The sequence below is a fragment of the Pseudophryne corroboree genome, chromosome 4 (assembly GCF_028390025.1).
Source record: "Pseudophryne corroboree isolate aPseCor3 chromosome 4, aPseCor3.hap2, whole genome shotgun sequence".
Classification (NCBI taxonomy): domain Eukaryota; kingdom Metazoa; phylum Chordata; class Amphibia; order Anura; family Myobatrachidae; genus Pseudophryne; species Pseudophryne corroboree.
In genome coordinates this window covers 484,802,473-484,874,561 of record NC_086447.1, presented here as the reverse complement: position 1 = coordinate 484,874,561, position 72,089 = coordinate 484,802,473, and positions in this window count along the sequence as shown.

Genomic DNA, 72,089 nt, shown 5'->3' with positions numbered 1-72,089 from the left:
AAAACTGGACAGGTATTGCGCCAGGTCAAGAGACCCTCAGGCAATAGCTGTGGACGCTCTGGTAACACCGTGGGTGTTCCAGTCAGTGTATGTGTTTCCTCCTCTGCCTCTCATACCAAAAGTACTGAGAATTATACGGCAAAGGGGAGTAAGAACGATACTCGTGGCTCCGGATTGGCCAAGAAGAACTTGGTACCCGAAACTTCAGGAGATGCTCACGGAAGATCCGTGGCCTCTAACTCTAAGACGGGACCTGCTTCAGCAGGGACCGTGTCTATTCCAAGACTTACCGCGGCTGCGTTTGACGGCATGGCGGTTGAACGCCGAATTCTAAGGGAAAAAGGCATTCCGGAAGAGGTCATCCCTACCCTGGTAAAAGCCAGGAAGGAGGTGACTGCACAACATTATCACCGCATTTGGAGAAAATATGTTGCGTGGTGTGAGGCCAGGAAGGCCCCGACGGAGGAATTTCAACTGGGTCGATTCCTACATTTCCTGCAAACAGGATTGTCTATGGGCCTCAAATTAGGGTCCATTAAGGTTCAAATTTCGGCCCTGTCGATTTTCTTCCAGAAAGAATTGGCTTCAGTTCCTGAAGTCCAGACTTTTGTAAAAGGAGTACTACATATACAGCCCCCGGTTGTGCCCCCAGTGGCTCCGTGGGATCTTAATGTAGTTTTGGATTTTCTCAAATCCCATTTGGTTTGAGCCACTCAAATCGGTGGATTTGAAATATCTTACATGGAAAGTAACCATGCTACTGGCCCTGGCTTCAGCCAGGAGAGTGTCAGAATTGGCGGCTTTATCGTATAAAAGCCCATATCTGATTTTCCATTCGGACAGGGCAGAACTGCGGACGCGTCCTCAGTTTCTGCCTAAGGTGGTTTCAGCGTTTCACCTGAACCAGCCTATTGTGGTGCCTGCGGCTACTAGCGATTTGGAGGATTCCAAGTTGCTGGACGTTGTCAGGGCATTGAAAATATATATTTCAAGGACGGCTGGAGTCAGAAAAACTGACTCGCTGTTTATACTGTATGCACCCAACAAGCTGGGTGCTCCTGCTTCTAAGCAGACGATTGCTCGTTGGATTTGTAGCACAATTCAACTTGCACATTCTGTGGCAGGCCTGCCACAGCCTAAATCTATCAAGGCCCATTCCACAAGGAAGGTGGGCTCATCTTGGGCGGCTGCCCGAGGGGTCTCGGCATTACAACTCTGCCGAGCAGCTACGTGGTCGGGGGAGAACACGTTTGTAAAATTCTACAAATTTGATACCCTGGCTAAAGAGGACCTGGAGTTCTCTCATTCGGTGCTGCAGAGTCATCCGCACTCTCCCGCCCGTTTGGGAGCTTTGGTATAATCCCCATGGTCCTGACGGAGTCCCAGCATCCACTAGGACGTCAGAGAAAATAAGATTTTACTTACCGATAAATCTATTTCTCGTAGTCCGTAGTGGATGCTGGGCGCCCATCCCAAGTGCGGATTGTCTGCAATACTTGTACATAGTTATTGTTACAAAAAAATCGGGTTGTATTTGTTGTGAGCCGTCTGTTCAGAGGCTCCTACGTTTGTCATACTGTTAACTGGGTTCAGATCACAAGTTGTACGGTGCGATTGGTGTGGCTGGTATGAGTCTTACCCGGGATTCAAAATCCTTCCTTATTGTGTACGCTCGTCCGGGCACAGTATCCTAACTGAGGCTTGGAGGAGGGTCATAGGGGGAGGAGCCAGTGCACACCACCTAGTCCTAAAGCTTTTATTTTTGTGCCCTGTCTCCTGCGGAGCTGCTAATCCCCATCGTCCTGACGGAGTCCCAGCATCCACTACGGACTACGAGAAATAGATTTATCGGTAAGTAAAATCTTATTTTCTTTTGATTTTTTTCAAGGTTCCACATCCCTTCCCCCCTTCCAGAAAGGCGAGGGTCCAGGATAGTGGAAGCTGCTGAAAGCAGCTGTGGGTGTCGGGCTTCTCGGAAAGAGCTCCCTCACCACCACGTGCAGGACGCCTGCAGAAAAGGCTGATGGAGCTTACAGAAGAAGCCCCGTCATAGCCCTCACCACAAGGTCCAGGTATGTTGGGACGGGGCGTTCAGCTCACGCTGCCGCCCCGCTGTGTGGGGATACTGTGTGTGTGTGTGGCCGCCCGCCGCTGTTTTCAGCCGCCTGCCACCGCTGATTACGCTGCCTCCCTGCCGCTCTGAGCCGCGCCGGCCACGTTGATTTATGCATAGGCCGCTCCACGGCTCTATGCAGCGCGCTCCCCTGTATAGTGAGACGGTACACGGAGCACGGGGGGGAGGGGGTGTCTAGGCACACAAGTAAAAATCTCATGTTCAGGCAGCGCTGCATATGTATTACAATAGGCTATTAAGCCTTTGTTAAACAGGATATAAGATGTTTATTATTTATTTCCAGAATTTCCTGTATTACATCTCTCCTCCATTGAAGGCGCAGGGGTGTTAGAGGGAATTTGGGATCAGGCATATTGCTGGCGTGCACTGCACTTGGCCAGATATATATTTATAGAGACACCTTAGTGCTATTTACTGAGTCGCGCAAGTTGTCTGTCTTTGTTTTTTTGTATTGTCTGTCTGCATAATGAGTAAGACACCAGCAAAGTCCAAAAAGCAGTTTCACTGCAATGTCTGTAAGGGTGTATTACCGGATGGATCTGCCACATGTAAAGTATGTTTTGTAAATTCAGAAACAATTACAATTTCTGCTCCGGTTTCAAATCCAATTTCAACCCCGGACCCGCCATGGGCTATGTTAGCAGATGTCTGTTGAATTCTTCTAGGTTAACTAAATTAACCATCTTGTTGCTGTTTGGGTTGTTAGGTAAAAGAATGAATTGAAAATGGATTTATAAAAATCAATTATTATTTATTAAAAAGGCCACGCCCGTATACAGGGGAGAGGTAACATCCTCCCCTCCTGGGTCAAATCCTTTTAACAACAGATACACGTATCAACAATGAGTTTTATATAATACACAGTTACGCCCCTTTCTTATATCCCTCCCATATGATTTCATACCTCTGGAATACAGTGTTATGCAATATTGGGACAATTGTCAAGAATACTAAAAAGATACTCGTGATCTTCAGCTCTGTGTCCATATTAGGAATTAAGCTGGACACTGTGAGCTTTTCGGATGTGCGTATGTGGAATTAATACTGCCAAGAAGATTGTTATTGTACTTTCTTAGGCTGTACAAAGTTCAAGATGAAATACAAATGAATCTGCTAGAAACATCTAGCTAGAATCAAAATGGATTCTCTTATGTTTTCATACTATACTAGTGAATGCATTGTGATTTTGATATTGTGATTATTAGGTGTATACATAATATACGTACTATCCCATAGTACATATATATAACTGTTAGGCCTTCAGCAGGTTGCCTCTGTCACAGTATTCGACAGCTCCACCCTTTGATCAGGGACATTATCCATGTGCCCTGTCATCTCAGGAGAATTTCTGGGAGCGTTTCGTTCGCTAATAATCATTTCATGTAGTATTGCTATTCTGCGTTTGACAGTAGCCTTCTAAATACAACATAGGCCGCACCTGTAGGCGGTGAACATCAGATGAATGGCTATAATCACATCGGGGTCGCCAAAGAATAAACCTCATCACAGAATACATAATCACATACAATCACATACAATATACTTAAAAAACATTTTCCTAATCCTGAAAATTGAATACTAGGATTTAAACATTTATCTTTTCCAGTCCATATCATAATGCCTTGGTTAAAGTTCTTTTTTTATATCATGGGCCTCCTTTATATACTTGGCAATACACGTATCAGGATCCGTAATGTCTTTGGTCAAATAAGCACAGCAGTGAGCTCAAAGTGCTGTTTCCGGAAATCAACAATATCCTCCAATTTGTGGTATTAAAGAATGTAGAACAATATGGTATCGTAATAGTTCATGTCCAATGTCCTGGAATCATCACAAATGTCCACAGTTCTGGAATATCCTATCATAAAGTTCAATCATGTTATCAATAATTTAAATGAAATAAAACGTCAACTTCCAGTTGATTAATCACACGACTTCATTAGCCATAGGAGAATTTATTAGCCACCTTTACCACTTCGAGGTTTTATTGATACTCTGGTGGCAGGAACACGTTTCCTGATTACTGAGTCAATTACTCTTTTTAGGAATAGTTCATCCTGCAAGAAAACTTTTCTCAAGTTAATATATGTTTTTGTATAAAATTGCTAAATCAATCTTCTTAAATAACAAACATTTTTAGAATTAATAGGTAACCAATTATATATCATATCCTAAGGACATGGTTACAACTACCATTCCCGTTATGTATGATATCTTCTTTTAACCTTTGAATCTACTCCTGGTAAAATACATTTATTAAATCATAAACTTTAATGAACATCCTATGTAACCATTACTATTTATATACCTAACTCATTATATCTAGCACATCTAGAAACCTTAGGTTAGTACATTGTAACAATCCTTTCACATTCCCTTAACTCAACCTTTTCTATCTACATAAGTTCATTTTTTTTTTGTATTATTGACCTATTTTATTTCCACTAACTGAAATACACCCGATATGTGTATCTGATATTATCACCAGTGGTTCTTTCTTGAGATACTGTTGTATCTATACACATGTACCGTGTTTCACTATTATCACGACTCTATAAAGTTTTGGTAATCACATTAAATGTAACTTGCATAGAGAACTTTGGCCTGCTATTATACAATGCTAGTGTCTATGTATACATATCTAACAATTATAATAATCTTAAATAATGATTAGCAATACAATTTATATAGCTGCAGTACTTAAAATCTTTCCAACAATTAATGGTATTGCTGGACTGGATACTCCTCAGAATAATATCCTAAATAATTTAAATTATCCATGCATTAATCTATACATCTGTCTTCAAGTGGAGTATAATACTTACAACCATGTTTTTCAAAGTGTGTGTTCGTTACACCGGTCATAAATCTCTCTGGATTTCCTGCTTAGAAAAGAAAAGAGGAAGGAAGGGTCTTATTGAAATAATTCCCGTCCACAATAATGGATGAGTACTCATACCTACACCACACGTTTGCTCGCTCTCTCTTCAAAGAAAAATAAATAAATTAAGTCCTAATGCTGTTATAAATAACGTCGCTCCCGTATACTTTCAGAAATGTTAAAAGTTCTGTAGGATATTAGCTTATAAGCACATAGTCTATTATCAATGATCATAATCATCTCTATCTTGATTGAAGGGTTCATTCAAATACAACTCTGTGGTAGTAACAGTCTCTGTATTGTATCTCCATACAATTGTTTTTAGTGTTAGGTTCCTTTAAGCTCTGGTCTCTGACCTTTTCATTTCATTGCAAGCTCATGGATCTAGGTGTCCTTCTTCTGCAGCCTTTGCAACGGCTGTATCAGTAGTCAGCGGTACTTGCCAAGGACCATCCTATGCGATCTGTAATGGAACCGAAACATAAACAACTTCTCACCATAACACCGTCTTCACTCTCTTTAGTGATTGTCCTGTGCCGGACTGTGTGTTTTCGTGTTAGTTAAATATCTTTCCAAGGTTCTTGCAGCTTTTGATATTCTTGTAACTGTTTAAATAATTTGTGTGACACCTTTGAATCGTCAAATCATTTTGTAGTTTTGAATCAGTCTCTGGATAATATATCTTTGCTGTAGATAATATATCTTTGCTGGATTCCAAAAAGAATAACAAAAAAATGATATAGAAGAGAGACTAAGCAGAGGCTTAGGTGTAATTCTACCACTATTGAACCAACGATTGGACCATGCCATGATTCAAATTCTGCCTTTCCTGTCTCTTTTGTAGATTAATAATGCTTAATTCTTTAAACCTTCCTTGTCACATTATGACTTTTTTTTTTATTCTCAACATTACACATATTAAACACAAAATATTTTTCAAACTCCTATAAACTCTTTCTCTCAGTAAAGAAACTTTACTGTCTTTGAAACAATAGCTCACACCTCTGGCCTTATTATTCATTTCTCAAATAACCCCTTAACACCTGTTACACATACTATAGTTCCTTTTTAGCATTAAACTATGTTGTATTAAAACAATGTTGTTTTTAATCAACCCAACCATCTGCAGTAAACATGCTATAGCTTTCTTTATCACCATCACGATCCCTCTTATTATCACATAATTTGTTATTTTGGTCCCATGCCAAAACACAATGTACACTTCTCCATTAAACTTCATCCCACTATAGAAAGCTTGTGAATCTATTTCATGTTAGTTACCCTTAGATTTGCATAACTCATGACATTTCCCCTTAATGAAATTTGGCAGCAACACTTTATTATTAATACTACTAATTCACTAATTCACTATCCCATTATCCCCTATGGATGCTCGAGAAAGTATTCTCCTGTTACTCAGTTTGTTTGTTTTTTTCTTTTTTCTTTAAATGCAATGTAAAATGCGATGTAATCATGATGTGTGAAATCATTATAATTGTCTTACTCATCCACATTATATTCCTTATACTCCCCACTTTTGGGGGTGAGGAAGACAAGTATGCAGCTGTATCGAAGTTGTGGTGGATCCTGTGAATCAGACATCAGCAGGAAACACTCTGAGCTGGGCATCACTGTGCCACCAGAGGAAACCCTACCAGGATAGGTTCTTGGACAGGGGAATCGGGTGACGAGGATCAGTGAAGCAAGTAAAAGGACTGATACGCTGAATAAACCATCTGCGGTGGTGCCTAGGCTATTTTCAGCCTCGGACCCATGTTGCTTCTTTAAGCTAGCCCACCGCAATCCCATTATATGGTGAGAGATTTACATCTATTGCACGGTCACTTTAACTGGTCCAGATTCACCCATGCACTTTATGTATGTAGTATGTCAGTGAGTTTATGTGTCCTAATAAACACATTTTTCATGGAACAAATCATTTGTTACAATTTCCCTGTTGGTTCATATATCCCCTATTGAATGAAGGGATACATCTTTAAACCTGAACGCCAGTGCAAGCTACAATATTGCTATTTTATATCTAAGTTGTATCCCGGACGAGCCCCCATCTGTTGAATTCTTTTAGGTTAACTAAATTAACCATCTTGTTGCTGTTTGGGTTGTTAGGTAAAAGAATGAATTGAAAATGGATTTATAAAAATCAATTATTATTTATTAAAAAGGCCACGCCCGTATACAGGGGAGAGGTAACATCCTCCCCTCCTGGGTCAAATCCTTTTAACAACAGATACACGTATCAACAGTGAGTTTTATATAATGCACAGTTACGCCCCTTTCTTATATCCCTCCCATATGATTTCATACCTCTGGAATACAGTGTTATGCAATATTGGGACAATTGTCAAGAATACTAAAAAGATACTCGTGATCTTCAGCTCTGTGTCCATATTAGGAATTAAGCTGGACACTGTGAGCTTTTCGGATGTGCGTATGTGGAATTAATACTGCCAAGAAGATTGTTATTGTACTTTCTTAGGCTGTACAAAGTTCAAGATGAAATACAAATGAATCTGCTAGAAACATCTAGCTAGAATCAAAATGGATTCTCTTATGTTTTCATACTATACTAGTGAATGCATTGTGATTTTGATATTGTGATTATTAGGTGTATACATAATATACGTACTATCCCATAGTACATATATATAACTGTTAGGCCTTCAGCAGGTTGCCTCTGTCACAGTATTCGACATGTCCTAGCTGGATTGCAATCAGAATTGGCCGCCTCTCGGCAAGAGCGAGAGGCGGCAAGATCTGAGTCTAGGGTGAGACCGCTAGAACTACCGGAGGGGTCTCAGCCTTACCAAAAGTCCAAATCCTCTTTGGGTAAGAGGGATAATTTTCATTTGTCTTATAATTTACCGGTTTCTGCTATGTTACTTTCTGACGATTCTAGGCCAGACCTCACTGTGCAAGATGAGGTTGAGGAGGGCGAACTAGACCAGCAGTCAGAGTGACGATTTTGACAGCCCGGGCATTGATAATCTCATCAGAGCGGTGCGTCATTCTCTGAAGTTTACAGAAACTGAGGAGCCTCTGACAAATGATGAGGTCGTCTTTTCTAAACGACAGAGAACTCCAATGTGTTTTCCTGTTTCGGAATCTCTTAATAAAATGTTACTAGAAACAAGAAAGAATCCGGATAAACTGTTTTCTATACCTCACAGATTTAGGTCTAGTTATCCGTTTCCAGACTCAGTAACAGCTACATGGGAGAATCCGCCATTGGTGGATTCGTCTGTGTCTAAACTTGCAAAGAAATTAACCATACCAGTACCAACTGCTACTACACTTAAGGACCCTTCGGACCGTAAAATAGAAGCTATGCTAAAGTCCATGTATACAGCAGCAGGAGTGCTGCTTAGACCTGGGTTGGGTGGCATTTGGGTAACTAAGGCGCTAATGGTATGGATAACAGAACTCAAGTCTGCCTTAACTGATGATCACCTTATACTTCTCGCTGATCAAATCTGGGAAGCTGCTGACTATCTATGTACAGCTTCTACTGACGTCTGTCAGCTCACTTCTCGCCTTTCATCATCGCTAGTTACAGCACGATGAGCGCTCTGGCTACGTTCTTGGCAAGCGGAGGCAGAGGTCAAAAAAGGTATAGAAGCGTTACCTTACGGGGGCGAGAAGTTATTTGGTCCTGAATTGGACAAATGGATTTCTGAGGCCACGGGAGGAAAGTCGGTTTTCTTACCATTACCTCCGACAGTACCTAGAAGGAGATATTCTGGACCGGCGTTCAAATCCTTTTAGACCTCAGTCCTTTCGCGGGCGTGGCAGGGGAACGGCCACACCTGGTAGACGAGGTCGGGGACGTGGTTTCCAACAAACCAATAACACTCGTCAGGATACTAAAGTCACCGGCAAGCCAGTGGCATGACGGGCTCCCAGCCCATCTCGGATCTCCTATTGTGGGAGCACGCCTTCAGTCATTCCAGTTGGCGTGGCTTCAGACGTCCACAGATGGGTAGATCCGCAATTTAGTTTTAAAAGGTTACAAAATAGAGTTCGACTGTCTCCCGCCAATGCGGTTTTTCAGGACAGGACTGCCTGTGTCGGACGACAAGAAGGCGGTTCTGCAGATTGTCATTCAGTCTCTGCTGGATGCAGCAGTGTTGATTCCGGTACCTGTACACCAGGGGCGGGGAACCTCCGGCCCGCGGGCCGTATACGGCCCGCGAAGCCATTTGGTCCGGCCCACCAGGTTGTGTCAGTGAGACACGCTGCCGCTCAGTCGGGCGGCAGCGTGTCTCAGCTGTCAGAGCTGGGAGACGGAGGAGAGCGCGGCTGTAGAATGGGACCAGCGGCGTGTAGTACTTCAAACCAGCCGCCGGTCCGTGAGCCAATCAGAGCTCGCGGACCGGCAGCCAATCAGGAGCCGCGGCTGCCGGTCCGCGAGCTCTGATTGGCTCTCGAACCGGCGGCTGATTTGAAGTACTACACGCCGCCGCTTTCACCCGACAGCCTCGCTCTCCTCCGTCGCGTCCACGGTAAGCAGCACGGAGGGGAGAGGGGAGGGGGGAGGGCATTTGTATACCTGGCACTGTGGGGGAATCTGTATACCTGGCACTGTGGGGGCTGTATACCTGGCACTGTGGGGGGTATTTGTATACCTGGCACTGTGGGGGCTGTATACCTGGCACTGTGGGGGGTATTTGTATACCTGGCACTGTGGGGGGTATTTGTATACCTGGCACTGTGGGGGGTATTTGTATACCTGGCACTGTGGGGGGTATTTGTATACCTGGCACTGTGGGGGGCATTTGTATACCTGGCACTGTGGGGGAATCTGTATACCTGGCACTGTGGGGGCTGTATACCTGGCACTGTGGGGGGCATTTGTATACCTGGCACTGTGGGGGAATCTGTATACCTGGCACTGTGGGGGCTGTATACCTGGCACTGTGGGGGGTATTTGTATACCTGGCACTGTAGGGGAATCTGTATACCTGGCACTGTGGGGGCTGTATACCTGGCACTGTGGGGGGCATTTGTATACCTGGCACTGTGGGGGAATCTGTATACCTGGCACTGTGGGGGAATCTGTATACCTGGCACTGTGGGGGGTATTTGTATACCTGGCACTGTGGGGGGTATTTGTATACCTGGCACTGTGGGGGGTATTTGTATACCTGGCACTGTGGGGGGCATTTGTATACCTGGCACTGTGGGGGGCATTTGTATACCTGGCACTGTGGGGGAATCTGTATACCTGGCACTGTGGGGGCTGTATACCTGGCACTGTGGGGGGCATTTGTATACCTGGCACTGTGAGGGGCATTTGTATACCTGGCACTGTGAGGGGCATTTGTATACCTGGCACTGTGGGGGGCATTTGTATACCTGGCACTGTGAGGGGCATTTGTATACCTGGCACTGTGAGGGGCATCTGTATACCTGGCACTGTGGGGGCATCTGTATACCTGGCACTGTGAGGGGCATCTGTATACCTGGCACTGTGAGGGGCATTTGTATACCTGGCACTGTGGGTGCAATTGTGGATCTGGCACCGCACCCATTTTAACTGGCCGCACCCATTTTTTTTGGCGCGTGCGCGCCTCCGGCGCGCACACACAGTAACTCTAAGGGGCAGACCTACTGGGGGGCAGGGTCATTTTTTAAGTTGAAAATTTTTGTATGGCCCCCGAAGGATTTTATAAATATCCAAATGGCCCTCGGTAGAAAAAAGGTTCCCCACCCCTGCTGTACACCAACAGGGTCAGGGTTATTATTCCAGTCTGTTTGTGGTACCAAAGCCGGATGGCTCGGTCAGGCCAATATTGAATTTAAAGGGTCTCAATCAGTACGTCACTGTCTACAGATTCAAGATGGAATCTCTGCGGTCAGCAATTGCAGGCCTAGAGCCACAGGAATTCATGATTGCGCTGGATCTCAAGGATGCGTACTTACACATTCCGATTTGGCCACCTCATCAAAGGTTCTTGCGGTTTGCAATACGGCAGAACCATTACCAGTTTCAGGCTCTACCGTTTGGCCTCTCGTCAGCGCCTCGGGTATTCACCAAAGTGATGTCTGTGATGATAGCTCATCTCAGATCCCTGGGAGTGATAATAGTTCCGTACTTGGACGATTTACTCATCAAAGCTCCGTCTCAACAAATCCTCCTTCAACAGGCGTTGCTGACATACAATGTACTTGTTCACCACGGTTGGATTGTCAACTTCAAGAAATCGCATCTAATTCCGTCTCAACTACTTCAATTCCTAGGTATGATTCTCGATACGGTAAATCAAAGAATTTACCTACCCGAACAAAGTACAGGTCATTCGTCATCTGGTACAATTAGTGCTCCAGCCACGCACAGTCTCGGGTTAATTTGTGCATTCGCTTCTTTGGCACTATGGTGGCGGCTTTCGAAGCGCTTCAGTTCGGAAGACTTCACTCACGTCCTTTTCAACTGGATGTGCTCACACAGTGGTCGGGCTCGCATCTGCAGATTCACCGCAGGGTGAGGTTGTCTCCAAGGGCCAGAGTGTCTCTACTCTGGTGGCTCAAAGTACAGAATCTAATCGCAGGGAAACGGTTCGACGCCTGGAATTGGATAATTCTCACGGCGGACGCGAGTCTCAGAGGTTGGGGAGCTGTAGTTCAAAATTATCAGCTCCAGGGTCTCTGGGCGGATCACGAAAGATTGCTGTCTATAAATGTCCTGGAACTCCGGGCAATTTACGATGCGCTTCGACAAGCAGTGCACATGCTGCAGGCTCAGGCTGTTCAGGTGCAGTCAGACAATGCGACGGCGGTCGCATACATCAACAAACAAGGAGGAACGAAAAGCCGCATGGCAATGCGGGAAGTAGCTTGAATGCTCAATTGGGCCGAGTATCACCAAGTGATATTGTCGGCAGTATTCATTCCGGGAGTGGACAACTGGGAGGCGGATTATCTCAGCCGTCGGGATTTTCATCCAGGAGAATGGGCATTAAATCCAGAAGTGTTTCACATGCTGGTTCAGAAGTGGGGTTACCCGCAAGTGGACCTGATGGCATCTTGCCACAATCATCAAACGCCCCAGTACGTGTCCAGAATGAGAGATCCAAAGGCAGTGGCGGTGGATGCTCTCACAATCCCGTGGCCATACAGTCTCGTGTATCTGTTTCCACCGTTTCCGCTGCTCCCTCTATTGCTAAAACGTATCAAAAGAGAGTCCGTCACAGTGATACTAGTGGCGCCTCACTGGCCTCGGAGAGCTTGGTTTTCAGATCTCCGCGGTCTACTCGCAGACGACCCTTGGCCGCTCCCACTACATCCGGACCTGTTACAACAGGGTCCGTTCCTTTACCCCTATTTAGCGCGGCTGCGTTTGACGGGGTGGCTGTTGAGACAGCCCTCTTAAGAAGAGAGGGCATTCCAGAATCGGTTATACCAACCATGTTACGAGCTAGGAAGCCGGTTACGGCAGCTCATTATTACAGAATTTGGCGTGCCTATATAGGTTGGTGTGAAGCTCGGAAGTTTCCGACATCATCTTTCAAGTTATCCCGTCTTTTGTTATTTCTACAGATGGGGTTAGATGGAGGACTGCGTTTATCCACACTAAAGGTGCAGATATCTGCGTTGTCAATTTATTTTCAAAGAAGATTGGCTCTATTGCCGTCGGTACACACCTTTATGCAGGGTGTCCTCAGAGTACAGCCTCCATTCACTCCACCTACTGCGCCATGGGTCTTGAATCTGGTTTTAGATTTCTTACAGTCTTTTTATTTTGAACCTTTACAACAAGTGGATATTAAGTTTCTCAGTTGGAAAACAATTTTTCTCCTAGCCTTGGCTTCGGCAAGGCGTGTTTCAGATTTGGGTGCCTTGTCATGCAAGCCACCTTATTTAGTGTTTCATGACGATAGAGCGGAACTTCGGACGAATCCCGCTTTCCTACCAAACGTAGTGTCCTCTTTTCACATCAATCAACCAATAGTAGTTCCTGTGTTAACAGGAGATTCTGGAACCTTGGATGTGGTACGCGCACTACGCGTTTATGTATCCCGAACGTCTACAGTTCGTAAGACGGATACGTTGTTTATCCTCTATGATGCGGCCAAGTTGGGTTGGCCAGCTTCTAAGCAGATCTTATCCAGATGGGTAAAACTGACCATACGTCAGGCTTACCTTCATGCTAGGTTACAGCCGCCTACATCAGTAACAGCTCATTCCACACGTTCTGTAGGAACGTCATGGGCAGCTGGTCGTGGAGCTTCTACGACACAGCTTTGCCATGCGGCTACATGGTCTTCAGTGCACACGTTTGTGCGCTTTTACAAGTTTGATACTTTTGCGGCATCAGCATCTAGCTTTGGCCATCTAGTGTTACAGGTGCCAAACAGCTCTCCCGCCCACGGGGGAAACTTTGGTACGTCCCAAGAGTACTCCAGTGACCCCTAGTGGATGAAAAAGAAAATAGGATTTTGGTACTTACCAGGTAAATCCTTTTCTTTGAATCCATAGGGTGCACTGGACGCCCACCCAGAGCAGTTTTACCTGGTTGTGGTAGGTTCAGAAATTCTTATGGTAACACACTCTCACCGACTGTTTCAAATTAGCAAGTTCTATCGGGTTGGTGTCAACTGTTAGTTGTCAGTAACGTTATGTTTCAACTTTATTGTTGTCCGTTTTTGTTATATGTAATTCTCCATTGTCAACCTCTATAGCTCCTGTTCGCCTCAGTAAAAAACACTGAGGTACTCTGGGATATGGAGGGGAGGAGTAGTCTCAAATTTTAATTTATTTAGTGCCTAGTTCCTGTGGAACCGTCCATATCCCAAGAGTACTCCAGTGCCCCCTATGGATTCAAAGAAAAGGATTTACCTGGTAAGTACCAAAATCCTATTTTTTTTCTCCATCGCTATCCTATTGTTATGTAATACGTCTCTTTTTGTGCGAAAATACATAGGACCTTTGTATTTTTGTGATTGCTGAATAAATACCCGCTTATTGCGGATTTGGTTTGGCTTGCCAAACATCCGATAAGCACTGGCATCAGGGCTAATAGGATAGCCCGCTGTGATACAATTATCTGTGGTACCACGAATAATTGGATACCCCCCCCCCCCCCATTGATTATGTTGCACAGATGTGTTTATACCTTAATCTTTATTGATCTGGAAAACTGATCTAAATCTGCATTCAACATCATTAACTAATATGTTTATACAACCTGAATCATAGTCCAAACCTGAAAATATAATGCTGCATACACACGGTGCAACGGACGATATTGGCTATATTGTGTCTGGAGGCATGAACCTCCGATATAGTCAATATCGACCCGCCTGCACATACAATTTTACCTTCCAATGCCGATCCCACAGGACCGCGCATTGGCATCGCAAAGTGATTACAGACGGTGCTATATGCACTGTGTTTTCTACCGATATGGACTATATAGTCCATATCAGTAGAAATATCTCGCAGTGTGTAGACGTATTTACAACAAAAGGGAGTTTGGAAACCCTACATTAAGTTAGGAACCACTGATATGTCTACATTTTTATTATTATTAATTAACAACTTCAAGTTTAATACAGTGTTAGGAGGGGGAATGACTCATTTATACAGATGGAGAAAAAGTGTCACTGTATTTTTTTTTTTTTTAATGTGTGTAGGTTTGCTCATGGCAACCCTGGTCTGTAGCCATTGTAGGTGTAGAAGCAATGTTATGCTATAAAGACGAGGCTGCTGAGTGACACTGTAATGTGTGATGTTTATAAACCTCAGCTTGCGCTAAGGAAGTTGAGGTGTACAATATTTTACAGATCCAATGTTTTCATAGCTACCTGTATTTATTATTGACATGCACCATAACTAATTTCAAATGTTTTTATCTTTCATATAGTTATGATTAATGTTTGTGGACCCTTTAGAAATATTTATCCCGTATTCCACTGATTAATATACAAGTCAAATATACACTGCTCAAAAAAATAAAGGGAACACTAAAATAACAGATCTGAATGAATGAAATATTCTTATTAAATACTTTGTTCTTTACATAGTTGAATGTGCTGACAACAAAATCACACAAAAATTATCAATGGAAATCAAATTTATTAACCCATGGAGGTCTGGATTTGGAGTCGCACTCAAAATTAAAGTGGAAAAACACACTACAGGCTGATCCAACTTTGATGTAATGTCCTTAAAACAAGTCAAAATGAGGCTCAGTAGTGTGTGTGGCCTCCACGTGCCTGTTTGACCTCCCTACAATGCCTGGGCATGCTCCTGATGAGGTGGCGGATGGTCTCCTGAGGCATCTCCTCCCAGACCTGGACTAAAGCACCCACCAACTCCTGAACAGTCTGTGGTGCAACGTGGCGTTGGTGGATGGAGCGAGACATGATGTTCCAGATGTGCTCAATTGGATTCAGGTCTGGGGAACGGGCGGGCCAGTCCATAGCATCAATGCCTTCGTCTGGAGGATGTTGCAGGCAGCAGAACGTTCTCCTTGGCGTCTCCAGACTCTGTCATGTCTGTCACATGTGCTCAGTGAGAACCTGCTTTCATCTGTGAAGAGCACAAGGCGCCAGTGGCGAATTTGCCAATCTAGGTGTTCTCTGGCAAATGCCAATCGTCTTGCACGATGTTGGGCTGTGAGCACAACCCCCACCTGTGGACGTCGGGCCCTCATACCACCCTCATGGAGTCTGTTTCTGATCATTTGAGTAGACACATGCACATTTGTGGCTTGCTGGAGGTCATTTTGCAGGGCTCTGGCAGTGCTCCTCCTGTTCCTCCTTGCACAAAGGCGGAGGTAGCGGTCCTGCTGCTGGGTTGTTGCCCTCCTACGGCCTCCTCCACATCTCTTAATGTACTAGCCTGTCTCCTGGTAGCGCCTCCATGTTCTGGACACTACGCTGAAAGACACAGCAAACCTTCTTGCCACAGCTCGCATTGATGTGCCATCGTGGATGAGCTGCACTACCTGAGCCACTTGTGTGGGTTGTAGACTCCGTCTCATGCTACCACTAGAATGAAGGCACCGCCAGCTTTCAAAAGTGACCAAAACATCAGCCAGAAAGCATAGGAGCTGAGAAGTGGTCTGTGGTCACCACCTGCAGAACAACTCCTTTATTGGGGGTGTCTTGCTAATTGCCTATAATTTCCACCTGTTGTCTATTCCATTTGCACAACAGCATGTGAAATTGATTGTCAATCAGTGTTGCTTCCTAAGTGGACAGTTTGATTTCACAGAAGTGTGATTGACTTGGAGTTACATTGTGTTGTTTAAGTGTTCCCTTTATTTTTTTGAGCAGTGTAATTTTAATTGAAGTTTCTCTAACGTCCTAAGATGCTGGGGACTCCGTCAGGACCATGGGGATTAGCGGCTCCGCAGGAGACAGGGCACAAAAATAAAGCTTTAGGATCAGGTGGTGTGCACTGGCTCCTCCCCCTATGACCCTCCTCCAAGCCTCAGTTAGGTTTTTGTGCCCGTCCGAGCAGGGTGCAATCTAGGTGGCTCTCCTAAAGAGCTGCTTAGAAAAAGTTTTTTAGGTTTTTTATTTTCAGTGAGTCCTGCTGGCAACAGGCTCACTGCATCGAGGGACTTAGGGGAGAGAATTTCAACTCACCTGCGTGCAGGATGGATTGGGTTCTTAGGCTACTGGACACCATTAGCTCCAGAGGGAGTCGGAACACAGGTCTCACCCTGGGGTTCGTCCCGGAGCCGCGCCGCCGACCCCCCTTGCAGATGCCGAAGTTGAAGAGGTCCAGAGGTCCAGAAACAGGCGGCAGAAGACTTTCAGTCTTCATAAGGTAGCGCACAGCACTGCAGCTGTGCGCCATTGTTGTCAGCACACTTCATACCAGCGGTCACTGAGGGTGCAGGGCGCTGGGGGGGGCGCTCTGGGCAGCAATGTATTATACCTTTTTTATGGCTAAAATACATCACATATAGCCCTTGAGGCTATATGGATGTATTTAACCCCTGCCAGATCTCACAAACTCCGGGAGAAGAGCCCGCCGTTTTAGGGGGCGGGGCCTATTCTCCTCAGCACACGGCGCCATTTTCCTGCTCAGCTCTGCTGAGAGGAAGGCTCCCAGGCTCTCCCCTGCACTGCACTACAGAAACAGGGTTAAAACAGAGAGGGGGGGCACTTATTTGGCGATATGATTACATATGTGAAAATGCTATAAGGGAAAACACTTGTATAAGGGGTTGTCCCTGTATAATTATAGCGTTTTTGGTGTGTGCTGGCAAACTCTCCCTCTGTCTCCCCAAAGGGCTAGTGGGGTCCTGTCCTCTATCAGAGCATTCCCTGTGTGTGTGCTGTGTGTCGGTACGTGTTTGTCGACATGTAGGAGGACGATGTTGGTGAGGAGGCGGAGCAAATTGCCTGTATGGGTGATGTCACTCTCTAGGGAGTCGACACCGGAATGGATGGCTTATTTAAGAATTACGTGATAATGTCAACACGATGCAAGGTCGGTTGACGACATGAGACGGCCGGCAAACAAATTAGTACCTGTCCAGGCGTCTCAGACACCGTCAGGGGCTTGTAAAAACGCCCATTTACCTCAGTTGGTCAACACAGACACAGACACGGACACGGACTTCAGTGTCGACGGTGAAGAAACAAACGTATTTTCCTTTAGGGCCACACGTTACATGTTAAGGGCAATGAAGGAGGTGTTACATATTTCTGATACTACAAGTACCACAAATAAGGGTATTATGTAGGGTGGGAATAATCTACTTGTAGTTTTTCCTGAATCAGATAAATTAAAGTGTGTGATGATACGTGGGTTTCCTCCGATGGAAAATTATTGGAGGTATACCTTTTCCCGCCAGAAGTGAGGGCGAGTTGGGAAACACACCTTAGGGTGGATAAGGCGCTCACACGCTTATAAAAACAAGTGGCGTTACCGTCTCCAGATACGGCCGCCCTCAAGGAGCCAGCTGATAGGAAGCTGAAAAATATCCTAAGAAGTATATACACACATACTGGTGTTATACTACGACCAGCAATCGCCTCAGCCTGGATGTGCAGCGCTGGGGGGGCTTGGTCGGATTTCCTGACTGAAAATATTGATACCCTTGACAGGAACAATATTTTATTGACTATAGAGCATTTTAAGGATGCATTTCTATATATGCGAGATGCGCAGAGGGATATTTGCATTCTGGCATCAAGAGTAGATGTGATGTCCATATCTGCCAGACGATGTTTATAGACACGACAGTGGTCAGGTGATGCAGATTCCAGACGGCACATGGAAGTATTGCCGTATAAAGGGGCGGTCCATCGGACCTGGTGGCCATGGCAACAGCTGGAAAATCCACTTTTGTTACCCCAAGTCACATCTCAGCAGAAAAGGACACAGTCTTTTCAGTCTCAGTCCTTTCGTACCCATAAAGGCAGGCGGGCAAAAGGCCAGTCATATCTGCCCAGGGTTAGAGGAAAGGGAAGAAGACTGCAGCAGGCAGCCCATTCCCAGGAACAGAAGTCCTCCACAGCTTCTGCCAAGTCCGCAGCATGACGCTGGGGCCATACAAGCGGACTCAGGTGCGGTGGGGGGTCATCTCAAGAGTTTCAGCACGCAGTGGGCTCACTCGCAAGTGGACTCCTGGATCCTACACGTAGTATCCCAGGTGTACATTGGAAATTCGAGACGTCTTCCCCTCACAAGTTCCTGAAGTCTGCTTTACCAACGTCTCCCTCCGACAGGGAGGCAGTATTGGAAAAAAATTCACAGGCTGTATTCCCAGCACGTGATAATCAAAGTACCCCTCCTATAACAAGGGAAGGGGTATTATTCCACACTATATTGTGGTACTGAAGCCAAACGGCTCGGTGAGATCTAAAAGATTTGAACAATTACATACAAGGGTTCAAATCAAGATGGAGTCACTCAGAGCAGTGATAGCGAACCAGGACGATATGGTGTCACTGGATATCAGGGACGCTTACCTACAAGTCCAAATTTTGCCTTTCTCACCAAGGGTATCTCAGGTTCGTGGTACAGAACTGTCACTATCAGTTCAGACGCTGCCTTTTGGATTGTCCACGGCACCCCGGGTCTTTACCAAGGTAATGGCCGAAATGATGATTCTTCCTAAAAGAAATATGGACGCTTTCCTGATAAGGGCAAGGTCCAGAGAACAGTTGGCGGTCGGAGTAGCACTATCTCAAGTAGTTCTACGACAGCACGAGTGGATTCTAAATATTCCAAAATCGCAGCTTTTTCCGACGACACGTCTAATGTTCCTAGGGATGATTCTGGACACAGTCCAGAAAAGGATGTTTTCTCCCGGAGAAGAAAGCCAGGGAGTTATCCGAGCTAGTCAGGAACCTCCTAAAACCAGGAAAAGTATCAGTGCATCATTGCACAAAGGGTCCTGTGAAAAATGGTGGTTTCTTACAAAGCGATCCCGTTCGGTAGATTTCACGCAAGAACCTTTCAGTGGGATCTGCTGGGAAAATGGTCCGGATCGCATCTTCAGATGCATCAGCGGATAACCCTGTCTCCAAGGACAAGGGTGTTTCTTCTGCGGTGGCTGCAGAGTGCTCATCTATGAAAGGGCCGCAGATTCGGCATTCAGGACTGGGTCCTGGTGACCACGGATGCCAGCCTGAGTGGCTGGGGAGCAGTCACACAAGGAAAAAATTTCCAGGGAGTGTGATCAAGTCTGGAGACTTAGCTCCAGTATATTTATGTGGAGAGAAGGCCAATTTACAAGGCTCTAAGCTTAGCAAGACCTCTGCTTCAAGGTCAGCCGGTATTGATCCAGTGGGACAACATCACTGCAGTCGCCCACGAAAACAGGGCGGCACAAGAAGCAGGAGGGAAATGGCAGAAACTGCAAGGATTCTTCGCTGGGCGAAAAATCATGTGATAACACTCTCAGCAGTGTTAATTCCGGGAGTGGAAAACTGGGAAGCAGACTTCCTCAGCATAACCTCCACCCGGGAGAGTGGGGACTTCAGCGGGAAGTCTTCCACATGATTGTAAACCGTTGGGAAAAACCAAAGGTGGACATGATGGCGTCCCGCCTGAACAAAAAACTAGACAGATATTGCGCCAGGTCAAGGGACCCTCAGGCAATAGCGGTGGACGCTCTGGTAACACTGTGGGTGTACCAGTCATGGTATGTGTTCCCTCCTATGCATCTCATACCAAAAGTACTGAGAATCAAGGAGATGAGTAAGAACGATACTCGTGGTTCCGGATGGGTCAAGAAGGACTTGGTACCCGGAATTTCAAGAGATTCTCACGGAAGAACCGTGGCCTCTACCTTTAAGAAAGGACCTGCTCCAGCAGGGGCCTTGTCTGTTCCAAGACTTACCGCGGCTGCGTTTGACGGCATGGCAGTTGAACGCCGGATCCTGAAAGGGCATTCCAGATGAAGTCATCCCTACCCTGGTCGAAGCCAGGAAGGATGTAACCGCAAAACATTTTCACCGCAATTGGCGAAAATATGTTGCGTGGTGTGAGGCCAAGAAGGTCCCTACAGAGGAATTCCAACTGGGTCGTTTCCTACATTTCCTGAAAACAGGACTGTCTATGGGCCTAAAATTAGGGTCCATTAAGGTTCAAATTTCGACCCTGTCAAATTTATTCCAGAAAGAACTTGCTTCAGTGCCTGAAGTTCAGACGTTTGTAAAAGGGGTACTGCATATACAGCCTCCTTTTGTGCCCCCAGTGGCACCTTGGGATCTCAATGTTGTTTTGAGTTTCCTAAAGTCACATTGGTTTGATCCACTCACCACTGTGGACTTAGAATCTTCACCTTCCATGTGAAATATTTTATTAGCCCTGGCTTCAGCCAGGCGTGTGTCAGAATGGGCGGCTTTATCATATAAAAGCCCTTACTTAATTTTTCATTCTGACAGGGCAGAATTGAGGACTCGTCCTCAATTTCTCCTTAAGGTGTTTTCTGTTTTTCACATGAACCAACCTATTGTGGTACCTGCGGCTACTAGGGACTTGGAGGACTCCAAGTTACTTGACGTTGTCAGGGCCCTGAAAATATATGTTTCCAGGACGACTGGAGTCAGAAAATCTGACTCGCTGTTTAGCCTGTATGCACCCAACAAGATGGGTGCTCCTGCTTCTAAACAGACGATTGCTCGCTGGATTTGTAGTACAATTCAGCTTGCTCATTCTGTGGCAGGCTTGCCACAGACAAAATCAGAAAAAGCCCATTCCACAAGGAAGTGGGCTCATCTTGGGCGACTGCCTGAGGGGTCTCGGCTTTACAACTTTGCTGAGCATTTACTTGGTCAGGGGCAAACACGTTTGCTAAATTCTACAAATTTGATACCCTGGCTGAGGAGGACATGGAGTCTCTCATTCGGTGCTGCAGGGTCATCCGCACTCTCCCGCCCGTTTGGGAGCTTTGGTATAATCCCCATGGTCCTGACGGAGTCCCCAGCATCCACTTAGGACGTTAGAGAAAATAAGAATTTACTTACCGATAATTCTATTTCTCGTAGTCCGTAGTGGATGCTGGGCGCCCATCCCAAGTGCGGATTGTCTGCAATACTTGTACATAGTTATTGTTACAAAAAAATCGGGTTGTTATTGTTGTGAGCCGTCTGTTCAGAGGCTCCTACGTTTTGTCATACTGTTAACTGGGTTCAGATCACAAGTTGTACGGTGTGATTGGTGTGGCTGGTATGAGTCTTACCCGGGATTCAAGATCCTTCCTTATTGTGTACGCTCGTCCGGGCACAGTATCCTAACTGAGGCTTGGAGGAGGGTCATAGGGGGAGGAGCCAGTGCACACCACCTGATCCTAAAGCTTTATTTTTGTGCCCTGTCTCCTGCGGAGCCGCTAATCCCCATGGTCCTGACGGAGTCCCCAGCATCCACTACGGACTACGAGAAATAGAATTATCGGTAAGTAAATTCTTATTTTAAGTAATACATACAGAATATAACCTAATAATAAAAATCACAAACATTGTACTTTGTCATTATTGAACATATTGTGGGATATTCAATTGTTTGAAAAGTCAGTTGGGTGTCTGGTTTTTCCTATCTAATAGACAGGAAAAAAACAGACATCCAACCGACTTTTCAAACATTTGAATTCTCCCCCATAGAATCCACAATTTTTTGTCTGAAACTTTTTGCCTAATTTACTGGTGGTACTTGTGTTTATAAAAACGTACTTGATAGTTTGAAAAAAACAAAGCTTTTCATCACTTCTTAAATACTGTTATGCTGCTATGCCCCGAGGTTTATGAGATGTCAGAATTTGGTGCCATAGCACCTGTCTGATGTCTCCCATCAGTGGCGTAACTACTGCCCCCGCAGCCCTCGCGGTGGCTTGGGGGTGAGGGGCTGCGGGGGCGCCACTGATTTAGTGCAGATTGACATGCGGACGAGCGTCCGCATGTCAATCTGCGGTCTCCTTCCCTCCGCTGCTGTAAGGAGGGACACGGAGGGCACAGCGCGCGCCTCTCCCGTGTCCCTCCTGGGTCTCCGACGGGTCTAATAAAGTAAGTGCCGTTCGTGAGCTCTGATTGGCTCACGAGCCGGCACTTCCTTTAACAGACCCGCCGGAGACCCAGGAGGGACACGGGAGAGGCGCGCGCTGTGCCCTCCGTGTCCCTCCATCACAAAGGAGTGGGGGAGCGCGGCACGAAGCATATGTGGCAGTCACTGAGGGGGCATATGTGGCACTGGGGGCACTTGAGTACCTGGCACTGGGGGCATATGTGGCACTGGGGGGGTATATTTGGCACTGGGGGCATATGTGGCAGGCACCGAGGGGGCATATGTGGCACTGGGGGCACGTGAGTACCTGGCACTGTGGGGGAATATCTGGCACTGGGGGCATATGTGGCAGGCACTGAGGGGGCATATGTGGCACTGGGGACACGTGAGTACCTGGCACTGTGGGGGAATATCTGGCACTGGGGGCATATGTGGCACTGGGGGGGTATATTTGGCACTGGGGACATATGTGGCAGGCACTGAGGGGGCATATATGGCACTTGGGGGCACGTGAGTACCTGGCACTGTGGGGGAATATCTGGCACTGGGGGCATATGTGGCACTGGGGGGGGGGGTATATTTGGCACTGGGGGCATATGTGGAAGGCACTGAGGGGGCATATGTGGCACTGGGGGCACGTGAGTACCTGGCACTGTGGGGGAATATCTGGCACTGGGGGCATATGTGGCACTGGGGGGGGTATATTTGGCACTGGGGGCATATATTGCAGGCACTGAGGGGGCATATGTGGCACTGGGGGCACGTGAGTACCTGGCACTGTGGGGGAATACCTGGCACTGGGGGCATATGTGGCACTGGGAGCACGGCCCTAGCAACAAGCACTACCCCCTAGCAACGAGCATGACACCCAGTGCATGAAACCCCTGACAACGAGCATGACACCCTGAGCATGAAAATCCCTGGCACCGTGCATGGAACCAAGAGCATGAAACCCCTGGCAACGAGCAGGTAATTTAAAAGTAATTAGAAGCCTTATTGTAGAACTTAATGTGTAATGGGCATTACGGTGTGGGGCATAATGTATCACGGACATTGCGGTGTGTGTCATAATGTGTCACAGGCATTACGATGTGTGGCATACTATATCACGGGCATTGTGGTATGTGGTATAATGTCTCAGGGGCATTGCAGTGTGGCATAATGTATAACGGGCATTGCGGTGTGTGGCATAGGGTATAACGGGCATTGCGGTATGTGTCACAGGCATTACGGTGTATGGTATACTATATCACGGGCATTGTGATATGTGGTATAATGTCTCAGGGTCATTGCAGTGTGTGGCATAATGTATCACGGACATTGCGGTGTGTGTCATAATGTGTCAGGCATTACGGTGTGTTGTATACTATATCACGGGCATTGTGGTATGTGGTATAATGTCTCAGGGTCATTGCGGTGTGTGTCATAATGTGTCACAGACATTGTATGTGCTATAATGTATCAGGGACATTGCAGTGTATAGCATAATGTATAACGGGCATTGCGATTCCTGTCATAATGTGTCACAGGCATTACGGTGTGTGGCATAATGTGTCGGGGGCATCACGGTGTGTGCATATTGTGTCATGTGCATTATTGTGTGTGGCATAATGTCTAAGGGCCATTGCAGTATGTGGCATAATGTATACTGGGCATTACTATAAGGAGGAAAAATGACAAATATTGTATGGGGCATGAATCAGGATTATTTTTCTTTCCTGTGGTGGCCAACGTCTGGGCGTGCAGGTTGCAAAGCTGGGGTATAAGGTAGACTTTTCCTGCAATGCCACGCCTCTTTATGCGAAGTCATGCCCATTTCAATGAAGCCACGCCCCCTTTCCGGCGCGCATGTTTGTCCCTTTACTAGTGCCAATTATAGGGGATATGGGGTGGCGCCGAAGAATTTTTTGGCTTGGGGGAGAAAAATTTCTAGTTACGCCACTGTCTCCCATGTTAACCTTTTGCGTAAATTGAGAATAGATTCTTAAATTGGCATTCCAAGGGGAATATCCCTGAATGATTTTAATACACCATTTTATTTTTATTGTTGTTATTGTGTATTACATTAATAGAGTAGAATTTAAATACCTTAACATTGCTTATCCTGGCTCTGGAATTTTAATGTGCAACAAAGTTGTGTTTTTTTTACTTCGGCATGATTTTTCAGTCCAGTTATTAGGATAGAACAGCCACTTATTAGGACTGACAAAAGTGAGGGGGATAAATGCAATGAATATCTGCGCTACTTCTTGTTGGTATTATGGATCTAGCGTTCTGCTGCCTTAAAACCTGGCCAGTTACTTCAACTGGTGTGTAATACTATAGTGTTATGGAGAAAAAGTTTTGGGTGCTGAACACTTCAGGGTGGGTGGATGGGGTGTTTACAGAAAGATGTAGAAAGATGTAGAAAAAGAAGAAAGGGAAGCTCATGTCAGTGCTGGGCGAGTAGCTGCCAAAGCTTAACCCATCAAATATTTGTTGTATACTGGAAAATCCTGAGTGAAATAAGAGTTTTTAGTTCCAGAGTCAAGATAATAGGGAGTCCAATGACCTGGGATCATAGTCTATAAGCTTACACACCAGGAAATCGCAGAAGTTAAGAAATAAGGGGCCTAATTCAGACCTGATCGCAGCAGCAAACTTTTACTTTAATGGGCAAAACCATGTGCACTGCTCGTGGGGCAGATATAACATGTGCAGAGAGAGTTAGATTTGGGTGGGGTGTGTTCAAACTGAAATCTAAATTACAGTGTAAAAAAAAAAGCAGCCAGTATTTACCCTGCACAGAAACAATATAACCCACCCAAATGTAACTCTCTCTGCACATGTTATATCTGCCCCACCTGCAGTGCACATGGTTTTGCCCATTAAAGAAATATTTTGCTGCTACGAAAAGGTCTGAATTAGGCTCTAGGTTTCTTCATTACCACAATTTCTCCATCTGTATTTTGGGGCGGAATTTGAGCCTGCAAGATCAGCAGACTTTAATTCATCAGCGTGATTCCTGCAAGTCTGTCTAATGTTTTAATGCGCAAATAGTTTAGTTTTGAGAGAATGGAATATAGTATATGAATAATTTGAGACAATGTTTCAATATGATTTATATATTTTAAGATGACATAAACAAAATGTTTAATAAGACAGTTTCCTCTCAAAGTCCTGGGTTCCATGGTGAGGTGGTAGGGATTCAGCTTCATCACCCCAGGGAGTGCTCCTTCTAGACATGGGAGACTGTACATGTGGCTGCGGTTTTATAGACCGCTACTGTCCTCCATTGCTAGACTCAGGGGGAGTTGATCCCTGTTCCTTCTTCTCCTTATGCATACGCTTCCTGGTGTAATGCCCTAAATAAAAATGCAATCACTCTGCCAGCAGTGTTTGTGGACACAGGTTTTCCTCGTCATCCTACTCTATAGACGGAGGGTGGGTGCTGGTACTGTTCTTTCAGGGTTACCTTTGAAAGAACAGGGGATAATACTCTGCAAAATTGTTAGTTTTTTTTTTATTTAATTTTTCCCCACTTTACTAAGTTTTTTATTTTTTATATGATTTAAAAAGGAGTACTCATAAGACCATTCCTGATAAAGGGGCCATGAAAGATCTTTCCTGCCCTTGTGAAATTTTCAGATGCATGCTCTGAACCATATTTTATTTGTGCAGCTTCTGAAGCACAGGGTCAGAGTCCTCGGTTGCAGATGGTGGGTCCTTCAGAAATGGTGGAACCTGCCCTTACTATGACATGCTAAACAGCTAGCATCCAACAGTCAGGCTTCAGAGGATTTTTCTGCAGCTCTTCTTCCTGAAATAAAAATGTAAGTTATGGTTACAGGTCTGCAGGGCTCTCTTCCAGAGGGCCAGCCCAGAGAATGGCTCTAGCACTGGGCTGGTCACAGGGACTTGCCAAGTAGTTAGTCCAGGTATCTTTTTTATTAGAGAAAATGTTACATTCAGCCTCGCCTTTAGTGCTCCAAGGAGACCAAAGCTGACCGGTTTTCAGTCCAGATGTAGCTTAATGTGTGTGTGCAGAACACAGGACCTGGCGCTGGGGTACTACAAAACGTGTATTTTACTCAGCATAACTAAATACAAGATAGCCAGCAGCACACTTCTTGAACCTGCAGTGGTTGGCAACTGCCACCAAACACAGTATCATACCTCTACATCCCTTCTTTCAAATATATAACAAGTGTGAGGGTATAAAACAGTATACCATAACATGCACAAAACTGGAATACAAACGGGGATAAAACTGTTAGTTTGCACACCCCCCCCCCCAAAATTTTAGAACAGTGCCCAGTTTGTTAAATCCAGCAGGGATCAATGGGGGTCATTCAGAGTTGATCGTAGCTGTGCTAAATTTAGCACAGCTACGATCAATCATACTGACATGCGTGGGGACGCCCAGCACAGGGTTAGTCTGCCCCGCATGTCAGCAAACCCCCCCCCCCCACAAAAATGCTACTAGTCCCTCCCCGGCCACATGCGTTGGCCGCACCGCTCCCCCTAAACGGCGGCTTAACGCCACCATCCAGCCCCCTCCCGCCCAGCGACCGCCTCTGTCTCAGTTCCGCCTTAGGGTGTGTACACACGGTGAGATATTTTCTTGAGATTTTCACTATATAGTCAAAATCTCAAGAAAAGTTAGTGCAGATCGCAAGGTGACTTTCACCTTGCGATCCCGATGCGCTGTCCCGCCAGGTCGTCATCGCAAGAAAAGAGAGACTGTGCAGGCAAGTCAATCCTTGCTAGATCGGTGTACTATCTAGTTCATCTCACATGTCAATGACATCTCACATAAGCCAAAATCGTAAGCACACATAGTACATATCTCAAGAAAAGTTAGTCAAAATCTGTGCTATCTGGGCTCCAGGGAGTTCAAGGGAAATCGCAAGTAAAAATCGGGCATAGCAAGGATCTCACCGTGTGTACACACCCTTAGAATAGAAAATGGTGTGTTTCATAAAGACGTCTAGAAATGGTAATGGTAATGGTGAAATAGTAATAGTGAAAATACAGACTGTGTAAGGTGAAGTAATGAAATGCAGAAATCACACAGATTAATATTGCCACATCTTCTCAGTTACAAAAGGTGCAAACTTTTCGATTTGCTTCAGTAACAATTCCTCATCAGACATGTTCATATCAGGCAGCTTGTAGCATATCCCTATTAGTAGCTTTTTAGTTCCCTTACCCCTGCATGCAATGTCTACCCATAAAGACTCCACAGTATTAACAGTCCCATTATAAATGTCATCCTTTATATCATGTTTTAAAAAAGGGTTCACATAAAGACATACCCCTCCACCCCGTTTGTTTATTCTGTCTCTCCTGAACAGTGTATAACCCAAGTTTCAGTAATACCTAGAATATCATACTGTTTGTTTGCTGCAAGGACTTCTAGCATTTACATACATATAATTAAGATACGTATTCCCTCTTGTGCTAGGAACATCATTTTCTTTATGCGTTATTGGTAATCCGTAATCATCGTTAATTCGTGTTTTGGCAATACCCTTGGTAATACTCTTTCCGGCTGCTCTTTCCCTCCCTCCTTCTCCACCCCCATTCAGCTCACTACCTCCATCCTTACTATTCTCACTGCTTGACCTGTAGTTTCTAGCCAAACCCTCCCCCCAGGCACCTAGTTTAAAATCTCCTCCAACCTTCTAACCATCCTTCCCCCCAGCACTGCTGCCCCTTCCTCATTCAGGTGCAATCCATTGCGTCAGAAAAGATGGCGCCTGACTGAGAAGGCCGCCCAGTGTTCCAGGAACACAAACCCCTCTTTCCTACACCAGTCTCTAAGCCACACATTTAACTCCCTAATCTCCCTCTGCCTCCCTGGGCTAGCACGGGACACAGGTAATATTTCAGAGAATATTACCTTAGATGTCCTTGCCTTTAGTTTCTGGCCTAAGTCCCTATAATCTTTCTTAAGGGCATCCCATTTACCACTATCTTTGTTGTTGTTGCCAATGTGCACCAAGCAAGCCGAGTTGTTCCCGGCCCCTCCCAACAGTCTTTCTACCCGGTTCGTAATGTTTCGTACCCGAGCATCCGGTAGACAACAGACTGTACAGCGATCATGGTCCTGGTAGCAGATTGCCCTGTCTGTCTTCCTGATAATTGAATCCCCCACCACCACAATCTGACTAGGTACCTTGATTTCTTTCATCTCATCTGTGCCGGAGGGACCGTTCCTCCGGTTGCTAGAGGAAACAGTCTCCTCCAGCTCTGTCATTTCTTCTCTGCAATCCACAGAATCTTCATCCAATCGGGCAAATTTATTGGGGTTTGGCAGTTCAGAAATGTCCTGACTCTCCCTCTTTTTCTTCTTCCTTCTAACCATGACCCAGCTGGCTACCTTGTTGTCCTCGTCCTCCTCTACCAGTGTCACCCCCTGCAATTCCCCCACCGTTCGATCTAAGCTTTGCTCGAGATTGTGAATATCCCTCATTATTGTAATAGTTTGCTCTTGATCAGTTACCTTGGCTTCCAGGGCAGCCGTTCGCACACACCTCGTGCAGATGTATTCACACTGGGATGGTTTCTCCAAGTGCGCATACATCTTGCACGACATGCACTGAGTGAGATTCTTAATCACGGCCCCACCCATTTTGTTTGAAAACTCTGACTCCCTGTTACCTTCAGAAGAACAATACAAACTATGCAATACAATACTGTACTATAGCCTAGTTGTGAAGAGAAACAATATTCAGCAACAGAACAGTAATTGATAATACAATGCGTAATAATGAATCAATGCAAAACAGAAAGTTATGAGGTGGACTGAGAAGAAGGTTCAGGAGCTCACAACAATGTTTATGCCAGGAGTATACAATTACAAAGCAAACTATCTCAGCCAACAGCCATTCTGGGTAGTGGTCTCTAGTGGCACCTAGAGATTTCTCAGGAGTTGGGGAATAAGTGGGGACAATCTCCCATAGATATGATAGCATCAAGATTGAACCATGAACTTACGTTTTATTGTACCAGAATAAGAAAATCAGAAGCAGGATAGGTAGATGGCATGATGGTTCCTTGACATAACCTTATTTATCTATTCCCCCCAGTAACTATATTACACAGGGTTCTCAAAAAAATAAAAAAATAGAAAAAGCTTGAGTGATTTTAATGGCTCCAGAATGGCCCAGGAAGGTTTGATATACAGATCACTTGAACATTCGTAGCACCTCCATGGTGGCTTCTACTGAGGAAAAACCTTCTAAGTCAGGTTCCCTTCCATCACACCAATTTGTGAATTTGAATTCACAATCATAAAGGCTAAGAGTTTTTCAGATGCAATCAATAAAACAACGATGAAAGTAAGAAAACTAATATGAGCCAAAATTTTTCACCAGTTCTAGAAAACCTACATTAACTGGTGTGAGAAGGAAAAGCTTCCTATTTCATCTTTTAGATTTGTGTCATTTCTTTTTTTTTTCTAGAAGAAGGTATGGACGCAGAGTTAACTCTAAATTTGATAACGGTGCAGTTATATACTGTACATTGGTGGTCATTCCGAGTTGTTCGCTTGTTGCCGTATTTTGCAACGCAGTGATTAGGTGGAAAATGTGAATGGTACGCAGCGCGCATGCGCTAAGTAATTTAACACAAAACTTTGGAGATTTACACAAGCTCGAGCGACGTTTTTTCAACGCTCAAGTGATCGTAGTGTGATTGACAGGAAGTGGGTGTTTCTGGGCGGCAACTCAGCGTTTTCAGGGAGTGTGCTAAAAAACGCAGGCGTGCCAGGTAAAAACGCAGGAGTGGCTGGAGAAACGGGGGAGTGGCTGGCCGAACGCAGGGCATGTTTGTGACGTCAAACCAGGAACTAAATGGACTGATGTGATCGCAATCTAGGAGTAGAACTGGAGCTACTCAGAAACTGCAAGGAATTATTTAGTAGCAGTTCTGCTAACCTTTCGTTCGCTATTCTGCTAAGCTAAGATACACTCCCAGAGGGCGGCGGCCTAGCAATCGCAATGCTGCTAAAAGCAGCTAGCGAGCGAACAACTCGGAATGACTCCCACTGTCTTTTTTTCTTTCAAAGAAGAATAGCAGCTATTTAAGAGGTTATTCTTACTTGGGGTTGTTCATAGTCAACCTCCTTATATATGCATCCAGTGTTTTTTGGGATCTCCATATGATTCTCAGATCTTTACAGCAAGCACCTTTTCAGCCATTAGACGTGGATTTGAAGATTCATGATTTCTAAAACTGTGTTCTTTTTGGTCATTGCCTCAGTGAGAGGGGTCACCGAAAGGGAAGATCTATCTTGGAGGTCACCTTTTCTCATTTTACATAAAGATAGGGTGGTCCTAAAGACTAAGCCTTCTTTAATTCCCCAAATAGCTTCTATATTTTGCTTAAATCAAGAAATTGTGGTTCAATCTTTTCCCAGGTATAGTCCTGTGATTGAAAGTTTCATGCATCTATTAGATGTACTTAGAACCCTTAAGATATATGTTCACAGGACCAAAGAGGCTCACCAGATGGATGACCTCTTTATTTTGTGTGGGTCACTTAAGAGTGGTTGGCCAGCATCCAAGCTAACTATTGTATGGTGACTAACACGTTATTCTCCAGACTTATTCAGGTGCAGGAATACCTGTAACAGATATAGGGGAACATTTACTAAGCAGTGATAAGAGTGGAGAAGTGAGCCAGTGAAGAAATTTCCCCATCAACCAATCGGCAGCTCTGTATCATTTTATAGTATGCAAATTATAGATGTTACTTCAGTGCTGATTGGTTGCCATGGGCAACTTCTCCACTGGCTCACTTCTCCGCTCTTATCACTGCTTAGTAAATGTACCCCATAGTTCTCCATTTATCAATGATAAAGGGGTTATGTCTTACTTTCAGGATTCATCAAACAGCAGTAAACCAAGTTTATAATGTTTGCCCCAGTACTGCTCTCACCATCTATAGATGGTGAGAGTGGTCTGGTCCCCTGCTGACAAAGGGTACCCTGCGCTGCCTTTGTAGCTTCAGCAAAGCTTTCCGGGCATTGCTGGGTCCCTGCCAGGTGAAGGAGTCATGCACATGTGCATACTGACCGTTGCGCATGACATACTGTAGGAGCCTGTCGTGACAGGCTGCCAGCAGCAGAGAGGAAGATGCTGCTTAGAAGGGAGACATCGCTGGACCTCGTCGGACAGGTAAGTAATGCTGAATACCGGCTGCATATTCGTTAGTTTCACAGTGACACTAAACAAAATATGCCGCTGGTATTATTAAATTTCATAAATGGGGCCCATAGTCAAGGCACATTCTACCAGATCAGTGGTGGCCTCTGTGCAACAAAGCATGACATGTCGGTGGAACAGTTGTGCAGGGTGGCAACCTGGTCATCTTTGCATACTTTTACAAAGTTTTATAAGTTTGATTACATTGTATGCAGAGATGCTTCCTTTTGGTATCCAGTATCCCCCATCGGAGGAAAGATTACTCAGGATATTTTTTTACTTATGTTTTATCCCTTATATACTCCATTGTATTTGGGGTATGTTAGATCAAAACTGAATAGTTAGCTGCAGCCATATGTGTATGGGGAAGTTCTCAGGTACATCATCCCACTCACTATATTTCAAAGTTTCCAGTATTCTACTATGTAGTAAGAGAAAAGGACGTAGCATAAGTAAAACATTTTCCTGATTTTCTTTCTCCTCCTCTCTCTTCCTCTTTTTCCCTCTCGCGACCCCTTCTGTTTCTCTTTGTCCTCCTGACACTCTTCCCCCTTTTTTTCTATCCATTGCCCTCATACTTTTTATCCCTCTCTATACCCCCTCTCTTTGTGGTGGTCTCCCCTCCATCTTTGCGCTAGAGAAGGGGCTGCTGGGAGTCTCCAGGGCTGTTGGGACTCGAAGCTTAAATGCTCCTGGGGGTGGGGAGGTCACACATACAGACATTCGTGCACATACTTACACACACTCACATACGCTCGCAGACACACACATATTACACTCGTTGCTGTTGCATAAGACCCGGCTCACAATGCTGGATGCTTTGGAAGGTGAGTAATTACAGATTAATTAAGCTAATTGGAAACTTCCAGTTGCTTAATTTGTCCTCAGGGGGGATGCTGCCAGGGTCCCAGAGCAAGTTCCACTGATTTTTCCTAATGGTGCCCATACACTAGGGCGATATCAGGTTCTATCATGTGATTGCGACTGCATTGGTGCGATATATTGCATGGATCGCATGTCAATCGCATGTGTCCCCCGATGCGATGCACGGGCACACTGGTCGAATCTTGAATCTCAGGATATTATGTGCTGCACTTAATATTTATCACATTGCATGTGTGATCGCATGTGGTTTTAAGCACATGCGATTTATCACACTGCGATGTGTGATCTGTGTTATTTTGAGCTCACTTCCAAAAGGGTTCACTACGATATGCCGGCAGTCGGGCTCCCGGCGACCAGCATACCGGCGCCGGGAGCCTGACCGCCGGCTTACCGACAGTGTGGCAAGCGCAAATGAGCCCCTTGCGGGCTCGCTGCGCTCACCACTCTATTTTATTCTCCCTCCAGGGGGGTCGTGGACCCCCACAAGGGAGAATAAGTGTCGGTATGCCGGTAGTCGGGATCCCGGCACCGGTATACTGTGCGCCGGGATCCCGTCAGTCAGCATACTGAAGACCACCCTTCCAAAACACTCCCCTCCACCCATTGTGCTGAGGATACAGGAAGCAGAGTGAGGAAGCAGGCTACACCACTGACCAACAATGTTTTATTATTCTGGCCCGCTGCCCACCAATGTGTCATTATGGCCCCACACTGCCCACCAATGTATTATTATGCTGGCACACTGCCCACCAATGTGTTATTATGGCCCCACACTGCCCACCAATGTATTATTATGCTGGCCCACTGCCCACCAATGCAATATTATGCTGGCCGCACCTTGCCCACCAATGCAATATTATGCTGGCCGCACCCTGCCCACCAATGCAATATTATGTTGGCCCACTGCCCAACAATGCAATATTATGTTGGCCGCACCCTGCCCACCTGGCAATATTATGCTGGCCCACTGCCCACCAATGTATTATTATGCTGGCCCACTGCCCACCAATGCAATATTGTGCTGGACAACTGCCCACCAATGCAATATTATGCTGGCCGCACCCTGCCCACTAATGCAATATTATGCTGGCCGCACCCTGCCCACCAATGCAATATTATGCTAGCCCACCACCCACCAATGCAATATTATGCTGGACCACTGCCCACCAATGCCCACCAATGCAATATTATGCTTGACCACTGGCCGCCAATGCAATATTATGCTGGCCACACCCTACCCACCTGGCAATATTATGCTGGCCGCACCCTGCCCACCAATGCAATATTATGCTAGCCCACCACTCACCAATGCAATATTATGCTGGACCACTGCCCACCAATGCAATATTATGCTGGACCACTGCCCACCAATGCAATATTATGCTGGACCACTGCCCACCAATGCAATATAATGCTGGACCACTGCCCACCAATGTAATATTATGCTGGACCACTGCCCACAATGTAATATTATGTTGGCCGCATCCTGTCCACCTGGCAATATTATGCTGGACCACTGCCCACCAATGCAATATTATGCTGGCCCACTGCCCACCAATGTATTATTATGCTGGCCCACTGCCCACCAATGCAATATTGTGCTGGACAACTGCCCACCAATGCAATATTATGCTGGCCGCACCCTGTCCACCAATGCAATATTATGCTGGCCGCACCCTGCCCACTAATGCAATATTATGCTGGCCGCACCCTGCCCACCAATGCAATATTATGCTAGCCCACCACCCACCAATGCAATATTATGCTGGACCAATGCCCACCAATGCAATATTATGCTTGACCACTGGCCACCAATGCAATATTATGCTGGCCACACCCTACCCACCTGGCAATATTATGCTGGCCGCACCCTGCCCACCAATGCAATATTATGCTAGCCCACCACCTACCAATGCAATATTATGCTGGCCCACCGCCCACCAATGCAATATTATGCTGGACCACTGCCCACCAATGCAATATTATGCTGGCCGCACCCTGCCCACCTGCCAATATTATGCTGGACCACTGCCCACCAATGTAATATTATGCTGGACCACTGCCCACCAATGTATTATTATACACCAATTTGGCAATACATTTGAAATAATTGACACTGGTAACAAAAAAACAAACTATATTTAACCAGAATAATGCAACTATTTATATATTAAACATTTTCCCTTTTTTTTCTTTCTTTCTGCAGATGTCTGTGGAAAGCCGCAACTTTATTTCCGGCTTCATCAGCCTTTACAGAGAAGAGGAGTGCCTGTGGCTGACATCCTGTGCAGACTATAGCAATAAGCAGAGGAGAGAGGCCGCTTATAACAGCCTGGTCCTCTACAGCAAGCCGACCTTCTTCACTGCCAGTGTCGCTTGGGTACGCAAGAAGATCACAAACCTCAGGACCATGTTTGTGAAAGAGACCAAGAAGGTGGAAGAGTCCAAGCGGTCTGGGGCGTGAGCTGTGGACGTGTGTATACCCCTTAATTGTGGTATTACAAGGATCTCACATTCCTCCTTGAGAAGAGGTTGGCAAAGCCCTCATTTGTGGTCATGGTAGAGTTCGAGCAGGAAAGTCAGGATGTGGAGGAGGCCGCATTGGTAAGTTCATAAACATTTACATGTAGTTTGTTATTACCTAATGGAAGCCTCCTGCCATGTCACAGCTCCTTCCCCATTGAAAAAGTCCATGTAATTGTCTCGGACCTCTTTTGCCCTTGCGCTGCCACATAAGGTCACTGCAGGTGCTTCCACCGAGGAAACTACAACTTCCTCCACTGGCTGGTTGGGGTCTTCCGGTCCTGCTGGGAGTAAATTAATTTTCCTCATGGCCTTGCATCGTAGTAAGTTGTGCACTTATACAACATTCACTTACTACCAGTTTAATTTTATCCAGCCTCATGTTGATGGGATGGTGAAATATTCGGAATCGGTTGCTGAGAATTCCAAATGCATTTTCAACAACTCAACGGGCCATGGAAAGGCGGTAATTAAAAATATGCCTATCGAGGTTGAGGATTCTTTGCGGATAGGGCTTCATTATGTGTTTGTGCAGCGCAAATGCCTCATCTGCCACAAACACAAATCCCAGGCCATTATTCGTTTCCTCCACAGGCAGCAGATAAATGGTGTTGGAGGTGAGCCTCTCATAGAATGGTGTATTCCTCAAGGAACCACCATCAGAACAACAACCATTCTTCCCAGGAAAATAAATTAGCAGTTTGCGTTCACCACTGCCATGAGAACTATGCTAAAGTAGCCCTTGTAGTTGAAGTAGTCCGATCCGCTGTTGGTGGGTTTGGTTATGTGCATGTTTACCGTCTTTGGCACCCCCACAGTTTGTGAAATTCCACCACCTCTCGAACTCCTCTGCAATACCTTTCCATTCTTCGGCACTTGTAGGGAACTGTAAAAGAAAAAAAATTATGATATTATATTTAATTAATATTTTTTTCCCCCTATAGGCGCAAGACGACTTAAACAGTAAACCAGATCTTGCAGTCATTACGGAAACTTCACAAGAAGAAACACCCACTCTGCATCAAACGGGTGCCAGGAAAAAGCAGCGCAAAACTAAATTAACAGAAGACCCTTTACTTACTGAGGCTCGGCTGCAGTTACTCAAAAAACCTAACGCAATAGATGATTTTGCAGCATATGTGAGCAAAATATTGTGATCTGTGATTAACAAAAACATGAGTGCCAACTCCTGGTATTGGAAGTTTTGTACAAAGCTGTAAAAGAAAAACTGACACCAGGTTGCAATGTTATTGAGACGGAACCAGAGACACCTGTTTCTCATCACCATTTTCCCTACAATCCACCACCCACCTACCCTACCACCACAGTCCATCCTCCTCCTCAACCCAGCTACCCTTCCAGTTATCCTCAACCCCCGCCCACACCCACCTACCTGACCACAACAAGCCATCCTCCTCCACAACCCAGATACCCTACCAGTTATCCACAACCTCCGAACCCACCCACCTACCCAACCACGACAAGCCACCCTCCTCAACACAGCTATCCTACTAGTAATCCACAACCCTGACCCACCCACCTACCTGAACATGACAAGCCATCCTCCTCAACCCAGCTACCCTTCCAGTTATCCTCAACCCCTGCCCCCACCCACCTACCTGACCACAACAAGCCATCCTCCTCCACAACCCATCTACCCTACCAGTTATCCACAACCTCTGCCCCCACCCACCTACCCAACCACGACAAGCCATCCTCCTCAACCCAGCTACCCTTCAAGTTATCCGCAACCTCTGCCTCCACCAACCTACCCTACTACCTCAATCCATGCTCCTCTTCAACCCAGCTACCCTTCCCAACCCACCTATCCCCTGTCCACTCCGGAATTTTGTCATCCTTGCTTGCTGAGGAGGAGTAGGAGGAGGAGGATGAGGAGGAGGCCAGTTTGTTCCAAATTTGAGTATCATATACTGCATTAGAGTGGCACCAATGACACATTTGTGGTGTAATGCTGGCCTGGTCATATATTGCAACAGATGTGCAGCATTCTGATATATGGCATTAAGAGTGGCACCACGGGGGACTTCCGGTTCCGGCTATATGGAGTACTGAGCTCCGTTTTGAGCTCCGTCCACCGCTCCCCAACAAATACTATTTTCACGGCTTTTAAAGCCTTGTTTTGGTCCCGGAGCCTCCCGCAGTGCCCCAGCTACCTGATCCGCAGCAGATGGACAAATTCCTGGCCCCGATGACGGCGCACCCTCAGCCGGACCACCAGCAGCAGCCGCAGCCTCCACGCCAGGAGAAACGGCGTGCTGCAGGGACGATGACGGCGGAATCCGCTGTCGATAGCGCTCCCCCCTTCACAAAAAGACCGCAGCCGAGGGACTAGCTTCTGGGGGTCAAGTAAGTGCAGGCAATGAAACCCCTGTGACTTACACAGATGTAGTGCCAGCCATTACAGCCACCATGACGCCCCCTCTCTCCAAGGCTGTAGCTGACATCACCAGCCAACTTCAGCACCTCACACACAGAGTCTCTGCAACAGAGCAACAAATCACTATAGTCTCCCACGACGTTGAGGGTCTGCAACACACAGTGAAACGTCTCACTAATGACAATTACCAGCTATGGAACAAGATTGACGACATTGAGAACAGATCGCGTCGTAATAACATTAGGCTGGTTGGCCTGCCTGAATCTGTTAAGGGGCCCGCTTTGGCCCACTTTGTCCACAACACCCTACCCTCGCTCCTAGGCATTGAGGCAGTTTGCCAGGACATGGTTATAGAGAGGGTCCATAGGGTGGGTCCGACACCGACCCCTAACAGGCCGAGACCCCGCTTTACCCTGTTCCGCTGCCTAAATTACTTGCACAAGATGGAGATCTGGTCGGCCTCTCGAAAGGCTAAAACCCTGTCGTGGGAAGGACATAAACTGCACATTTTCCAGGATTATTCTGCAGAACTGTCGCGTGCCAGAAAATCTTTCTCCCCTGTATGCTCTCGACTGGTCGCGGAAGGGCGCAAATTCGGCTTGCTGTATCCTGCTAGACTCCGTATTTATGATGGGACCTCTTTCAAGGACTTCTCCAACCCTCCAGATGCAATGGCATATCTCCAGGAGCTGTCCCAAGCGAAGGGTGCCGACATCACGGATTCCACGGAATAATGCTTTATACCTTTAGCTTTGATATGCTACGCTTTAGCTTTTCAAATGAAGAGCTTTTACAATAGCTCATATTATATCAGTCTGTTTATTGCATTTACAGGTTAATTCTTATGTTACGTATATCTATATACCTTGTGGTATACTGCGAAAGCCTCCTGGCCTCTTTTATACAAAGTTGCACACTGGGGAGCAGGGACGGACCTACCCCTCCCCGCCGGATGTGTTTCTTGTTTACTATACTATTATTATTCAGCTATTACGGAAGTTTGGCGCCAGGCGCTAGCGTCTGGTTGCCCTCTCTCACGTATATTCATCCCCCTCTTCCCTTTAACTTTCACTTCATTCTTGTTGTCTTCCTTTAACCTCCTATTCTCTTAAGCACTGCTCTCCACTCTGTGAAATGGTTGGATGTTGCAAAACCACATAATGTGATCACTCTGAAGGCTACCGCCCTCGCCCCTCTATGTATTAAACCACTCTTCCTGTTTCTCCCAGTTTCCTTGAGGGATGCCTGATCTTCGCTACGCTACATGGAATGTTGGAGGTATCAACTCCCCAGCGAAAAGGAGAAAACTCCTGATTTACTTACAGAAAAATGGCGTGGATGTGGCATTCCTACAGGAAACCCACCTGACCCCATCTGAAACCCTGAAATTGGGAATGCTGGGATGGTCTGTGTTGGCATCCTCCTCCTACAACTCCAGAGCCCGTGGTGTAGCTATCCTGGTGCGCCGCTCTCTACCATTTGAAATTCATAATGTCACTGCAGATGATTTAGGTAGATTTGTAGTAGTCTCTGTAGACTTATTAGGTAAAAAATTTACTCTGGCTAATATCTACGCCCCCCCTCCTTACTCCAAGTCCTACCTCCGTCAGTTAATTGCCCTTCTGACCCCTTTTATGGGGGATAACCTTATCATTGGAGGGGATTTTAATTTGATCTCTTCTCCACTCCTAGACAAATCTTCGGCACGTGGGACCTCACACTCCAAACTCCCCAAACTAGGCATCCCCTTTCTCTCATCTACTCTACAGGTTATAGACCTCTGGCGAGCCCTAAACCCAACGGAAAGGGAATACACCTGTCTCTCGGCGGCGCATGGCTCTCTCTCCCGCATTGACTACTTCTTCATCTCTCATACTCTCTTCCCTCAAGTCACTCAATGCAACATTGCCCCCATCTCTCTTTCTGATCATGCCCTGGTTACCTTTACTGCCCATTTCCCTGATGACAGGGATTCCACCAAATTGTGGAAATTTCCCACTAGGTTCTGCAAATCTCTTACTTTTAAATCCTTCTTGGAGGCTACTTGGGAAGATTATTGTACCACCAACTCTGAACATATTAAGTCCGACCCTTTTCTGTTCTGGATGTCGGCAAAAGCCGTGCTCAGAGGTGCAATACTATCTTTTACTGCAGCTTCCAACAAGAAATACTCGGCTCAATACTTAACACTCCAAGACACCCTATCCCAGTCTTTTCAGACTTATAAATCTTCCCCCACCCCAGCCACAAAACATGCATACTTGACATCCAAAACTCATTTTGATGAATTTCTATCGGAAATGGGTGAGAGATACCTTTTCTCAGTCCACCACAAATTCCACAGGTTTGGCAACAAATCTGGACGTTTACTCTCCAATTTGCTACGTGGCACATATTCCCCGGCGATCGTTCACCCCCTTCGCACATCACAAGGAACCTTGACCTCCACGAACAAACAGATCGCTCAGATTATGCATAGCTACCACTCACAACTTTATACGTCTAATCAGCCAGGCACTTCTCCACAAACAACAACAGCCCAGCCTACTACCCCTACTTCCCCTTCGCAGCCCACCCACTCTCCCACCCCCCCCAGTGACGCACCAACCTCCCCCCTCCTTCTGGGAGGCTCTCCCTTATCCTGCCCTCTCAAAAGAAATGGCCTCTCAACTTCTATCCCCGATCACTCTAACTGAAGTCCGCCTAGCAATTGGGCAATTGAAACCTCATAAAGCCCCAGGCCCTGATGGCTACACTGGGGAGTTTTATAAACTCCTCCAACACAAATTTGATTATATTCTAGTTGAGGTTTTCAATTCCTTGCTGCTAGCGAGGACCCCCCCTCCACATTTCAACTCAGCTATCCTTAAATTACTTCCCAAACCTGGAAGGGATCCATCGCTCCCTGGCTCTTACCGCCCAATATCCTTGCTGAACTTGGACTACAAATTGTTTGCAAAAATTTTAGCCGACCGTCTCAAACTCACGCTCCCCCACACCGTCCACCCTGATCAGACTGGCTTCATCGTCGGCAGGCACTCGGTGGTCAATGTGAGGAAGGTGATAGCAGCGTTGCACTCCTGACAATCCAATTCATTCCACTCAGGCTCCGCCATCCTCTCCCTAGATGCGGAAAAAGCCTTCGACCTAGTCGAATGGCCACACCTATATACTACCCTACGCCGCTTTGGCTACCCAGAACCCTTTATTCAAGCTAACCGTACTCTTTATTCATCTCCAGCCACCCAAATTTCCTGCAACGGCTTCCTCTCCAACCCCTTCTCTATTGGAAAAGGTACTAGGCAGGGCTGCCCCCTATCCCCTCTTCTATTCGCCATTGCTTTAGAACCTTTAGCTATAGCCCTCAGACTCTCTACTTCCTACACCGGTATATTTGTCAGTTCAACTGAACTTAAAGTCGCCTTATTTGCAGATGACATGCTCTTATTTGTCTCTGATCCACTTTCGTCTATCCCTGAAATTCTGCGCTTGATCTCGGATTTTGGTGCAACGGCGGGCTATAAGATTAATGTTGAAAAATCAGAACTACTTCCTCTGAACGTTTCCCCTTCCTTGCTTTCCACACTCACGCAAACCACCACCTTCACGATTACCCAGTCACATTTCAAATACCTGGGAATCAGTATCCCACGAGATATCTCACGCACTTATGAGTTAAATTTTTCTTCGGTTATTTCCGCTGTCCTCACTAAGCTGGAGGGCTGGGCTACTCTTCCCCTATCTATGTTAGGACGGATTGCAGTTCTTAAATCTGTAATCTTCCCTAAAATCTTTTATGTCATGCAGTCTCTCCCGATTAGCCTCAGGGACTTGGACAACATCAAACTTCGCAGAGCTATGACCCGTTTTATCTGGCAAGGAAAGAAGCCTAAGGTAGCATTTGCGAAGCTGGTGATGGACAAGTCAATGGGAGGGTTTGGTGTCCCGGATTTTTTATCCTACTCTCTCACAATCTTCCTTCGATATGCCACCGATTGGCTACTGGGCAGGAGCACTTATACAGACCTAGCCTTAGATACTAATGCCCTTAGTCCATTTTCTCCTGGTGCTCTTCTACACACAAAGAAGGCCTTGATCCCACCCTCAATTATGGAACACCCTTTATTTAGGGACACCTATATTAGCTGGGTGAAAATTCATAAGAAATTAAACCTAGATCATACTGCTTCCACATATATACCTCTTTGGGGAAACCCCTCCTTCCCTCCTTCCCTTCACAACACTTTATTCCTTCAGTGGCCGGAGAGGGGGCTATGCTCCGCTTCCCAGGTTTTCGATCTGGGTGGCCACATTACACAGTTTGAAACGCTGAGAGACAGGTATTCTCTACCCTCTTCCCACTTTTTCATGTATCTGCAATTGAGGCACTACCTTACGTCACTTAACCTTAATCCCTCTCATACGGTCCCCCCCTCCCCACTAGCAAAAATTATGAAACAATGGGAGTCAAAAGCTTACAAAATTAAGCACCTATATTCTCTCCTAGTGAACATTCCCTCCACGCCATATCTCTCAAAACTAGTTACCTCATGGCAATCAGAGGTTTCAAACATTAATTCTTACGAACAATTGCTAGACCACCATCAGCGCACCTTGTCCATACTGAACTCTGCATACCTCCAGGAGGTTCATCTCAAAACCATACATAGGGCATACTTACCACCCTATAACCAGGATGCTGATAACCCCTTAAATTCCAACAAATGCCCTAAATGCAAAGGGGTTAAGGCCTCATTCTACCACTGTCTCTGGAGTTGTACTAGGATCCAGCGCTTTTGGAATAAAATATTGGTATTCATTAATACCAATTTTCACACCTCCTTACGACCTGACCCGCTGGCATGCCTCTGCATAAATTTTTCTGCGTGGAATTCTTCGCCAGGGGTTAAACCGCTATTTCCTATGTTAACCATGCTGTTTACGATTGCAAAAAAAATGATTCTGAAGCACTGGGTTATTAGATCAACCCCCTCCTTATCTGAAGTTTTAAAAGTTATGCTGAAATATATTTATTTTGATCGCAAATCTACTATCCTTACGGGATATACCAGTCTTGCGGGGTTCCACAAAAAATGGAGTCCTTATTTGTCAACACTTGACCCAGATACCCAAGCACAGATAACCTTAGCTTTTGAAAATCCCCTATGGAAGATGTCTAAATAATATTATTAAGGGAATATGTTACCCCACTTCCTTTGAATAGCAATTCTCTCCCCTCTTCCCCCCCCTTGGCTGTATGTCCGGTGTAATGCCTCTCTATTTCCATGTCATCCCTCCCTCCATGTTTTCTCCATGTTTTCCTCTTTTTTAAATACTCTTTGATGTGGCCTTCATTCTATGATTATTATTATTGTTTAGTACTAGAGATGAGCGCCTGAAATTTTTCGGGTTTTGTGTTTTGGTTTTGGGTTCGGTTCCGCGGCCGTGTTTTGGGTTCGAACGCGTTTTGGCAAAACCTCACCGAATTTTTTTTGTCGGATTCGGGTGTGTTTTGGATTCGGGTGTTTTTTTCAAAAAACACTAAAAAACAGCTTAAATCATAGAATTTGGGGGTCATTTTGATCCCAAAGTATTATTAACCTCAAAAACCATAATTTACACTCATTTTCAGTCTATTCTGAATACCTCACACCTCACAATATTATTTTTAGTCCTAAAATTTGCACCGAGGTCGCTGTGTGAGTAAGATAAGCGACCCTAGTGGCCGACACAAACACCGGGCCCATCTAGGAGTGGCACTGCAGTGTCACGCAGGATGTCCCTTCCAAAAAACCCTCCCCAAACAGCACATGACGCAAAGAAAAAAAGAGGCGCAATGAGGTAGCTGTGTGAGTAAGATTAGCGACCCTAGTGGCCGACACAAACACCGGGCCCATCTAGGAGTGGCACTGCAGTGTCACGCAGGATGGCCCTTCCAAAAAACCCTCCCCAAACAGCACATGACGCAAAGAAAAAAAGAGGCGCAATGAGGTAGCTGTGTGAGTAAGATTAGCGACCCTAGTGGCCGACACAAACACCGGGCCCATCTAGGAGTGGCACTGCAGTGTCACGCAGGATGTCCCTTCCAAAAAACCCTCCCCAATCAGCACATGATGCAAAGAAAAAGAAAAGAAAAAAGAGGTGCAAGATGGAATTGTCCTTGGGCCCTCCCACCCACCCTTATGTTGTATAAACAAAACAGGACATGCACACTTTAACCAACCCATCATTTCAGTGACAGGGTCTGCCACACGACTGTGACTGATATGACGGGTTGGTTTGGACCCCCCCAAAAAAAGAAGCAATTAATCTCTCCTTGCACAAACTGGCTCTACAGAGGCAAGATGTCCACCTCATCTTCACCCTCCGATATATCACCGTGTACATCCCCCTCCTCACAGATTATCAATTCGTCCCCACTGGAATCCACCATCTCAGCTCCCTGTGTACTTTGTGGAGGCAATTGCTGCTGGTCAATGTCTCCGCAGAGGAATTGATTATAATTCATTTTAATGAACATCATCTTCTCCACATTTTCTGGATGTAACCTCGTACGCCGATTGCTGACAAGGTGAGCGGCGGCACTAAACACTCTTTCGGAGTACACACTTGTGGGAGGGCAACTTAGGTAGAATAAAGCCAGTTTGTGCAAGGGCCTCCAAATTGCCTCTTTTTCCTGCCAGTATAAGTACGGACTGTGTGACGTGCCTACTTGGATGCGGTCACTCATATAATCCTCCACCATTCTATCAATGTTGAGAGAATCATATGCAGTGACAGTAGACGACATGTCCGTAATCGTTGTCAGGTCCTTCAGTCCGGACCAGATGTCAGCATCAGCAGTCGCTCCAGACTGCCCTGCATCACCGCCAGCGGGTGGGCTCGGAATTCTGAGCCTTTTCCTCGCACCCCCAGTTGCGGGAGAATGTGAAGGAGGAGATGTTGACAGGTCGCGTTCCGCTTGACTTGACAATTTTGTCACCAGCAGGTCTTTCAACCCCAGCAGACCTGTGTCTGCCGGAAAGAGAGATCCAAGGTAGGCTTTAAATCTAGGATCGAGCACGGTGGCCAAAATGTAGTGCTCCGATTTCAACAGATTGACCACCCGTGAATCCTTGTTAAGCGAATTAAGGGCTGCATCCACAAGTCCCACATGCCTAGCGGAATCGCTCCCTTTTAGCTCCTTCTTCAATGCCTCCAGCTTCTTCTGCAAAAGCCTGATGAGGGGAATGACCTGACTCAGGCTGGCAGTGTCTGAACTGACTTCACGTGTGGCAAGTTCAAAGGGCATCAGAACCTTGCACAACGTTGAAATCATTCTCCACTGCACTTGAGACAGGTGCATTCCACCTCCTATATCGTGCTCAATTGTATAGGCTTGAATGGCCTTTTGCTGCTCCTCCAACCTCTGAAGCATATAGAGGGTTGAATTCCACCTCGTTACCACTTCTTGCTTCAGATGATGGCAGGGCAGGTTCAGTAGTTTTTGGTGGTGCTCCAGTCTTCTGTACGTGGTGCCTGTACGCCGAAAGTGTCCCGCAATTTTTCTGGCCACCGACAGCATCTCTTGCACGCCCCTGTCGTTTTTTAAAAAATTCTGCACCACCAAATTCAAGGTATGTGCAAAACATGGGACGTGCTGGAATTTGCCCATATTTAATGCACACACAATATTGCTGGCGTTGTCCGATGCCACAAATCCACAGGAGAGTCCAATTGGGGTAAGCCATTCCGCGATGATCTTCCTCAGTTGCCGTAAGAGGTTTTCAGCTGTGTGCGTATTCTGGAAAGCGGTGATACAAAGCGTAGCCTGCCTAGGAAAGAGTTGGCGTTTGCGAGATGCTGCTACTGGTGCCGCCGCTGCTGTTCTTGCGGCGGGAGTCCATACATCTACCCAGTGGGCTGTCACAGTCATATAGTCCTGACCCTGCCCTGCTCCACTTGTCCACATGTCCGTGGTTAAGTGGACATTGGGTACAACTGCATTTTTTAGGACACTGGTGAGTCTTTTTCTGACGTCCGTGTACATTCTCGGTATCGCCTGCCTAGAGAAGTGGAACCTAGATGGTATTTGGTAACGGGGGCACACTGCCTCAATAAATTGTCTAGTTCCCTGTGAACTAACGGCGGATACCGGACGCACGTCTAACACCAACATAGTTGTCAAGGCCTCAGTTATCCGCTTTGCAGTAGGATGACTGCTGTGATATTTCATCTTCCTCGCAAAGGACTGTTGAACAGTCAATTGCTTACTGGAAGTAGTACAAGTGGGCTTACGACTTCCCCTCTGGGATGACCATCGACTCCCAGCGGCAACAACAGCAGCGCCAGCAGCAGTAGGCGTTACACGCAAGGATGCATCGGAGGAATCCCAGGCAGGAGAGGACTCGTCAGAATTGCCAGTGACATGGCCTGCAGGACTATTGGCATTCCTGGGGAAGGAGGAAATTGACACTGAGGGAGTTGGTGGGGTGGTTTGCGTGAGCTTGGTTACAAGAGGAAGGGATTTACTGGTCAGTGGACTGCTTCCGCTGTCACCCAAAGTTTTTGAACTTGTCACTGACTTATTATGAATGCGCTGCAGGTGACGTATAAGGGAGGATGTTCCGAGGTGGTTAACGTCCTTACCCCTACTTATTACAGCTTGACAAAGGGAACACACGGCTTGACACCTGTTGTCCGCATTTCTGGTGAAATACCTCCACACCGAAGAGCTGATTTTTTTTGGTATTTTCACCTGGCATGTCAACGGCCATATTCCTCCCACGGACAACAGGTGTCTCCCCGGGTGCCTGACTTAAACAAACCACCTCACCATCAGAATCCTCCTGGTCAATTTCCTCCCCAGCGCCAGCAACACCCATATCCTCCTCATCCTGGTGTACTTCAACACTGACATCTTCAATCTGACTATCAGGAACTGGACTGCGGGTGCTCCTTCCAGCACTTGCAGGGGGCGTGCAAATGGTGGAAGGCGCATGCTCTTCACGTCCAGTGTTGGGAAGGTCAGGCATCGCAACCGACACAATTGGACTCTCCTTGTGGATTTGGGATTTCGAAGAATGCACAGTTCTTTGCTGTGCTGCTTTTGCCAGCTTGAGTCTTTTCATTTTTCTAGCGAGAGGCTGAGTGCTTCCATCCTCATGTGAAGCTGAACCACTAGCCATGAACATAGGCCAGGGCCTCAGCCGTTCCTTGCCACTCCGTGTGGTAAATGGCATATTGGCAAGTTTACGCTTCTCCTCCGACAATTTTATTTTAGGTTTTGGAGTCCTTTTTTTTCTGATATTTGGTGTTTTGGATTTGACATGCTCTGTACTACGACATTGGGCATCGGCCTTGGCAGACGACGTTGCTGGCATTTCATCGTCTCGGCCATGACTAGTGGCAGCAGCTTCAGCACGAGGTGGAAGTGGATCTTGATCTTTCCCTAATTTTGGAACCTCAACATTTTTGTTCTCCATATTTTAATAGGCACAACTAAAAGGCACCTCAGGTAAACAATGGAGATGGATACTAGTATACAATTATGGACTGCCTGCCGACTGCAGACACAGAGGTAGCCACAGCCGTGAACTACCGTACTGTACTGTGTCTGCAGCTAATATAGACTGGTTGATAAAGAGAAGATGTCTATGTAACTATGTATGTATAAAGAAGACTGAAAAAAATCCACGGTTAGGTGGTATACAATTATGGACGGACTGCCTGCCGAGTGCAGACACAGAGGTAGCCACAGCCGTGAACTACCGTACTGTACTGTGTCTGCAGCTAATATAGACTGGTTGATAAAGAGAAGATGTCTATGTAACTATGGCCCTCATTCCGAGTTGTTCGCTCGCAAGGCGAATGTAGCAGAGTTACACATGCTAAGCCGCCGCCTACTGGGAGTGAATCTTAGCTTCTTAAAATTGCGACCGACGTACGCGCAATATTGCGATTACAAACGAGTTAGCAGTTTCTGAGTAGCTTCAGACTTACTCTGCCTGTGCGATCAGTTCAGTGCTTTTCGTTCCTGGCTGACGTCATAAACACACCCAGCGTTCGCCCAGGCACTCCCACCGTTTCTCCGGCCACTCCTGCGTTTTTTCCGGAAACGGTAGCGTTTCCAGCCACACGCCCCTAAAACGCCGTCCATCCGCCCAGTAACACCCATTTCCTGTCAATCACAATGCGAACGTCGGAGCGATGAAAATGCCGTGAGTAAACTTACTTTCTTCATAGTAAAGTTACTTGGCGCAGTCGCAGTGCGAACATTGCGCATGCGCACTAAGAGAATTCTCACTGCGATGCGATGAAAAACTCCGAGCGAACAACTCGGAATGAGGGCCTATGTATGTATAAAGAAGAATGAAAAAAATCCACGGTTAGGTGGTATTACAATTATGGACGGACTGCCTGCCGAGTGCAGAGACACAGAGGTAGCCACAGCCGTGAACTACAGTACTGTGTCTGCTGCGACTGGATGATAAATTATAAAAAATATATATATATCACTACTGCAGCCGGACAGGTATATATTATATATTATATAATGACGGACCTGCTGGACACTGTCTGTCAGCAGAATGAGTTTTATTTTTATAGAATAAAAAAAAAAAAACACACAAGTGAAGTCACACGACGAGTGTTTAACTTTTTCAGGCAATCACAATATAAGTATACTACTAACTATACTGGTGGTCAGTGTGGTCAGGTCACTGGTCAGTCACACTGGCAGTGGCACTCCTGCAGCAAAAGTGTGCACTGTTTAATTTTAATATAATATGTACTCCTGGCTCCTGCTATAACCTATAACTGGCACTGCAGTAGTGCTCCCCAGTCTCCCCCACAATTATAAGCTGTGTGAGCTGAGCAGTCAGACAGATATATAATATATATAGATGATGCAGCACACTGGCCTGAGCCTGAGCAGTGCACACAGATATGGTATGTGACTGACTGAGTCACTGTGTGTATCGCTTTTTTCAGGCAGAGAACGGATATATTAAATAAACTGCACTGTGTGTCTGGTGGTCACTCACTATATAATATATTATGTACTCCTGGCTCCTGCTATAACCTATAACTGGCACTGCAGTAGTGCTCCCCAGTCTCCCCCACAATTATAAGCTGTGTGAGCTGAGCAGTCAGACAGATATATATAATATTATATATAGATAATAGATGATGCAGCACACTGGCCTGAGCCTGAGCAGTGCACACAGATATGGTATGTGACTGACTGAGTCACTGTGTGTATCGCTTTTTTCAGGCAGAGAACGGATATATTAAATAAACTGCACTGTGTGTCTGGTGGTCACTCACTATATAATATATTATGTACTCCTGGCTCCTGCTATAACCTATAACTGGCACTGCAGTAGTGCTCCCCAGTCTCCCCCACAATTATAAGCTGTGTGAGCTGAGCAGTCAGACAGATATATATAATATTATATATAGATAATAGATGATGCAGCACACTGGCCTGAGCCTGAGCAGTGCACACAGATATGGTATGTGACTGAGTCACTGTGTGCTGTGTATCGCTTTTTTCAGGCAGAGAACGGATTATAAAGTAAACTGCACTGTCCTCACTAGTAAACTCTCTCCACTCAGTCTCTACACTTCTACAGTAACAGTACTCCTCCTAGTCAGCTCCAGTAAATCTCTCTCAGTCTCTTATAATCTAAATGGAGAGGACGCCAGCCACGTCCTCTCCCTATCAATCTCAATGCACGTGTGAAAATGGCGGCGACGCGCGGCTCCTTATATAGAATCCGAGTCTCGCGATAGAATCCGAGCCTCGCGAGAATCCGACAGCGTCATGATGACGTTCGGGCGCGCTCGGGTTAACCGAGCAAGGCGGGAAGATCCGAGTCGCTCGGACCCGTGAAAAAAACCATGAAGTTCTGGCGGGTTCGGATTCAGAGAAACCGAACCCGCTCATCTCTATTTAGTACTGTAACAATTCCTCCGACCACAATGTCCTGGGTTCACGCCTGGTAGGCTTTCTACCCAAGATTTTATAGACAAACTGTCAGTGCTCCCTCTACCCTCCCTCTCCTTCTCCCTTTTCTCTTTTCTTTCCCTTCTATACACCTTACCTAAACTCACTCTCTAAGACTCGACGGTATTTCTTTACTATTTGCCTAAAATTGTTTGAACCACACTTACCTATGTCTATATCTACATATTGCCACTTTTTGGAAAGATCCAACAATCTGATGCAATGTATGGTTTATTTGTTCTTGTCTTTGATGTCGATTGTACTTCTACATTTATCCTCAAAAAACCCAATAAAATTCAGTTTTGCAAAAAAACAAAAGAGTGGCACCACTGTCAGGGTGACAATACACACATGCAGCTTGGGGCAGGATGATGGTACCGGAGACCCATCTTCCTGCCCCTAGCTGCATGTGTGCATTGTCCCCCTGACAGTGGTGCCATTCTTAACACTATAGAATTAGAATGTACCACATCTGTTGCTATACAGTTGCAAGAAAAAGTATGTGAACCTTTGGAATTTCCTGGATTTGTGCATAAATTGGTCATAAAATGTGTTCTGATCTTCACCTAAGTCACACCAATAGACAAATCCAGTTTGCTGAAACTAATACCACACAAACCCACTCCTCTCCCATCTACATCTCTGACCTTATCTCCCTTTACACTCCCACCCGTCCTCTTCGCTAATGCACGCCGACTCTCCTGCCTACGGATTACTTCCTCCCACTCCTACCTCCAAGATTTTTCACGTGCTGCACCACTTCTCTGGAATTCCCTACCTCTCCCCCTCAGACTCTCCACCTCTCTACAAAACTTCAAACGGGCTCTCAAGACCCACTTCTTCACCAAACCCAGCCAAATCTCATCCTAACCCTCTGTTCTATGCTCTCTATGTACCCTATCTGTGTCACCCCTGTCTGTCTACCCCTCCCCTTTAGAATGTAAGCTCTCACGAGCAGGGCCCTCTTCCCTCATGTGCTTATCCTTTCTTACTTTAATAATCTTCAACTGCACCAAATCCAGCAGTCTTCTGCCACCTGATACTTATTCCAGTGTCATCTGCTGATGTAACTATGTTTATTTACCCTGTACTTGTCCTATACTGTCATCAACTGTAAGTTGCTGTTTTCCTGTTTGATTATTTGTTTATGTACTCTGTAATTGGGTGCTGCGGAACCCTTGTGGCGCCATATAAATAAAGGATAATAATAATAATAACAACAAACAATTACAGTATATGTTCTCATGTTTTTATTGAACACACCACGTAAACATTCACAGTGCAGGGGGGACAAAGTATGTGAACCCTTGGATTTAAAAATTGGTTGACCCTCCTTTGGCAGCAATAACCTCAACCAAACGTTTCCTATAGTTGCATATCAGACCTGCACAACGGTCAGGGGGAATTTTGGACCATCCCTCTTTACAAAACTGTTTCAGTTCAGCAATATTCTTGGGTTGTCTGGTGTGAATCGCTCTCTTGAGGTCATGTCACAGCATATCAATCGGATTGAGGTCAAGGCGTATTTTCTTCTGTTGAAGCCATTCTGTTGTTGTTCTACTTCCGTGCTCATGGTCGTTGTCCTGTTGCATCACCCATCTTCTGTTGAGCTTCAATTGGTGGACAGATGGCCTTAAATTCTCCTGCAAAATGTCTCAATAAATGAGAATGCATCGATGAAAGCAGTCTGTCCAGGCCCTGAGGTAGCAAAGCAGCCCCAAACCATGATACCCCCTCCACCATACTTCACAGTTGGGATGAGGTTTTGATGTTGGTGTGCTATGCCTTTTTTTCTCCACACATAGTGTTGTAGGGTCTGGGACTCCGGGTCGACAACAAAAAGGTCGACGCCAATTGGTCGACACACCTTAGGTCGACATGGACAAAAGGTCAACAGGAACAAGGTCGACATGGAAAAAGGTCGACATGAGTTTTTTATGTTTTTTTGGTGTCATTTTCTTCGTAGAGTGACCGGCAACCCCAATTAGTGCACCGCATCCCCTCGCATGGCTCGCTTCACTCGCCATGCTTCGGGCATGGTGCCTTCGCTTCGCTCGGCACAGATTACCGTTCCAATCGTAGTTCACGTGGATCGTTAAGTATGAAAAGGTTCCAAAAAAGAAAAAAATAATGAAAAACTCATGTCAACCTTTTTCCATGTTGACCTTGTTACTGTTGACCTTTTGTCCATGTCAACCTAAGGTGTGTCGACCAATTGGCGTCGACCTAAGGTGTGTCGACCTTTTTGTTGTCGACCTGGAGTCCGGATACCAGTGTTGTATAGTCCTTCCAAACAACTCAACTTTGGCTTCATCTGTCCACAGAATATTTTGCCAGTAGTGCTGTGGAACATTCAGGTGCTCTTTTGCAAACTTCAAACGTGCAGCAATGTTTTTTTTGGACAGCAGTGGCTTCCTCCGTGGTATACTCCCATGAACTCCATTCTTGTTCAGTGTTTTACGTATGGTAGATTTGTCAACAGAGATGTTAACATGTGCCAGAGATTTCTGTAAGTCTTTAGCTGACACTAAATATGTACGATTTATGTTTGTTTATGGCAGTAGTGACCAATGATTTCAGGCGGTCAATGCACACATGCTGCTAGGGGCAGGTTGATGGTGCCGGGGGAACCTAGCATCATGTGTTGGGTGGTCTTCAACATACCGGCAGCCGGGATCCCGACCACCAGCATGCCGACACATATTCTCCCTCTTGGGGGTCCACGACCCCCCTGAAGGGAGAATAAATAGTGTGGCGCACCATGCCTGCAGTGTGGCGAGCGCAGCGAACCCACAAGGGGCTCATTAGCGCTCGCCCAGCTGTCGGGATCCTGGCCGACGGTCACTCATACTACACCCCATGTGTGTATTGACCGCCTGAAATCATGTGCCACTACCGCCATATGTCATACTGCACAATATATTTACACACAAAAATAAAACTTGATACATTAATGTAAAGTTATTACAGTTTGCAAAAGTTCAGCAGTGTTGGCCACGCAATTTTACTTGAATAAAGGGCATAATTCAGACCTGATTGCTAGGGTGTATTTTTTTGCATCCCTGCGATCAGGTAGTCGACGCCTACAGGAGGAGGGGGAAATCGCTGTGAATGTGTGCGTTCGGATGTGTTGGAGAGCTGCGCAAACTAATTATGGGGGTCATTCCGAGTTGATCGTAGCTGTGCATTTAGCACAGCTACGATCAGGCACTCAGACATGCGGGGGGATGCCCAGCACAGGGCTAGTCCGCCCCACATGTCAGTGCCAGCCCCCCCTCCCCGCAGAAATTCAAAAGCATCGCACAGCGGCGATGCTTTTGCATTTGAGGAGTAACTCCCAGCCAGCGCAGCTCCTGTCCATCTGGCATGCACCGGCGCACTACGGCGCCAGCGCATGCGCAGTTCCGACCCGATCACTGCGCTGCGATAAACTGCGGCGTGCGATCGGGTCGGAATGAACCCCTTTGTGCAGTGTCTGCGCAGCCCAGGACTTACTCTTCCAGTGCGATGATCTGGTCGGAGCTGACATCAGAAACCCTCCCTCCAAACGCCTGGTCCCTCCTGCCTTTTTCACTCCTCAAAAACAGTCAGTTGCCACCCACAAGCGCCCTCTTCCTGTCAGTCTCCTTACGTTCACCGGTGCGATGGGATTTTTCGCACCATCCCGTCACTCCTCGTCGCTGTGGACCGTCGCGCCTGCGCATTGTGGTGCATACGCATGCACAGTTCAGACCTGATCGCCCGCTGTGCAAAAAAGTGCAGCCATGTTGGCCGCATATAAAAGAGTTTTTTACAATTTTGTTTCAAAATTAACAAAAAACATTTTCACAAAATATTGGAGATGAGCGGGTTCGGCTTCCTGAGAACCGAACCCGCCCGAACTTCACCACCCGAGCCCGGATCCGAGTCAGGCTCTGGTTTTCCCGCCTGACTCCGAAACCAAAATGAGGCAAAACGTCATCATCCTGCTGTCGGATTCCATACCTCCCAACTGTCCCGATTTTCGTGGGACAGTCCCGTTTTTTGGGGACTGTCCCGCTGTCCCACCCGCGGGCCGCAGTGTCCCGCGGTGGGGGGGGCAGTTGGGAGGCTCCGTCTCTCGCTGCCCTGCTTAGCAGAGCAGCGGTGAATAGACGCTGTGCGCATGCGCACAGCGTCTATTCAGTGCAGACAGAGGGAGAGGAGGCATGCCAGCGGCTCACAGAGCGCTGGGCATGCCCCCTCAGTGACGAAAACGGGGGCGTGACTCGCGATCGCGGGTCCTCCCGCGAAGCCACGCCCCCTTTTCGGAGGCCACGCCCCCTTTTCGGGAGCGCGTCCCGCTCCCCCGGGTAGGAAAGTTGGGAGGTATGGGATTCTCGCAGGGCTTGGATCCCATATAAGGAGCCGCACGTCGCCGACATTTTCACTCCGGCATTGGAGAGTGTAGAGAGAGGACGTGTCTCCGTCCTCAGTGTCCTGCATCAGTTCAGTGGTAGTGTCTTGTGCTGCAACAGTCCAGTCACAGTGGTTGTGTCCTCTGCTGCTATATGTCCAGTGCTGCTGTATAATTCCAGTCCAGTGGTGCTGTGTTGTGCTGCATCAGTCCAGTGGTTGTGTCTTGTGCTGCATCAGTACAGTCACAGTGGTTGTGTCCTCTGCTGCCGTATGTCCAGTGCTGCTGTATAAGTCCAGTCCATTGCAGTGGTGCTGTGTTGTCCTGCATCAGTGCAGTAGTGGTGTCCCTGTGCTGCTGTATATGTCCAGCGGTACTGCCGTATAAGTCCAGCGTTACTGCCGTATAAGTCCAGTCCAGTGATACTGCCGTATAAGTCCAGTGGTACTGCTGTATAATTCCAGTGGTACTGGCGTATAAGTCCAGTCCAGTGGTACTGCACGTGTCAGTCCAGTGGTATGACAGTCCAGTGGTACTGCACGTGTCAGTCCAGTGGTACTGCACGTGTCAGTCCAGTGGTACTGCACGTGTCAGTCCAGTGGTACTGCACGTGTCAGTCCAGTGGTACTGCACGTGTCAGTCCAGTGGTACTGCACGTGTCAGTCCAGTGGTACTGCACGTGTAAGTCCAGTGGTACTGCACGTGTAAGTCCAGTGGTACTGCACGTGTAAGTCCAGTGGTACTGCACGTATAAGTCCAGTGGTACTGCACGTATAAGTCCAGTGGTACTGCACGTATAAGTCCAGTGATCCTGCCGTATAAATCCAGTCCAGTGGTACTTCCGTATAAGTCCAGTGGAGCTGACGTATAATTCCAGTGGAACTGCCGTATAATTCCAGAGGTACTGGCGAATAAGTCCAGTGGTACTGGTGTATAAGTCCAGTGATCCTGCCGTATAAGTCCAGTGGTACTGGCATATAAATCCAATCCAGTGGTACTTTAGTATAAATCCAGTGGAACTGACGTATAATTCCAGTGGAAATGCCGTATAATTCCAGTGATCCTGCCTTATAATTCCAGAGGTACTGGCGTATAATTCCAGTGGTACTGGCGTATAAATCCAGTCCAATGATACTGCCGTATAATTCCAGTGGTACTGCCGTATAATTCAAGTGGTACTAGCATATAAATCCAGTGGTACTGCTGTATATTTCCAGTGGTACTGGCATATAAATCCAGTCCAGTGATACTGCCGTATAAATCCAGTGGTACTGCCGTATAAGTCCAGTGATCCAGCTGTATATGTCCAGTGGTACTGGCGTATAATTCCAGTCCAGTGATACTGCTGTATAAGTCCAGTGGTACTGCTGTATAATTCCAGTGGTACTGGCGTATAAGTCCAGTCCAGTGGTACTGCACGTGTCAGTCCAGTTGTATGTCAGTCCAGTGGTACTGCACGTGTAAGTCCAGTGGTATTGCACGTGTAAGTCCAGTGGTATTGCACGTGTAAGTCCAGTGGTACTGCACGTATAATTCCAGTGGTACTGGTGTATAAGTCCAGTGATCCTGCCGTATAATTCCAGTGGTACTGGCATATAAATCCAGTCCAGTGGTACTTCCGTATAAGTCCAGTGGAACTGCTGTATAATTCCAGTGATCCCGCCTTATAATTCCAGAGGTACTGGCGTATAAATCCAGTGATCCTGCCGTATAATTCCAGTGGTACTGGCGTATAAATCCAGTCCAATGATACTGCCGTATATGTCCAGTGGTACTGCCGTATAATTCCAGTGGTACCAGCATATAAATCCAGTCCAGTGGTACTGCCGTATAAATCCAGTGATCCAGCCGTATATGTCCAGTGGTACTGGCGTATAAGACCAGTCCAGTGATACTGCCGTATATGTCCAGTGGTACTGCTGTATAATTCCAGTGGTACTGGCGTATAAGTCCAGTCCAGTGGTACTGCACGTATAAGTCCAGTGGTACTGCGTGTATAAATTCAGTGGTACTGCCGTATAATTCCAGTGATCCTGCCTTATAATTCCAGAGGTACTGGCGTGTAAGTCCAGTGATCCTGACATATAATTCCAGTGGAATTGGCGTATAAATCCAGTCCAGTGATACTGCCGTATATGTCCAGTGGTACTGCCATATAATTCCAGTGGTACTAGCATATAAATCCAGTGGTACTGCTGTATAATTCCAGTTGTACTGGCATATAAACCCAGTCCAGTGATACTGCCGTATAAGTCCAGTGGTACTGCCGTATAAGTCCAGTGATCCAGCCGTATATGTCCAGTGGTACTGGCGTATAAGTCCAGTCCAGTGATACTGCCGTATAAATCCAGTGGTACTGCTGTATAATTCCAGTGGTACTGGCGTATAAGTCCAGTCCAGCGGTCCTGCACGTGTCAGTCCAGCGGTACTGCACGTGTAAGTCCAGCGGTACTGCATGTAAAAGTCCAGCGGTACTGCACGTATAAGTCCAGCGGTACTGGTGTATAAATCCAGTGATCCTGCCGTATAATTCCAGTGGTACTGGCATATAAATCCAGTCCAGTGGTACTTCCGTATAAGTACAGTGGAACTGACGTATAATTCCAGTGGTACTTCCGTATAAGTCCAGTGGAACTGCTGTATAATTCCAGTGATCCTGCCTTATAATTCCAGAGGTACTGGCGTATGAGTCCAGTGATCCTGCCGTATAATTCCAGTGGTACTGGCGTATAAATCCAGTCCAATGATACTGCCATATATGTCCAGTGGTACTGCCGTATAATTCCAGTGGTACTAGCATATAAATCCAGTGGTACTGCTGTATAATTCCAGTGGTACTGGCATATAACTCCAGTCCAGTGATACTGCCTTATAAGTCCAGTGATCCAGCCGTATATGTCCAGTGGTACTGCTGTATAATTCCAGTGGTACTGGCGTATAAGTCCAGTCCAGTGGTACTGCACGTATAAGTCCAGTGGTACTGCACGTATAAGTCCAGTGGTACTGCGCGTTGAAGTACACCAGGATGAAGATATGGGTGTTGCTGGCGCTGAGGAGGAAGTTGACGATGAGGATTCTGATGGTGATGTGGTTTCTTTAAATCAGGTACCAGGGGAGACACGTGTTGTCCGTGGGATGAATAAGCCCATTGTGATGGCTGGGCAAAATACCAAAAAAGCCACCTCTTCGGAGTGGAATTATTTCTCCACATATCCAGACAACAGGTGTCAAGCCTTGTGTTGCCTCTGTCAATCTGTAATAAGTAGGGTTAAGGACTTTAACCACCTAGGACAAAGGTTCCCAAACTGTGTGCCGTGGCTCCCTGGGGTGTCTCGGGACACTTGCAGGGGTGCCCTGGGTTGATGGTCCAGGACCAATTCAAATTATTCATGGTCAATATAATAGGCAAAACCAGTGCTGGTGGCTGCCAGTAATAAACTATGTGGACAAACAGAAGCGAATCCTGTCCCTCACCACACAATTGACCCTAAGGATGATATATAAACGCGATCTACTTAATGTAATATTTCTTTCAAAATTTCTCAATAAGAAATTTTTGGCCTAGGGGTGCCGTGAAAACAATTCTGATATTCTAGGGTGCCGTGATTCAAAAAAGTGTGGAAACCACTGACCTAGGAACATCCTCCCTTATACGTCACCTGCAGCGCATTCATCAGAAGTTAGTGTCAAGTTGTGAAACTTTGGGTAAGAGTATAAGCAGTCCACTGACATCTAAATCCCTTCTTCCTCTTGTACCCAAGCTCTTGCAAGCCACACCAACAACTCCCTCAGCGTCAACTTCCTTCTCTGTCAGGAACGTCAGTAGTCCTGCAGGCCATGTCACTGGCAAGACTGAGGAGTCCTCTCCTAACCGGGATTCCTGCGGAGGATCCTTGAGTGGTACGCCTACTGCTGCCACTGCTGTTGTTGCTGCTGGGAGTCGATCGTCATCACAGAGGGGAAGTCGGAAGACCACTTGTACGACTTCATGTAAGCAATTGACTGTCCAACAGTCCTTTGTGAGAAAGAAGAAATATGACAGCAGTCATCCTTTTGCAAAGTGGATAACTGAGGACTTGACAGCTATGTTGTTGTTAGACATGCATCCAGTATCCGCCATTAGTTCAGTAGGACTTAGAGAATTGTTTGGGGTAGTATGTCCCCGGGACCAAATCCCATCTAGGTTCCACTTCACTAGGCAAGCGATACCGAGAATGTACAGAGACGTCAGAAAAAGTGTCCTCAGTGTCCTAAAAAATGCAGTTGTACTCACTGTCCACTCAACCACGGACATGTGGACAAGTGGAACAGGGCAGACTAAGGACTATATGACTGTGACAGCCCACTGGGTAGATGTATTGCCTCCCGCAGCAACAGCAGCGGCACCAGTAGCAGCATCTCGCAAGCGCCAACTCGTTCCTAGGCAGGCTACGCTATGTATCACTGCTTTCCGTAAGAGGCACACCGATGACACCCTATTACGGAAACTGAGGGACATAATCGCACAATGGCTTACCCCAATTAGACTCTCCTGGGGATTTGGGATATCGGACAACGCCAACAATATTGTGCGTGCATTACATCTGGGCAAATTCCAGCACATCCCTTGTTTTTCACATACAATTGATTTGGTGGTGCAGAATTATTTGACAAATGACAGGGGCGTGCAGGAGATTCTGTCGGTGGCCCGAAAAATTGTGGCCACTTTCAACATTCAGCCACCACGTGCCGAAGACTGGAGCACCATCAAACACTCCTGAACCTGCCCTGTCATCACCTGAAGCAAGAGGTGGTAACGAGGTGGAATTCAACACTCTATATGCTTCAGAGGATGGAGGAGCAGCAAAAGGCCATTCAAGCCTATACATCCACCTACGATATAGGCAAAGGAGGGGGAATGCACCTGACTCAAGCGCAGTGGAGAATGATTTCCGTCTTATGCAAGGTTCTCCAACCCTTCGAACTTGCCACACGTGAAGTCAGTTCAGACACTGCCAGCTTGAGTCAGGTCATTCCCCTCATCAGGCTTTTTCAGAAGCAGCTGGATAAATTGAAGGAGGAGCTAAGACGGAGCGATTCCGCAAAGTATGTGGGACTTGTGGATGGAGCCCTTCATTCGATTTGCCAGAATTCAAGGGTGGTCAATCTGTTGAAATCAGAGCACTACATTATGGCCACCGTGCTCGATTCTAGGTTTAAAGCCTATGTAGTATCTCTCTTTCCGGCAGACACAATTCTGCAGAGTTTCAAAGACCTCCTGGTGAGAAAATTGTCAACTTAAGCGGAACATGACCTGTCAACAGCTCCTTCTTCATTTTCTCCTGCAACTGGGGCTGCGAGGAAAAGGATAAGATTTCCTAGCCCACCCGCTGGTGGTGATGCAGGGCAGTCAGGAGCGAGTGCTGACATCTGCCCCGGACTGAAGGACCTGTCAGCGATTACTGACATGTCTACTGTCACTGCATATCATTCTGTCACCACTGAAAGAATGGTGGAGGATTATATGAGGGACAGCATCCAAGTAGGCATGTAATTCAGTCCGTACGTACGTACATATACTGGCAGGAAAAAGAGGCACTTTGGATGCCCTTGCACAAACTGGCTTTATTTTACTTAGGTTGCCCCCCTCCAGTGTGTATTTCGAAAGAGTGTTTAGTGCAGCCGGTAACCTTGTCAGCGATCGGCGTAGGAGGTTACTTCCACAAAATGTGGAGAAGATGATGTTCATCAAAATGAATTATAAATTCCTCTGGGAAGACCTTTACCAGCAATTACCTACAGAAAGTACACAGGGACCTGTGATAGTGGATTCCAGTGGGGATGAATTAATACTCTGTGAGGAGGAGGATGTACACACTGAAAGTGGTCAGGAATCGGAGGATGAGGTCGACATCTTGCCTCTGTAGAGCCAGTTTGTGCAAGGAGAGATTGATTGCTTCTTTTTTGGTGGGGGCCCAAACAAACCAGTCATTTCAGCCACAGTAGTGTGGCTGACCCTATTGCTGAAATGATTGGTTTGTTAAAGTGTGCATGTACTGTTTATACAACATAAGGGTGGGTGGGAGGGCCCAAGGACAATTCCATCTTGCACCTCTTTTTCTTCTTTGCATCATGTGCTGTTTGGGGACTAGTTTTTTAAAGTGCCATCCTGTCTGACACTGCCGTATGAGTCCAGGGGTACTGCCGTATAAGTCCAGGGGTACTGCCGTATAAGTCCAGTCCAGTGGTGCTGTCTTGTGCTGCATCAGTCCAGTGGTGGTGTCTTGTGCTGCCATAAGTCCAGTGGTGGTGTCCTGTACTGTATATTAATTACTCCAAATAAAAGGCTTATATACATTACTTATATTATTATCCAAATACTTTTTACAGGGTTTGCCCTGTGAGGTGTAGGGGTATGCTCGCCTGTGCTGTATATTATTATAATAGCTCCAAATAAAAGGGTTATTATTATTATTCAAATTAATTTTACAGGCTTTGCCGTGTGTGTGTGTGGTTTAGGGGTACGCTCTCCTGTGCCACCAATATTCTGGGCAAATTCCAGCATGTCCCATGTTGTTTGTGCCGCACACTTGTGTCACTTAGCTTAGTCATACAGCTACCTCATTGCACCTCTCTTTCTTCTTTGCATGATGTGCTGTTTGGGGACTAGTTTTTTTAAGAGCCATCCTGTCTGCAACTGCAGTGCCACTCCTAGATGGGCCAGGTGTTTGTGCCGCATGCTTGTGTCGCTTAGCATAGTCATACAGCTACCTCATTGTACTTCAGCACCTTGAAAATGGCCTTGCAGGTTTTGGGTATGATGTGTCCCAAAGCTTGTGCAGAGATGCGGGTCCCAAACTTCAGGTCTTCAATTGATTACCCAGTAGCCAGGAACTGCAGGGCTGCCACAAGCCTCTCCTGGGCAGGGATAGGCACCCGCCATTTGGTTTCCCACTTCTTAATGTAGGGGGTCACCAGACACAGCAACTCCTAGAAGGACTCATAATCCATGCACAGGAAGTTGCAGAAGTCATCCGGGTTATTTTCCCTAATCTCATCCAGAAGGGACATGTAGGACCAAGCAGGCCCTGTGATGTTAGTGTATTAGAATGCTTAATATTTGTAGACACTCCCTTACTAATATGTGTAAGCCTGAATCTTCAGTGATGGTCCCTGGGACCAGGGGGTTGCTGGGAAGTGGGTGGTCCAGTGTGCAGTGTACCTGGAGTTGGTGATAGAATAAAATAGCACAGCAGTGAACTCACATGTCTCTGTGTCCTTATGACTGGATTTACAAACATATGAACAAAACATGGTGTCAGAAGAAGTTTAACTTGGACTGCTTGTGCTCACTGAGTGTGAAAGAATCTTGCAGAAGTCTGTAAGGCTGTGATACTCAGTGTCTGCAAAGCCTGCCGTGTGCTCCTCTCTTCAAACAGTGAGTAACCATGGATAAACTAGCTCCTCCAACCGGCATGCTGATGTCTGGTAACTTGTCTGAAAACTGGAAAAGATTTAAGCAAAGGTTTAATATATATCTTGCTGCATGTGGAGCTGATACAGAGGCTAAGGCATCCATTTTCCTCCATGTAATAGGAGAGGATGTGCTGGACATTTATAATAGATTTCAGTTTGCTGAGGGGCAGAATATGGTGCTATCTTCTATAATGCAAAAGTTTGAAGACTACTTTGTGCCAAGGAAAAATGTGACATATGAAAGATATAAGTTTTTCACATGTGATCAAAAGTCTGTAGATGGATTTGATCAGTATGTTACAGAGCTGCAATCACTCAGTAAAACCTGCGAGTTTGGGGATTTAAAGGATTCACTGATTAGAGATCGTATTGTCTGTGGAATACCTGATAATGGACTCAGAGAGAGACTGCTAAGAGAGCAAGACCTAACACTAGACAAGGAAGTGACTATGTGCAGATCTGCAGAAATAACTAGATTTCAAGCCAAAACGTTACACAAGGAAGTTGATGGTGCTGTCCATGTAGTGCAGAAAACAGAGCCAAGCAAACCTCCATTCTCAAGAATGAAGCAGTCTAAGCCACAGTCTAATAAGGAAATGTGTAGTAGATGTGGAAATGCTCACAATCCTAAAATATGCTTGGCTTATGGTAAAACCTGCATGAAATGTGGTAGACTTAATCACTTTGCCAAATGCTGTAAAATGAAAAGTGAAACCAAAGTGCATGCTATTAAACAAACAGAGGAATTCTTTGTGGATTGCATTGAACTTTGCAGTGCAGATAAGAAAGAATGGATTGTCCCTTTAACTGTGAACGAGATTGTCATTCCCTTTAAGCTTGATACTGGCACGCAGGTGAATTTAATATCGTTTCAAGACTATAAGACTTTTAGAGTAAAACCTAAAATTCATCCAGCCAAAGTGAAAGTTACAGGGTACACTGGGGAGGAAATTCCTGTGAAAGGTACATGCTTAGTGACACTGAAATATAAGGGACAACAGTTTAAAACATCTCTACTGATTGTGGATAAAAATGTGCAACCGATTCTAGGATTAAGTTCCTGTGAGAAACTAAGCTTGTTAAAGAAAGTTTTTATGGTGACATCACAAGCAGAAGATGACTGCAAATCGATGTTTACATAATACAGAGACTTGTTTGACGGTCTAGGTTGTTTGCCTGGAGAGCATAAAATAAATATAGACACGCAAGTTTCTTCAGTGATACACCCCTGTAGAAAAGTGCCGTTTGCGCTGAGAGAAAAACTGAAACAAGAGTTAAATCACATGGAAGCCTTGGGTGTGATACAGAAAGTTGATGAGCATACTGAATGGGTAAGCTCCTTAGTAATTGTTGAAAAGAAAAATGGACAACTCAGATATGTCTAGACCCCAGAGATTTAAACAAAGCTATTAAATGAGAACATTTCAAACTACCAACCAGAGATGAAATCATGTCGCAATTTGCGGGAGCAAAATGGTTCAGTAAATTGGACTCATCTTCAGGATTCTGGCAAATGAAGCTAGATGAGGCCAGCTCAAAGCTTTGTACATGTAATACACCAGAAGGTCGATACCGATTTCTTCGACTACCATATGGAATATTGTCTGCTCCAGAAGTATATCACAAAAAGATACACGTGATTTTTGAACATATTCCAGGTGTTGAAACAATGATGGATGACATTATTGTCTGGGGATCTACAAAGGAAGAACATGATTCTAGATTAAGACAAGTAATGGAACTTGTCAAGAAAGTGAATCTAAAGCTAAACAAGGACAAATGTGAATTTGGTGTGAATACACTGTCAAAGTCAAAAATATTACATAAAGAGAACATACAAACTACACAGATTTAAGTCGCTATACTTGCAAATACGCGCAGCGAGCACAGCAAAATATGGTAACACACGCATTTACACGGACATGCCACAGAGATGGATTCGACACTTATTTCATACAGTACATAATTATAATAATATCAAGCGCCAGACATCATGATGATTTAAAATTACCTAATGAATTAATGTCATGAATGTGTATTATTTGAACGGAACCAGATACACCTGTCATGTTTGCTATTAAAACAAGCAGATTGGTGTGTAGATTAATTTGATACTTGTTATTAAGTTGTGGGACATTGCAGCGGATAATTATGATTACATGTATAAAAGCTAAAATCACTTCTATTTGAACAATAGAAGTTCCAGACAGTAAACTCAGGCCAGCCCCTTTGGATGTCCCCAAGGGCTGAGCATGTTCAGCACATACAAAGAAACTAGTGACTCAATCATGAATTAGAGAGAGACCCCTCCCCCAGAAACTAGTTAACATATTTTGCTGGTCACACAGGAAGGTAGTTCCTGTTTCTTTTGGTCTTAGAGTTAGTTGCTTTTTGGTCTCAGAAGAAGATGAAGTTTCAGCATGATTTTACAGTGGAAAGAGAGAGAGAGTCATATGGAGACATAAACTTATATGAGAAAGATATGGTATTGTATCGCTGGCATGTAACTTAAACTGCATATAACTGTATGTAATTGTATGTTCTAACTGTTTACTGTGTGAGTTGTATTCATGTAACTATAGGTATACTGTACTTTGTAATATATATTGAATCCATATCCTTTTAACAACAAATATATACATCAATGAGCTTTGGAACTCGGATAACGTGTGGGTGTATTGTTTTCTCTTATGGGATGCAGTGTTGTGCGATGTACAGCGCACATTCATGGGATATGGTAATAAGAGTTGCAGGCATTTACAATATAAGTTAGAGCGGGCATTTTAAATATTTGTGAGAAATCAAAATGGCATTCTTAGATGAGGGCTCTTACGGGATATCAGGGTCTTAATGATGCACTGTACATTACAAATGTGGCTGTATTTGACCGGCTCCAATGGACGCATTGAGAAGCTGATGAAAATAACATTCACGTTAATGCATTTTTGTGTTATCAGTAAGCCAATGATATGAAATTCAAGGGACAATGCGTTTCTCATAATATTTAAGATGCTAAAATGTATTTTTATTGTTGCAAAACAAGGTTCAAATAAGTCATATTGTGTTTGATTCAGATTGGATTGTTTATCTGTTTGAGTAGGTTTAAAAGTATATTTAAAAGTTGCTGCATAGCGTTGATATAGTGTTTTTTTTTAACTCAGGCCTAAAATAACTTCAGTTGCTTGTATGATGTGTGATTTCTTTGTGACAAAGGAAGCTGCATGGTCTGTCCTCCATTTTGGACTAACCACATGGCCTGTCCACCACTTTGTGTAACCCTCATGGATGTGGAAGGGGGAGGAGCAGCGGCCATTTTGGGAAGGTAATTTTTCTAAATGGCTGATTTCAGTCTGCTCAGAATAATCAGCTTTCCTTGGTCACATCAATCACCATTTATGAGTTACCAATGCATTTATTTAACCCATGCTATAGTCAATTACAAATAGTTTCAGCTGGGCCTAGTGAAAGTTAATAGTGAGATGAATACTTAGTGTAAGAATTACACACAGAAAAAAAAGGTGTTTTTTTTTTTCTTTTACCTCTAGGATTCAGTTAACTCTGCTTGCTAGTTTAGGATAGACATTGAAATGTTAATTAACCTCTCCCACTACCCTCTTGAACAGGCATATGAACCTTTGTTGATATGCAAATTAGAGACTTTAAAGGAAATGCATTCATTCAGTAGGTGTGTACTGTGTGGGGGTTCTATGAGAGTCAAGTGATATATATTATATAAATATATTATATATAATATTATTATAATTCTGTGTATATTTATATCAGTGTATGTTCTGCAAGATAGCTATCCAATCTGAATCATATCATTTAAATTATTGATTATTGCTAGAGTCATTATTGATCTGTGTGAAATAGGATACATTTGTTGCTATATAGGTAAATTTATAGGTAAATTTGAAATAACAGTATTTTAAGGAAGTAAGCGTAAAGACACAAACGCAGTTCTGCATAAAAGTTTATACAGAACAAGTTGTGTCTAGTGGGCAATAGTAATTAGTATTGTTCACATTTATAGAGCTGTGTGATTTACTGCGGATGCAGGGTTTTGTACACATGTCTCAGACAAAGTACAGGACTGCGCACGCAGCGTAAGAGACACACACGATCGCGTGCTTACGCAAATTGCGTAAGGAGTACGGTCGCTAAGTACAAATTACACAATAGTTTGTTTAGTTTAAAGGTGGGACAGTAGCCACGCTATAATAGCACCAAACTACCCGGTTTCTAAAGAAATTTTGTATAAAAACAAAATTTAGTATAAATATTTTTTTTAAATTGCCTCTGGGGGTAAAGCTGCCAACTTGAATGAATCCTAATTTTCTGTACAGAAAAATAAAGTGTATTTGAGTGAGCGAATGCAGGAGTGAGTGGATACTGAACCCAAGAACTGAAGTGGTCTAGGTGGTCTAAGCTAGGTGGACACACTGGGTTAGTAGAGGCCCGGTGGCGTAGGGTTCGCAACCCTGCGTTATTAACTAGGTGGTCTTAGTGGACTGAGTGGTATCCCATACAACTCTTAGTGGTCTGAAGTGGTCTAGGCTAGGTGGTCTACAGCAATCGTAGGGCATATAGATAATGTGCTATTGCATCACATTTCCGTTTGTTCTGCACAGCGCAACGTGATATTATTGTGTCATATGAGCTGTGGAAGAGCATACGCAGACGTGATTGTATAGACAAAGGGGTTTTTCTTTGATAACTTCGGGAAATCTCCCTGGTGGGCTTCACTGGAAAGGGTGAAGGATAGTTATCTAATTTCTCTGTTTTTCACTCTACAAACAATTCCAGTTGAAAGATACCGAAAAGGGAATTTTCACTGCCTCTCTCAGGAAAATATTCCAAAAAGAACTTCCACCGAAGACATTACGGTGTAAGGTCTGATAGGAGCCCTAAGTTGGGTACATTGCGATCCGCTACCAACAGTGTATCGTTGTACTGGCCAGCGTGGGCGAGAGCGAGTGAAAGGTGCTCAGGTATACTTCCACCGTCTACTTATATTGAGTATTTTGGTGTTTGTGGGAATCTTTTAAAATTATTGGAAGAGTCCCACAAATATGGGAGCCAGTTACTCAAGTAAGAGACGTTTAGACAGGGTTCAGGTAGAATTGTGGCCAAAAGGCTCAGCAAGGTTTATCATGTGTGAAAAATATGGTTCACACACAGAAGTTTTATGCAATGAGTGGGTATGTATGACTAACAATGATAGGGAACCATTCCCTAAAGTGGGCAGCTTTGAACCAGAGGTATTGCAGAACTTAAGGATAAGAATATGTCTGATAAAATCCCGAAAACAAAGGGTCAGACATACAAATTGTTTAAACCTGTGATAGCAAGAGGGGTTGGCGAGTTTGATCCTAAGGTATTGCAGGTGGTATGTCTAACCAAAGTCATATAAGACAAGAATGGAAATATAAGAACTGTTTGAACTTGTAGCAACAATAAATAAGTAGGAAGGAAAAAAAAAGAGAGAATGCAAGTACACCGCCATATGTAGATGTGGAAGCAGTTACGGCCAGCATACAAACTATAGAAAATATGAGTAATATGAAAAATATGACTGTAACCTATATATGTACTAATGAATGTTGAAGTTTTATTTAGGAGGAGAAGGTGACCTGATCGTTTTCAGCCATTTCTCATTTACCCAGAGGAGTATCCAACCGGTAAAAGAAGAGTAGTAGCCTGTGGGGGAAGTGGCTGAGACCAGTGGAACAGGTAAGTATGGTATCATTTGTGTACATATATAGTAAAACCCAAAAATAAAACAAAAAAATCAAGAAAGTAACGTCAGAAATGGAGAAAAACATGTCCGCACATTAGTATTTGCCAGTAGGAAAGCGGACAGAGACAAGGTAACCCCAGGGTATTTCTTTCAGTTACCATATAAGAAGTATGCATTCCTAGTAATGCCCCTAGTAAAGATGAGCTTGGAAATGATTGTTGAACCATGTACAGACCCTTAGTACGGGATGAGAGGGATTGAATGAAATACTTTGCATGACCTAGAAGCTTGTTAAACTTTTTTTTTGTTTTTGTCTCTTGCAGAAATAGAAAAACTCTCCATCAGGATAAGACCACTGGTAAAAACTAATTCGGCAAATGGGAGATGGCTGTCTCTGTGCAAATGGATGGGCTCAATAAGGCATTAAGTGTCAGGGTGCAGACTTCTTTGCAAAATTGGAAAGGGGTCACAGTAGCTAATCTTAGATAGTGTGCTATTGAACATCACCAGAATAGTGCTAGGCGCAGAGATCAACAGGTGGAGAGGTTGAGGATGGTAAGTATACTGGCACATACAGGAAAGACCCATCAGTCCAAACCCCAGATCCCAAATGGTCAATAATATGTTACACTTGTAGGAAGGAAGGGCATTTTGCCAGAGATTGTAGGAGTAGTAGGACACATAGTCAATAAAGATCCCCTAGACAGAAAACACAAGCCACATTATTAAACACATAGACGGGACCAAGGGACATATAGTAAGGAATCATAAGCCATATAGAAAACACAGATTCGGTTAATGGGAAGAAAAGAATAAATGCAACCTACTATTGTTACATTTCACTGTTCTAGATGCATGTCCATCACAGGTAGAGGAAATTATCTCACAGATACCGGGTTCCCTATGAACTTAGGATGGACAGGACACTGGATTGATGGCTGGGATAGTCCCAGTAGAGATAAGAAACACAGATTTTTTTTTTAAGGGGTATAGTAGAGAATCATTTCCCCGTAGTGCCCAATCCAGTTGTCAAATTTTTATAAAATCTTCTCCACTTCTACAAACTCATGTGTCGCCAACCTCTATTCTGTTTCTCTACAGTTTTCCTCTTCATCTTTTGCGTTCACACAGGGTGGTACAATACATGGACCCAAGTACAGTTCAAACTCCACATGCCTAGGTCCTTCAGAGTTATATCTCAACAGCACAATGACACCAGTATTACTGCAGTGTGCCTTGTCATGCACAAAGGGTGGAGAATGGGAATACTGGTGAAGGGAAATTTTGTATAGACACTGATATGCCTGTTGGTGAATGACAAACCTGAAATTTTCTTTTTCATTTTCTTCTTCCTTCTCTCCTCTAGAGATGTTTCTTTTTTCTTTTTTTTTCTTTTTGAGTTATGCTCATGGTACTCTACATTGCAAACACACGATAGTTAAATTAAGATACAAAAATTTGTGTGCCCTGCAGGAAGAGGCAGTCTGGAGGACAAAGGGGTATGGCCAGGAGTCCTCAGGACTGTGGGCAGGTGGACACGGTAAGCCAGTAGCCCCCAGAGCATACCTTCCAAGTCAAGCTGAGGTGGCACATGGTCTGACTCATCTAGGCAAAGAGGGTAGGTACAGGCTGATGAGAGCCTACTGGTGTGCACCAGGATTCTATTCTCATGCAGGTAAGAGAGCAATGACTTGTCTTACTTGCTTGAGAAAGAATATTGGTAAAGCAATACCAACAGAACCATCCCATATCCCTCCTGCAGACGGATCTTTTCAGGAAATACAAATCGACTTCGTACAGTTAACACCCTTTAGGAATTATTGTTATGTATTGGTGTGCACTGATATTTTCTCAAACTGGGTAGAGGCATTTCCTGCCGCCACGGATGCTGCTGTGTTTACCGCAAAGAAAAATTGCGCAGAAATTTGTGTGTAGATAATGGTACCCCTAGAAGTAGGAGCAAAGCTTGAAATTGTACTATTGTGATCATAGATACTGCCACTAGTATTATGTAGCTTCGGAACCACTCCCAGATCTTCACTCGACGAATCACCCTCTTCGAAATTTGTTTTTGTTTTGGTATTTGTGTCTTTTTTTTGGTTGTTTTTGGAAGACAACCTCATGTCATGATTGATCCGCACAATGATCAGAAATACACCAATGAGGTGACAGTACAGTACCTTGTTGAGATGAGCCAGCATTTGAGAACTTGCTGGTATGCCAAATGCTAACTGTCTTGATTATGAACCAAGAGACTGTGTGATTGCCCTTACGCTCAGGTTGCCTAATAGACAGGTGGGAAGGACCATACCAAGATTTGTTGACAGCACTAAAGGTCGCCGAAAGAGAGATTTGGGTCCACTCGTCCCACTGCAAGAAGGTCGCTGACCCGGAGAGAACTCGTGACAAAGTAGTTTATTGCTCACATTCATCGAGTTTGTGTGTTTGAAGTGAACTGTGTGTTCCAAGTGAACTGTGTTTTCGAAGAGCAAGGCAAAGAGATTGCAAAAGTATCACCAGAGACTCTGTTCCGTGAAGACTGAGAGGCGGCACTGTTGGACACTACCTGAGCGTACTAAAGGACTGCAGAAAGACCAGTCATTGTAATTGATTTGTTATGAACAAGAGTTGTTTTGTTCTATTTCTCTTTTCTCTCTTTCCCGCTGACAAACATTTCTTTCAGGATATTCTATTTTTGCGAGGTTTTTTTTATGAGGAGTCAAGTGTGGGACTGGAACTGGTTCTGTAGGAAGGAGTGATCTCCTTATAGGATCCCAGGATTAGCCGATCAGTTTGTTAAAATCAGAGAAAAATCAAAGGTCTAGTAGTTATGGAGTTCAGAGGTAATCAGGAACAGCCAGACAATGGCTATTCACACATTGCAGATAAAGAGCTCATTAATATATGTGGAAGAAAGGTTTATGAGTGGCTCTCCCCGAACTCCGAAGGTTTATGTTATTTAGGAAGGACACTACTTATAACCCTTGTTCAATGATTAAACAGACCTAGCATACGTTCCAGAAATGGAAACATTGTTCAGAAAAAGATAGGAATATGTAGATCATGAAAATTTTATATGTCACTGTCACGATTTGTTTGTGTCTTCTTCACCTACCCAGCAGAACCTCAATCGAATCCAAACATCAGTGTACAAAGACGTAGGTACATGTATGTGTGAAATGTTCGTCGCAAATCAGACATTATAGGCCAAAGCACTGTCCCAGCATACTCTATAGGTTGAATGTTGTCCCACACCCAACCAGTGGTCCCGTGACCGCCGAGTGCATATAGAGGATGTCTCGTCCTCCTCCCTGTCTTCCCCAAATATAGTCAAGCGTCTGATTTGCGAAATGCATACATACTTGTGTCTAGGTCACCGATTATGGTATGAAATATTTTTTCTTATGTTAATAATTGATGGCAGTTATTGTTTACTGCCAAAGGGTGGACTGTCAAAGTCAAAATATTACATAAAGAGAACATACAAAATACACACATTTAAGTCGCTATACTTGCAAATACGCGCAGCGAGCACAGCAAAATATGGTAACACGCATTTACACGGACATGCCACAGAGATGCATTCGACACTTATTTCATACAGTACATAATTATAATAATATCAAGCGCCAGACATCATGATGATTTAAAATTACCTAATGAATTAATGTCATGAATGTGTATTATTTGAACGGAACCAGATACACCTGTCATGTTTGCTATTAAAACAAGCAGATTGGTGTGTAGATTAATTTGATACTTGTTATTAAGTTGTGGGACATTGCAGCGGATAATTATGATTACATGTATAAAAGCTAAAATCACTTCTATTTGAACAATAGAAGTTCCAAACAGTAAACTCAGGCCAGCCCCTTTGGATGTCCCCAGGGGCTGAGCATGTTCAGCACATACAAAGAAACTAGTGACTCAATCATGAATGAGAGAGAGACCCTCCCCCAGAAACTAGTTAACACATTTTCCTGGTCACACAGGAAGGTAGTTCCTGTTTCTTTTCGTCTCAGAGTTAGTTGCTTTTTGGTCTCAGAAAAAGATGAAGTCTCAGCATGATTTTACAGAGGAAAGAGAGAGAGAGAGTCATATGGAGACATAAACTTATATGAGAAAGATACGGTATTGTATCGCTGGCATGTAACTGAAACTGCATATAACTGTATGTAATTGTATGTTCCAACTGTTTACTGTGTGAGTTGTATTCATGTAACTATAGGTATACTGTACTTTGTAATATATATTGAATCCATATCCTTTTAACAACAAATATATACATCAATGAGCTTTGGAACTCAGATAACGTGTGGGTGTATTGTTTTCTCTTATGGGATGCAGTGTTGTGCGATGTACAGCGCACATTCATGGAATATGGTAATAAGAGTTGCAGGCATTTACAATATATATTAGAGCGGGCATTTTAAATATTTGTGAGAAATCAAAATGGCATTCTTAACACTTACCTTTATGGGCGACGTGGTCTCGGATCAAGGTGTGAAACCAGACCCAAGGAAAATATCAGCCATAGTGAACATGGAATGTCCTAACAACAAAGACAACGTCAGAAGATTCCTAGGAATGATTACTTACTTAGGAAAGTTTATTTCTCAACTCTCTGAACGAACAGCCTCTCTTAGATGGTTGTTGGACAAAGATAAAGAGTGGATATGGTCACATGGACAAGAAGAAAGTTGGCAAAACTTGAAACAGATCATTACATAGTATCTGAGGTTGAAAAAAGACAATTGTCCATCGAGTTTAACCTATTTGTGGTGTCCTATGCATGATGATTTGACTAAAATTTCTGACTGATGCTGCTGTCAGCCATTGCATTTTATCCCTATTTATAGTAACTATAATGCATGACTATGCACCATACCCCTGGATATCCTTATCCAATAGGAATTTATCTAACCCATTCTTAAAGGTGTTGACAGATTCCGCCATTACAACTCTCTCGGGCAGGGAATTCCAAACACGTATTGTCCTTACCGTGAAAAAGCCTTTACGCCGTATTGTGCG